The sequence below is a fragment of the Phacochoerus africanus genome, chromosome X (genome assembly GCF_016906955.1).
Source record: "Phacochoerus africanus isolate WHEZ1 chromosome X, ROS_Pafr_v1, whole genome shotgun sequence".
NCBI classification, from domain to species: Eukaryota; Metazoa; Chordata; class Mammalia; order Artiodactyla; family Suidae; genus Phacochoerus; species Phacochoerus africanus.
The window spans coordinates 111,794,463-111,866,551 of NC_062560.1; the positions used below are offsets into that span (position 1 = coordinate 111,794,463).

The 72,089-nt window shown below is 41.1% G+C and overlaps 1 protein-coding gene across 2 annotated transcripts; it reads right to left on the bottom strand.

The window, feature by feature from the left end:
• Window positions 1-1,229: 1,229 nt before the first annotated feature.
• On the bottom strand, window positions 1,230-17,105 carry IGSF1 (immunoglobulin superfamily member 1). 2 transcript variants are annotated; one of them, XM_047765443.1, is made up of 20 exons: window positions 17,036-17,105; window positions 14,631-14,749; window positions 14,449-14,475; window positions 13,810-14,094; window positions 12,916-13,203; window positions 10,716-11,000; window positions 10,183-10,476; window positions 9,458-9,736; window positions 8,992-9,112; window positions 7,016-7,086; window positions 6,902-6,934; window positions 6,221-6,511; window positions 5,659-5,937; window positions 4,754-5,041; window positions 3,706-3,993; window positions 3,226-3,513; window positions 2,741-3,028; window positions 2,341-2,619; window positions 1,822-1,945; window positions 1,230-1,658 (listed from the first exon to the last, which is right to left on the bottom strand). In XM_047765443.1, the coding sequence occupies exons 2-20, from the start codon at window positions 14,698-14,700 to the stop codon at window positions 1,523-1,525; spliced, it is 4,014 nt and encodes a 1,337-aa protein (XP_047621399.1). In that variant the 5' UTR covers window positions 14,701-14,749; window positions 17,036-17,105; the 3' UTR covers window positions 1,230-1,522. The 2 variants fall into 2 exon arrangements, with proteins under 2 accessions (XP_047621399.1, XP_047621400.1); XM_047765444.1 differs by lacking the exon at window positions 6,902-6,934.
• Between the last annotated feature and the right edge of the window lie 54,984 nt (window positions 17,106-72,089).

Below are 72,089 nucleotides of genomic sequence, written 5' to 3' on the forward strand. Positions count from 1 at the left end.
TTTGGAAGAAAGCAACAATTAGGTTTTGCTAAACTCAAAGGTAAAAGCACTTTTGAAATGCAATTTTTAGAAACACTATAAGAAATTAGTATAAGCGACTAATAGAATCTCATCAGATAGAAATCAGAGTGAGACTTCGTACTTCTACATTCCAGAGAGCTTAATACAAATTAGTCTATGGTACTCAGAGTGTTTCAGTCTGTAAGGATTAAGGGAAATGTGATGCATTTTTTTTTTTCATTAAGTTGCTGGGTAAATAGGCTTCCTGATGTAAGACTATAGGAGTTGCTTTCTAAACTTTTTTGTAACTAGGGAGAAATAACTCGCTGTGTGCAGACCCTTGTACATTGCTCTATTGCGCAGTGATAGCTTAGAATTAAACAGTGTTGGGAAGTAAGGAATTTTAGGGTCAGATTTGAAAGGGTCATGACCTCCTCTGAGACCCATACGTCAATATTTCTGAGGTCTTGTATAGGTTTAAGGAATTAGGTAAACCATCTTCCCCAGTCCAACCCGTCTAAGGTGTACTGGATTCCTACCCAAGTGGCGAGTTGCATGCTGACCCAAGGAGAAAGCTCGGGGGCTCGGAACGTGAGCCAGCCTCCATTTGGAGTGCCAGGAACACCGGGATGGGGCACTGGGAGGTCCACTGCTCTAAACCAACCACTACCGCTGCTTACTCACTCCCTGAGATCCCACCACCAGAGGCCCATTCCTTTTGGGACATAGGGCTTTCTTTAAGGAGGGGCAAAGTAGTCAGCTTTCAGTAGTCATTCACACTTAAGTGTGAATTCATGTACACCTGTGACTGTTAGGTAGGGGCCATACGAGAACACTGCCAATTTCAAAGTCCTGCGGTGGACTAATCCTAACTCTGGAAGCAGGTGCAATACATACTTCGAAGTAATCCTGTGAAAAGGATGTAACTTCAGTGTTTGCCCTCCTCAAGCGCAACTTGGAGAGAACATTGCCATTCATTCCTTCATTCGTTCATCCATTCATTCAATAATGAGTTGGAAAGACAATAGGACACCCTGTTCAGTGACCATGTCCCAAACCAAATTGGGAAGCACTCTTTTGGAGCCTTCGCTCCTCCCCGACCCCATCCTCGAGCTCTTTTCTCTGTACTAGCAGCCCTGTGTTCTCTTATTCTGCCATGGAGGTCAGCTCCGACGCGCCATCTTTGCTAAGTGTCACATGGACAGCAATCCAATGGAAAACCACTGCCGTAGTTTTTGCAGTTAAATAGTGAATACTCTCTTTATTCAGAAGAATACATTTTTAATAGAATTTCATGCACCAGTAAATCAGTACAGTGAGGAGTTACAGGGGTGGGGAATCTCTCTTCAGGAAACATCTCACTCGGATAGAGCTCTCAACTCCTAAAATCCCCTTGACCCATCTCAGGTAATTAGTGGCCAAGGAACAGTAGATGGGGTGGACTCCCAGGGAAACCGGTCAGATCTGTGGGTTTCTGAGGATAAAAGAGAGGAGAAGAAAGCTCTTGTAACAGAGGAGAGGACTATATTGGGACAGGCAGTTCCACTGAGGTTCCCTGAGAGATTGATGAGGGAGAGTTGGTGTTGGTGCCTGGGTCTCCTTCTTGGTTACACTCTTCAAGGGCTATGGTCTGATCTCTTCCATCTGTCTCTGAGCCCCTGGGTAGAGAAAAAGGCATGACAGACACGACTAAGGGCCGTTCCAGAGCCATCGACCTGAAAACAGGTTGCGCTGTGCGACTCAAGACGCTAGAGCAGCACCGGACCATTGTTTTAACAGAAGCCCTGGGTTCACAGAAGGCAGCTGACATGAAGCAATTACCTGGTTCGGAGTCGGGGCCACTTCTTCCACTCTATGGCTAGCACCACCCCCAAAGCTACAACCACCACCACAATCAGGGTACTTCGGACAATATTCCCCACAGTGCACTCCTGAGCAGCGGGCCCTGTGATGATAAAAGAGCAGAAACCAAGGCCATAGGGACTAGTGCATGTATGTTCCCCTTGATCTCTTGTTGCCTCCTCATCTGGCCTCCTCTGGGATTTACTTGGGACCCATGTGTTGAGATGGCAGGTGGGGTGGTCAGAGGCAGTGTTTGTGCTGAGGCAGAAGCAGCCTTCCTTTGCGGGGATGGAAGAGGCCTTGAAAGGATCTTTCTCACTACCTTTGAGTGGATGTGGGGTCTCACCTCCTTACCATCCCTAAGAAAAAGAAAGATGACCACACTGGAGGTCTCTGACTCCAAGCCCCTCCCCCTCCATGGTTGGCCTACCTCCATGGGGACCGATTCTGGTATCCCAGGTGTGTTACACCGGAGCCAGGGAGGGACTATCATCTCACCTGCTGCCCCCACCAGCTCCAGGGGCTCACTAGGCTCAGACCAGATATCAGGGTAGGCCTGGAGACGGTAGCTGCAGCTGTAGTTTCCAATGCCCTTTCCTTCTACGTTGTTGATGACAAAATCTCCATCCTCCGAGAACTGCTGGGGCGCTTCTTCTCCGTCATGTTCCAAGACAAATTCCACACCTGGCAGGGGGCCTCTGCACTGAAGGGTGATGTCCTTTCCCAGCTTGAACACACTGCTGGGCCAGGCTGACAGGGAGGGTTTAGGGGGCTTATCTGCAACCAACCAGGACACAGCGTTCGAAGGGGCCTCGAATCCAGCCCTTTACCCGCTTCGGGCTAACTACTAAAAAACCCCGCAAAGCCTAGACTTTTCCTGAAGTCTCCCCGACCTTACCCGTCACCCAGATCTCCAGAGAGTCACTGTGATTAGAAGCTGCAAAGGGAGCAGAATCCAAATAATAAACACAGCTATAGATTCCAGAATCTTCGCTCCTCACCGCCGGCATCCGAAAGTCAGCCCTGTATGCGATTGGCCTCTGCTGCTGTAAGGGCTCTTGAGTACCCTTCTTTAACAGGACAAATGTTGAGTCTGGCAGTTCCCCTTGACATTGAAGAGTCATGTTTTCTCCAGGGGCCACCATGGGACCAGGCTGGGCTAATAGGCTGGGTTTGGGGAGCAGACCTAGAAGAAATTAACTCTTGGTCATAGAGAGGTGGTCGCATTTCAGTGGCTCACCCCTGGAGTCTCCGGTCACTAAAGAGGAGAGGCTACTGCTTGCCTCCACCTGAGCTCTTGAGAAACCATGTCCTGTGCCCTGTCTTCCAGCCTGCTCCCTCTTTTCGCCCTCCCCTGCCCACTCCAGAGCCACCTCCCCTTACCTGTGACTATGAGTTCCAGGGTGTTGCTAGGCTGTATCTTGATAGGGCTGGTCCAGTCGGGGTGGTAGCAGCAGCTGTAACGCCCTATGCTAGCACCAGATACATTAGTGATGGGGAAGGCCCCATCATTACTGGTGGATCCCCAGAGCTGCACTGAAGTGGCTTCTATTTCTTTGTGCAGAATGTACCCTACTCCATGGACTGGCCCTTGGCACCAGAGAGTAACATTCTGCCCCATGGGAACCACAGAACTGGGCTCAGCAAACAACCTCGGCTTGGGGAATGTGTCTAGGAGGAGACCAAAGATGCAAAGTGGTGAGTGTGCGAAGTTATCACTTGCTGGCTTAACCCTTTATCCTTCTCCCTCTGGAAGCAGCAGTTCCCCTCCACGGCCTTCCAGTAGCCTTCCAAGAGGGATCACCCTCCCTGAGCCCTTCTCCACTTGTCTCTGTCCCCATCCCATGTCTCGCCTGTCCTTACCAGTCACCCAGATCATAAGAGGTTCGCTGAGATGTGATCCCCTGTTTGACATGGTGGTCTCGTAGTAGACACAGCTGTAGTTCCCAGAGTCTTCTGCTCCAACAGCATGGAGAAGGAAGTCGGCCGACTTGCCCGAGGCGCTCTGGAACTGTAAAGGAACCTGGGTGCCCTCCTGCAAGAGGGCAAACCTCATGCCCTGGAAGGCTCCTTGGCAGCGCAGAGTCACATTCTTCCCAGGAAGCACCACAGGACCTGGCTGTGCCAGGAGAGTGGGTTTGGGGTAGAATTCTGAAATGAAAGAGACCACGACATGAAAGAAGCCTGCCCCTCCCCCACATTCTGGAAGTTGCTTTTTTAGCATCATTATAAGAAACGATGCATGCTTGTTGCAGAAAATGAGAAAAGACAGAACAAAATACCTCATAGGAAAATATCATTCTACCACTCAAAGATAAGCACTCTTTATATATCTTATGTATTTCTTCCTTATTAATTTCTTTGTACATGCCCAGGCAATTGTAGCTATAAGGGTTCGCCTAACTGGGCCTACTGTAGTTTAATTATTTTTCACTTTATATTGCAAACATTGTCCTCTGACGTTACACAGCCTTTGAAAACGAGCATTTGTAATGGCTGTATAATATGCAGCTGACATTTCAAGGTCTTTATTCCTTCTCTGAGGGCCATCCAGCCCACCAATCTCTGACAGCCCAGCCAAAGAAAAAGTGGACATCGGGCCTAAAGCTCAAGGGCAAGCCACAAAGAGCTTTCAGAAGTAGGGCAACATGTGAAACTCCCCCATCTGCCTCATTTCTTTCTGCAGAAGCAAATTATTTTCCTCCCTCCACTCCTTTGTCGCTGCTTCTTCCTGTATTAGCGAGAATATAAACAGCCGCCTTCCGCGGACTGTTTACCATGTGCCAGGCACTGGCCTAAGCACATTCTTGGTGACTTTTAGAAGGAGCGCATCTTCCTCTCCCACTGACAGCCCTGCCGCCCACTGTCCCAGGGGCAGGACCCCCTCCGCCTGGATTTCCCCACTCCTGACCTGTCACCACGAGCTCCACAGGGTCGCTGGGCTCAGACCAGATAGAAAAGTCATAATAGCGGCAGCTGTAGTTGCCTCCATCACCAGCGCCCGCTGAAACGATCAGAAAGTGGGCCGCACTGGCTCCCGGACTGGCCCAAGATCTGTCACTGGATGCGATTTCACTTCCATCTTTATAAAGAATAAAGCTCATGTGCTGGCGGGGGGTGGAGCAGTTGAAGGTCACTCGGGCACCAGGCGTGACCACAGGACTGGCCCATGTCTTAAAGAAGGGCTTGGGGTACATTTCTGGAAGGCAAGAGAACCGAACACAACACAACACCAACTCAAATTAAGGGTCAAGAAGGCGAGCTGGCTAACACAGCAGGTATCGGGTCCTAGAAGCCGCTTCGTTTTCTCTAGTCGTTCGTTCAGGGCAAAGCGCATTTAAAAATCCAGGCCAAACCACTGTGCTGATGGGACCCCCTCCCTCCACCCTTCGCCTCCTCCAGCTGACTCTTCGCTGCCATTAGAACAAGCGATGGAAGCTGGAAGCGCACTAAAAGAGTCAGTTGTCCCTGAGGCTCTGCTGATCGCCTGAGCCTCAGTTTGCCCGTTTGGACAAGAAGGGGAAACGGCACCTGACCCACCACCTTTGAATATTTGCGCCATAGCTAAATGAGATACTCGACATGAAAATAATTAGAAAAATTAAATCACCCTCCACAAAGCCCAGCTATTAATAACGATTATGGCTATTAATATCGTGCAGCCAGAGGCCCTGGCACTCCCAGCGCCACGCCTGCCTGGCTCTAAGATTGGACACAGGCTCCTAGGACCAGCAGCAAAGTTTGCTGTGGGGAGAGGAGTGTCTGACCCAGAGCTTTGCTTCCCCCTCCTCCCTCACACACCCCTTTCAGCTCTACCTTTTATGACAAGCTCCAGGGGCTCACTGGGCTCAGACCACTTGAAGGGGCGCTTTTCAGTGTGAGTGCGGCAGCTATAATTGCCTTCGTCTTTATCCTCCATTCTTTGGATTGTAAAGAAGGCTTCTCTCCCAACAGCACCAAGTTGCTGGACAGGTTCCTGCACCCCCTCCTTATAGAGAGCAAAGCCCATGCCTGCCAGCCATCCTTTGCACCGGATTTGCAGTTCCTGGCCCCGGATTGGAGGGGAAGCAGAAATGACAGGTTTGGGGAGGATGTCTGGGAAACAAAAACAAGGAGGAAAACGGGTCCGAAGTTTGGAGGTGGCCAGATGGGACACCTGGAGTCACTCTGTCGGCAAAATAGAAATCCATCCTGGACTGGCCTTTGGCTCTTCCTCTCCGTCTTCCCCTCCCCCATCGCAGTGCCCCCCCCCCACCTCCTGCAGGCAGCAGAAGCCCCTTGGGCTCTGGGGCTCTGAGCATTCCCCCACCCCCAGGAGCAATGCTAGAGTCCCAGGAGGCCTGGGGATCACCCCCAGAGGACCCCTGCCTTTTCTTACCTGTCCCCACCAGCTCAAGTGCCTCACTGGGCTCTGACACAGCCATCTCCTCCCATGAATGGCAGTGGTAACTCCCGGTGTGGCTCTGGGTCAGGGCGCCAAGGGGGAAGGCAGCCCGGACCTGCTCCGAGGCCGGGCGAGTTGCAATCCACCCGGTCCCGTCCTTCAGCAACACAAACTCCTTCGTTGAGCCAGAAGGGCTTCTGCACCAGAGGGTTAAGTTCTTCCACGGGGCCAGAGGGAAGTTGGTCTCTGCCCACAGCTCAGGCTTAGGGGTGGGCATGATTATTTCTAGAAACAGCAGAGTTAATGAAGCCATCCTCCCTCCCCTCCCCCTCCCCCTTTACTTGCCCTTGACACCACCCCCCCACCCCCGCCCAGATCACACTGCCCACCTCCCCTTCAACCCCAAGCCAAACTCCTTCCTTCCTTCCGCAGGTGCTGGGAAAAGGGGAAGCTGATGTCTCAGCTGAGGCTCAGAAAAATGCAGAAGCTTGTGGGAAAATTTGCAGGCAGAAAAGCAGAGTTGGAGGCTGAATTTTGCCAGCAGCTTCAGCAAGTGCCCCTTCCTGGCTGTCCTTCCCTCCCAACCAGTCACTCCCTGGCCACTGACACTGACACTCTGGAGTTATTTCGGATCTCCAGGGAGGAATGTCCCAGGCTGGAGCAGGAAAAACTCACCAGTCTCCTCTGTCAATACCCCATTGCACAGTCCTGCAAAAGAAATTGCTGCCAGGGCTTCGCCCCCTCCCCCACGGGACTTCACCCCGGCCTCCCCCACCCCCTCGTACTCACCACAGCAGAGAAGAGCCGTGAGTATGAAGAGCATGGTGACCCCTTGAGCTGTTCCCAGCAACCAGGCTTCTCTAGCAAGACCAGAAAAGAGATGAGAGGAGTTGCTGGGATTAGGGGGAGGGCGGAGAGAAGGGGGCGGCAATTTATGTCATTGGCTTACTCACCACCCAATAGGGATTGGATATGGCCAGGATAATGGGATATAATCTTTTCTGACATCGACGACTTTTCTTTTTGAGGGCCTGACCACCGACAAACCTCTGGCTCTTTCATGACCCACGTGCCCCCCGCCCCCTCCCCCCTCCCCAGACTATATCAAGTGTCAGCTCCCCAAGGCCCCTGATTAGGCTGTTGCTGGAATTGAGATGTCAGATGTGAAAATGCGGCTGTAACACCAGCTCTCAGGACCCCTGGAGCTCAGTGGGATGGGCCCCTCTGGGTGGTGGGCGTGGGAGCGGAGGGAGAAATCTTGGGTGTTTCTTGGTCACCAAGTTTAAGTTTGGAAGCAGTTTTGTTTTTGTTTTCTTTTATGGCAATATTGGTCCTCAGACTGACCTGCCTCACCTGCCTTTGTTGTGGAAGGGTTGCCTAGGCAGCAGCAGTGAATTACCAGAGGATTGTCAGTGCTGAGCTAAGCTTGGCAGAGGGGGGTCTCTCAATCCCCACCCAGATTATGATGAGAAATGGTGTGCAGCAGCTTTGGGTTATGGCTCCTGTAGAATTAGAGGATGTTACGCCCAAGTTCACGTGACAATTTTTTACTTGGAAAACATGGACCCTCCTTCCTGGTCAGGAAAACATGCTCTTAAAGCTGCCTTCTCTGAAATCAGGTTTCCGAACTTGTTCTTTGATGCAGTGGTCCTGGGCTGGGGTGGGGCACTTAAAGCGCCATGTTTTCCCAACCCTTGGCTTGACGGTTACCCCCAATGCATGTGGAAGTCAAGCTAGATTCTGAAGAGAACGAGAGCTTGACTCCCATTGAACTTTTCAAAAGCTCAAAGGGCGGTGGTTTTGCAGAAAGTTTAGGTGGCTCCCTGCTCATTCCTCAAGCACTCTGTCCCTCAGATCCCAGTGGAAAACACAGACACACACACACTCATAGTCATCATCCATTGTGTATTGCATATTCCCAGGCACACAAAGGGCCATGATCATAGTGGGGGAGGGGTACAGCCAGGATCAGAGGGTGGGGGAAAGTAGGCAAGGCCTGCAGGAGCACAGGCTCCCACCAAGCGAGGAGCTGTCATTTCTCTTCCCATTTTCAAGCCGAAGAGCTTGAACACAAGGCCACAGGGATCGCGGAAAGAAGGGGATGACCCACGGGACACAAAAGGCTAAGAGTAAATGGGAGGAAAACCCATCTGACTTGATATTTTATGGGCCAGAGGAAGCAGTCTGATTCCCTGGCCCAATCCACTCCCTCAGGTACCCACCCACTTTAAGGCTCTATTCTCAGAATGCTCCGTACAGTGGTTGGGGGGCAGACTGGCAGAGAGACTGGCTTCTACAGCAGCTACAGTGGACCACGAGGCTGTCTAGCCCTTGAAAGATAGGAGTACGGGTGAAAAGTTGGAGCGGGAGTTGGATAACATCCTGGGAGACAGGACAGCCTGGCTTCTTACCAAAAAAAAGTTCAGACCGAGTTAACGTGGAAGCCATCAATCATTTCTGAGAGGCAGGGTCACTTGGGAGGGAGGTTTGGGCACTCTCCTGGGGGATCAGTCAATGAGATTCTGATTACTTCTCTAGTCTCTGAGAAATATGCATTTCTCCACCCTCTGCCTTGGGTCCTGACCCCTCTGTGTGGCAAAAGAAAAATGGCTGGAATGAGTCTTGTATCTTAAGCCCGGAAGGTGGAGGATAAGAAGGGTATGCCCCTGTGGTTCATCCCAACTGGAGTATGACCCATTCCTGAATCTCTGGAGAGACTTTACACTCAGCTAGAGTGAGGAACAGGGGTTGGGCAAGACAGTTACCTGATTCTGAGTCTCCGACACTTCCACCTTATCCACAGCACTACCAACAGCAAGGCAACAAGCTGCATGATTAGGGACAATCTGACAGCTTCATTCAGAACGTAATTCCAGGTGAGAAAGCCTGTGGCCAGAGAAGACCAGAAGCAGGGGCCTTGATGGGGACAGGGACAGGGACAGGTGAACACATTCACGAGGGGAGGGGGATCGGTGACTGCAGGTGAAGGGACGTTGAAGCAGAGGTCTCAGGCTCATTTTTTAGGAAGAATGGGACCCTTGAAAGTATCCTGCCACCTGCCTTTGAGTGGCTGTGAGGCCACTCCAGGGAAAGGATGCCCAAACCCAAGGGCTCTGACTTACAAGCCCCCAACTACCCTTTTCATATCTTTCTGGGCATTGCTCTGGGGTCCCAGGGGTATCATGGCCAAAGCTGTGAGGAGGGTAACCCTAGGAAGACTTGTGCTCTCACCTGCTGGCCCCATCAGCTTCAGAGGCTCACTGCGATGTGACCAGATGTTAGGTTGTGCCTCTATGCGGTAGCTGCAACTGTAGGTCCCTGTGCCTTTCCCTTCCACGTTACTGATAGTGAAGTCTCCGTCCACTGAGAATTTTTGGGATGTTGCTCTTTCTTCCCATTCCAGACAAAATTCAAGAACTGGATGAGGTACTCGGCATTGAAGGGTGATGGCCTTTCCTAGCTTAAACACGGTGCTGGGCCAGGCTGACAGGGAGGGTCTGGGGGGCTTATCTGCAATCAATCCAGAGATCAGAGTTAGAACACGCGACATTGAACTCAGTACCTCCCCCCTTGACAAATGTTTCTCAGCTGCCTATTTGGTCGTCGTCTTCTTTCCACTTCCACTAGGTCAGCGGCTTCAAAATTTGACTGTGCCTCAGAGCCCCTTGGCCCATTCCTCGATTCTCTAAAGACTCCTAGGTTCCTACCTTCAATCCAAAAGACCTGTACCTGCAAATTCGCCCGATCTTAAGGAAAATACCGCTTCTAAGGGTCACAATGAGGCTTGTCCATGCCAAGACAAATAGGGCTTGAGTAACAATCCTAGGAGAAAATTCTTTATCACCCTCCTAGTGTGTTTTTCTTTGGCTCATACATCCAAGAGGGTAGAGGGCCACTGGCTCCTCCGTATAACACTGTGATGATGATATAAACAAACAATAATGGTTAGCACTTGCCTACAACCACAATCTCCACGGTGTTGTGTGCTGTCATCCTGATGGAAGTCTTCCAGGAGAGGAGATAGTGGCAGCTATAGATGCCAGCATCACTATAGGTCACATTGTTGAGGAAGAATGACTTGTCATCATCAATACTGGTAACATCCAAGCGCTGAAGTGGTTTGTCCTCTCCTTTCTTATAGAGCGCAAGCCCCACTCCGTCCACTGGCCCTCGACACCACAGGCTCACGTTCTGACCCATTTGGACCACAGGACTGGGCTGAGCAAGTAGCCAGGTCTTGGGGAAAGTGTCTAGGACGAGATCCAAAATATAAAGGGCTAACAGTCTGACCTATCCCTCCCCTACTTAGGGCTCTTCTCCTCTTCCTCCAGTCCACCCTTGGCAAATCCCATCCCAAGGCCAGTCACACAAAATCTGCTCCCTCCCCCACCATTAGCCCCAGCTGCATGATTAGGTTCTCCAGGGAGCCCAGAGGGAGTTGTATATCCTTAGCCCCTAACATAGGTCCCACGGCTTCCCCCTCTCTTACCAGTTACCCAGATTCTCAGGATATCACTAAGAAGTGAACCCCTGTAAGACCCATCATAGTAAAAACAGAGGTAATGTCCAGCATCGTGGGTTTTCAAAGCCCGGAAGAAGAAATATGCCTCATTTTTTATTGGCTTCTTGCTGTAAAAGGACTTCTCCAAGTCTTCAAGCCTTATTAAAGCAAAGGTCATTCCATAGATTGGCCCTTGACACCTGAGATTCAGACTTTCTCCCGGCGCCATGATGGGCCCAGGATAGGCTGTCAGAGTTGGTTTGGGATAGAGTCCTAGAAAGGGAAGAGACCCTGAGTTAGAGGTAAGATGATTCTTCCTTATTATATTCTGGCTTTATTTCCCTAGTTTCTTTAGATGGGAAGTGGTAGCTGGAGTTTACTCTCTGCTCCCTCTCCCTTCCTTTAATCTCTGCCTCTTTTCTAAGACGTAACCAAGGGTAAGTTCACTTATGTCCCTTTCAGCTCACCAGACAGACTCTGTCGGCTTCACTGAGCTCTAACTATGTGTCAGGGTGTGTCTCAGTGGGATAGCTACATCTGTAATTCTCTGCATCTTTAGGTCCCCGAAATGCCAAATGTAGTTCTTCCAAACCCCCAAGAAACCAAATTTCCGAAGATGACTTTGAGTCTATCCTCATAAAGCATAAACGCCACTGCAGTATTAAGGATGGCTTTTGAACATATTAAGCTCATAAGAGATCCTACTTCCCATCGGAAGAAGCCAATAAGGAGGGATTGGCCAGTAAGTCTGCCACCCAGAGAAACCTCTGTTAATGGCACCACACCTCCATGCCCATGTATTATTCCTCCAAAGAGATTACACTACTAAGTGGAGGGCAAACCTCACCCCCAAACCACTCCTTCTTACCCCCTCCAATCCCAGGTAGGCCCGCCCATTCATTATTGGAAGGATTAGCTCTATCGTATGTTCATTAAGCATTTCGGATGTGTCAGGCATCACGTAGGTCTAGGGATATACAAGGAAAGAAGGCAGACACAGTCTCTGCCAGCCAAAAGCTTATGGTCTAGTGGGGGACACTAGCAAACAGGTAACTGCAAAAGTGTGTGTTAGTGGAAACTACACCGGAAGGACGGCCATTCATACGACAAACATCCATAACATGCAGTTCAAACAGACAGTCTTTTGTTCCTTGATCCTCAATAAAAAGCTATACTAGTAAAATTAAGATCTACCATTTATTGAGAACTTATATGCCAGGCACTGTACATATAGTATATTTAAGCAAATCCTCACAACAACCCTGTGAGGTAGGCATTATTAGTATACCAATTTTGCGAATGAGGCAACTGAGGCACAGAGAGGCATCGTACAGTAGATTGGATACTGTTATCCCATTTTAGAGTGGGGGAACTCAAAGCACAGAGGTGAAGTAATTTGCTCAATATCACACAGGGAGGCGATGTCGGAGATGGAATGAGAAACTAGGATTCTTGCTTCTAAGTCCGGGGTGCTTCATGTAGCACCACAGCTTTCCCCAAGCCTATGTTACGTGATGAAGGAACTAAAGCAAGTGTGGCCAATTCTGTCCAGAAGCATCCAGGCCATGGGATGAAGGAGTTAGAGGTGGGGGGTGTGTCTAGCATTTAGACATTTTGGGGGAGCTGCTGCTGTGCTTAAAGCTTGGTACTGCCTTACTGGATCTGTATATACAGGACTGAATCAATTTACAAAGCCATTTTTAAAATATGAACTATCGCTTTCTTTGTCATTTCTTGTTTATTTTTATCACCAGCATGAGCAGTCCATTCTATTTTCCACACTTAAAAAGAAACATCACAAATAGAAGAAAAATACATTTACATTTTCAAAATCAGTTTACAAGACTGCAGTGGCAGTGCCTGGCACATATTAAGTGCTCAATAAATATCAGCCAAATGAATGAATGAATGCATGATAGTCAACAAATAGACAGCAACAAAGCTGTGATGAGCTGAAGCTGCTGGACATTTGGCTGGGCTCACTCACTAGCCAAGTGATTGGCTCCCAGACATCTGCCTCATAGCAAGTGTGATTCTAATTTGCATCTCAGTAAAATGTCAAATGACTCTAGCTCTTGGGCCTTACAGGGAACTGGCCGAGGAAAGTAAAATCGGAAACCTTGGGCTCATCCAACCATGATCCCGGGGACAACAATCATAAGACCCCAGCAGCCATAGCCACACCCACCTGCCACAATCAGCTTCAGGGGGTTGCTGGGCTCTGACCACAGGGTAGGGAGCATCTGGATATGAGTACGGCAGATGTACACCCCTTCACTCTCAGGTGTCATGTTGGCAATGGAGAATATGGCCACTGTCCCGGTTGGGACTTGGTAATCCACGGGTTCTGCGTATCCCTCTTTGAACAGCATGAATACCAAATCCTGCAGCCAGCCATGGCAGAGTATGTTCACATTGCATCCAGGAAGAGGGGAGGTCTCAGCCTGGATCCAGAAGATAGGCTTGGGCAGCTGGCCTGGAAGGAGAGAATGAACTGGACTTCAGGTAGAGCAAGGGCAGCACTGCTCAGGGAGCAGCACAGGGCTCTACTTAAGTGACTCTTCCTTGTATGATCCTTGTCATCCCTTCTTTCCCCAACTAGGGGCTGCCCTATCTTGAGAGCTTGCCCTCTAGGTCTGCTCCAGAGTCTGTGTCCTCACGCTGCATTGCCTGTAGAGAGGAGGCCTTTATTTGCTAACTGTGGGATGCCTGCATGTATGCTTGTGTGCACTGGAGGTAAACAAATGAATTAGGAGTCATTTGTTTAGGCTTAGCGGAGTCAAACCAACTAGTATCCATGAGGATGCAGGTTTGATCCCTGGCCTCCCTCAGTAGGTTAAGGAGCCGGCTTTGCGTGAGCTGTGGGGTAGATCACAGATGTGGCTTGGATCTGGCATTGCTGTGGCTGTGGTGTAGGCCGGCAGCTACAGCTCTGATTCGACCCCTAGCCTGGGAACGTCCATATGCCACAGGCACGGCCCTAAAAAAAAATAAAATAAAAAATAATTAAACAAACTGTGCTCTGGGAAGTCAAGTCTGAATCCCAGGAGCTGGAGTTTATTCTTGATCTCTGTCTTCTTACCTGGTGCCTCCAACTCTAAAGCTTTACTGGGCTCTGACCAGCCGGTCTCCTTCCAGTAGCAGCACCTGTAAAGACCTGTATTGGAATTAGTAAGGGCACCGATAGGGAAAGAAACTTGGAAGGTCTTGTGGGAAGGGCGGATCCAGGTCATCTGTGTCTTATCCTTCAGCAGCAGGAACTTGCTTGAAATCCGAGAGGGGCTTTTGCACCAAAGCGTGATGTTCTCCCAAGGGGCCTGAGGGTAGTTGGTCTCTATCCACAGCTCCGGTTGAGATTGCATCATTGCTGTCATTCCCAAAGATAACAAAGATGTGAGCAGTCCAACCCTCTCCCTCCCATATCATCCCCATCCCCCACCATGTCCCATAAAATTAGCCCCGACCTTGAGGACAGGAGTGTGTGCTTATGTGGGCAACAGGGAACCCAGGATATTTGTTCAAGGGATTCAAATGAGTTGGGGAATCTCTTTACTATTTTATGGCAAGCCAAGTCAGGAGATGAGGGCTCCTGAGTCACACCTAGCTCAATCTGGAAATTGCCTTTGGGATCTCAAGGCAGTTATGTCCGGGGCCATGGAGGCAGGCCAATGTCCTGCAGCCCTCAGGCAGGAAGGTACCCGAGGTGGCAGGACTCACTTACCTATTGGTGTCATACCCAGACTCAGCCCTGAAAAGAGACATTATGGTAAAGGAGAGCCCCCACCTTGTCCCCACCCACCCTCGCACCTCAATATGCGTCACTCCTTTCCCAAGGCACCCACTCACAGAGGCACCCCTGATAGGGTCCCTTGCCACCCCGCCCCCCAACTTCCTTGTACTCACGCATGCAAAAGAGGAAGAGAGCGAACGTCCGCAGCATCATGGCCCCCTCCCCTGGCCTGTCCAGGGTCATGGAGCCTCTGGAGTCTTGAAGGGCTTTGCCCCTCAGTAGGTGGTGAGATCTAAAAGCAGAAGTGCTGTTATTCAGGAGCCTTATCCTGCTCCTTAAAGTTCAGTTTGGGTCACTACATCTACCTGAATAGCCGACCTTCCACTGGCTCACAGGCTCTCAGGGGTACCTGCTGCGTGTCTTTGCCCCCTTGCCTCACTTCTCCCTTCCCCCATCCAAGGTCTTTGCGGGTATCTATGATGTCAGAGGCCCAGAGAGCAACCGAATCCAGGCCAGCAGAAGCCCCATGTCATGAGGGCGGTATAGACAGTCGCCATTTCAGATCCTTTACTCGCATATACATGTCTGTCATTCAACAACCGAACAAAGGACGTATTCCTACCATCCCCCATCTTGCTGGTTAGGAAACTGGCTTAGACAGGCTATGTAATTTGCCCAAAGATATGACATATCAGAGCCAAAACTCAAATTCATGTTTAACCCTAATGCCCACCCATGCTCTAAAACCAGTATTTAAACTTTCAGAGACAGCCCCTGCCCCCTTTATCAACCTCCCTCGCCCTCCCATCCCATCCCATCCAGGCCGCCCCTTCTGTAGAATGCTTCAAACCTAGGATTGCTTTCATTCTTATCTCTTACCCTCCAAAAGCTCAAAACTTCCATCTCAAGTAGGTGTTGGGGAATCAAATTACTTGAGCTAATTGATATAAGATGTAAATGATTCATTGGCTGCCTGTAATTTATTAGCATTTCTGTTCACTGCCCCTAAGGGAAAAGTAATCGTTTGAATTTCAGGGACTATGGCAAAGGTCTTTGAGTTCAGGGAGGCCTTCTCATTTTCTTGAAAATCACTATTGCCCACAGGCCCTACATGTTCACAAGCAGACCCCTTATGCTTTTCTGCCTCTCCTATCTCAACGCTTGTACCCAGAGAACCTTTTTGCCCAGGGGAGGTGTGAGTCCACCACATAAATTCAGGCTAACTCTCCTCTACCAGCTCTCCAGAGTCTGAGGTTCTGGTTGACCCTAGCTGTTTAATTCTATCTCAATAGACTAGGATAAACATAGCTCCCCAAACAGAAAGGGGGTGATTTCCACTCCCTCCCCCCCCAAAAAACCCCCCCAGATCCTGGTACCTAAGCTTCTAACTTGCTCCATTGCTGACACTGGGAGGGATGAAGGAGCAGGCAAAGGGGAAGATTCAAATATCTGGGCAGCAGGAAGCAGGTGGACAGTCAGGGATCCAAAGTGGCACGGTTTCCCTTAGCATTTCTTACTTTGCATTGAAGGATGCTCAAATTACCCCTTTGAACTTTTCTTGTCTATAAAGTTGGGGAATAATATCTACCTAGCATTGTTGCTGTCTTAGATCCAAGGCAATCTATGTACAGTACCAGGCACATAGGGAACATTTCACTAAAAGTGGTTCTTTTTCTTCCCCAAGGGGGCATTAAGCTGATATAAGGCCCTAAAGATGCTCTTTTTCCAGCTCAGCTCCTAGAGACTGTTGCCCCCACTCCTCTCAGGGGCAGGCCCAGGCCCAAGCTCAGATGCCACCCTGTTGCTTTGTACCCCTGAGGCTTTGGGCTAGAATCGATTGGGGGAACTCAGGTTTTACATCCTGAGATTCTGCTCAGGGATGCCCTCTGAGCTTCCAGCCTGCCACCTGGACCCCTAAACCAGCCTTTCATTTCCTGGGGGCTTAAGTGGAATAAGGGAAGCTGGGCTTCTCAGATGGCTCACCCCTCCCCAACCTACTAAGGAAACTCTACCATTTATACCCAGTCAGAATGATGAATCTTCTGTCCAGGGAACACAGGAAGGAGCTGCAAGCTTCAGGTTAATTGGTCACGCCCATTTTTGGCCTTTCACCCCCCCCCCACGCAACCCACCCCCCAACTTCGGCATCTAGCCCTTTCATCCCCCCCTTCTACTCCACCCCAAGCACTTCCTCCACCCTTAGGCAGCGCCGCAGTGCTTTTGAGGGTGACAAACGCGAAATGTCTAATGACTCGCCCCCTGCATAGCTTTGAGGGCTCCAGGAATTAAAGGGGTTGGGCTCGGCGGGGTGTCCGGTTCCTGCTCCGCTAAAGGTTTGGAGGGAAGACCGAGAAGGGAAGATAGCTACAGTGCCCAGAGATTCTCGGCGAGGCATGGCCGGGATCCGGGGAGGGAAGGAGAGAGGAAGGAATGAAGGGGGTGGGGGGAAAGACCAGGGAACATTTAAATTTACAGCAATTAATGAGAGCAGAGAGATTATTTCGGGGTTTTGTTTAGATCTGATGGGCAGTATTTAATCTTCAGCCACTAGGCAATGCGCTCATTTGCAGGTACTTACGGTAGTTGAAGGCCCGCTCCGTTGTTGGAGATTCTCCAGTGAGCTCCCCCAGATGCAGCAAACTGCCCTGCACGGGAAGAGCAGTCTAAGGACAGCCTCTCCGGCTCAGGGCCCCGCCTCCCTCTCTCCCCCGCCCGCTCGGCCGCTCCAACCTCCTCCCCTCCCTCTGTCAGGCGCTGGGAGCCCACCTACACCAACTCCCTGACACCTGCAGTCCTCCGACGACCGGGATTTCCACGCCCCTCCCAGCCCCCGCCTCTCTCTCCTCGAGTCCCTGCAGAGGTTGCTGGAGCCCAATTCTGGCCCCTGCCCCCTCGCCAGTCGCTCAGAGTTTCATCGGGTCATTGTATTCTGGAGGGGAGAGGGCCAGCGCCTAAGAGTGCCAAAGCTGTAGATCCCTCCTCTCCAGCTCCCAGTGCCTTTAAAGGGATCTCAGATCTTCCTCTGCCCATTTAGTACCCTACTTAGCATAAACACCGCCAAGAGGGCTTAAATGCCTACTATGTGCCTCTGAGCCCCCGGGCATCTGTTATTTCAAAGCTTCATAGCCCTGCAAAGACGCATTGCTTCCCTCCATTATACAGGTGAGGAAACTGAAGCTCAGAGAGGGTTAAGTCACTTGGACAGCCTGCAAGGTCCAACCTGGGATAAAAACACAAGCTTTAGAGACACATACACATTTGGATTTCAGTCGGGTTCTACTGTTCAGTAGCTGAGTGACCTCAAGAAAATGAGTCAAACTCTCTGAGTCCCAGTTTCCCCATCTGTAAAATAAAGAAAACAACAGAAGCTATTGCACACGGCTTCTATGGGATGGAGCAAGTAAAGCTTACAGCACAGAAGGCCTGGTACAAACTAGGTGCTAAGTAAATGGTAGCTGCTGCTTCTGCTGCTACCGCTACCACTGCTACTATTAATCTGTGCAACTTCCCCGCAATGCCCTAGAGAAATATGCTTTCAATGATATAGACAGCTCTTCATAAATTTAGTCCACTGAGAATGATTTTTTTTTTTGTCTTTTTAGAGCCACACCCTTGGCATATGGAAGGTCCCAGACTAGGGCTTGAATTGGAGAAGCAGCTGCCGGCCTACAGCACAGCCACGGCCCACGCCAGACCCAAGCCAGGTCTGCGACCTACACCACAGCTCACGGCAATGCCATATCCTTAACCCACTGAGCGAGACCCAGAATTGAACCCGTGTCCTCCTGGTTACTAGTCAGGTTTGTTACCGCTGAGCCACAACGGGAATTCCCTTGACCATGAATGACTTTTTGAAATGTTTATGTATAGATAAGATACTAACCAAAGCTCCTGACGAATACTACGTGAGGGAATTAAAGTATAGCATCCAGTGGACTCACAGATCAGTTGATTGTTGTAAAAAATAGCCACTTGCGTCTTTATGTAAAATTTTTACCTTCATAGATTACAAAAGCTCCTTAAAAATACTGTAGTCTAAGAACAAACTGTGTGAAAATAAAGTAACAGCTCTTTTAATAGGAAAGTTGAATATCATATCTTCACGCATCAGAGATTTCAGTTGTAGCTTCCTGGCATCCTCTGCTCCTGCACACCATTTATAAATTGCAAATTATCACATAAGGAAGAGAAGAGCCATATCAATATAAATAGGTGTTTGCAGGGCAAGTTATTTCACCTCCCTGGGCCTCGGTTTTCTTATTTGTAAAATGGGGCTAATAATGGTACTTCATATCATACAGAACTGGGGGTAGGATTGAAGGAAAACCCCCTTGTCAGCCACCACCGAGTGCCTGGCACACCGCAACCAACCATCCAATTATTTAATACATGGTTGTTGAGTATTCTCTTTGTGCCAGGCATTGTCCTAGATGCTGGCAATCCAGAGAGAATGGCAGTTTCCACTCTTCAGGAGTTTGGAGTGTAATGATAAACAGTGATGGAAAACAAATAGGAGATCGTCAAAGAAGGGGGCGCCATGGGAATCCGAGGATTGCAACAGGAAAGAGCATCAGGTAAGGCGTGGAGACCTGCGAGCAGTTTGCTGTTACCCTGTGCCTAAACCAGGGCAGTGCAACGAGAGAAGGGGGAGAGAGCAAGGGTTCCGGAAATATCCGAGGTAAAACTGGCCAAACGTGATGGTTGCTTGAAACACTATAGTGATAATTTCTATCTGTCGGGGTGAAAATATTCATGCCAATTTTCAAAACATTTGTGTAGAAATTATCATGATCAGTGTCAGCCACTAAGTGCTTTATAAATTACTAACGCATTTTATGCCAATCGCGACGCTAGGGGAACAGTTGCAACTATCAGACCCATTTTACAGATGAAGAAGCTGAAATACAGAGCCATTAAAAAAATTTGCCCAAGGCCAATACAGCCAGCAAGGAGAAGAGCTAGGATTCACACCCAGGTAATCTGTAAATACAATTTCATGTTTCCATGTTTTTTCTTTAAAAAGATTACTCAAACTATTTCATTGGTTTGAATATATCTATTGGAAGGGTCTTATTTAGAAAAGAATTCAAAAATGTTTTATTTAAAGTAACTAAACAGCTGCTTAAGTCTATGTTCTTTATTCTTGAGTTATCATCGACACGCATTATATTAATTTCAGGTGTAGAACATGAGGATTCAATACTTGTTTGTGTTGCAAAATGAAGTCTCATGTTCTTAACCACTACCCTTATGCTGCCTCTGCCTTGGATGCTGGGAATGATAAAGGGGAAAAAAATTAATTTAAAATGTAAAAACCCAATGTGGGTACACTTAGTAAAACAGAAAAGCACTAATCAAATGCATTGTTAATAATGTAGAAAAAAAGCAATGATAGCGTCCTCTTGCTCTCTGCAAGCTCCTAGGCTGAAGTTTGTGCTCCTGGACCAGCAGCCTGAATCTAGAGCCCAGAATTTCTGCTAACAGCATGGAGGCTTGAACAACATGTCCTGGAACTATGTAGGTGAGAATAACCTTCACTCTTGGTTTTGCTCTGGGACACTGTGGAATCTTGAAGGGGCTTATTATTCGGGTTTCATAGAAGCCCCTCATTCAAACTATGGCTGGCAATTGAGATAGCAGAAGCTCCATCTCTAGGCTACCACTGTGAGTCTTGGACCCTGCAGCCTGCCTGCAGAAGGAAAAACATTCCTTTGCCATGCTCCCTAGAGAAAACTTGAGTAGCCTACTATTTACAAAGCTGATGAGAGAGGCCAAACGAGGCTGAGGCTGGGACTTAGGTGAGATGGAGTTCTTGATAGTGGCTCTGCTGGCCTTCCCGACACACACACACAGCAAGAAGCCTGGGCTTCTCTCCTGGTTTATGACTCTAGAGTTGGCTGATATTAAACAGCTCCTCTTTCAGGAATGTTCTGAGAATGATCAGTCTCATCCAGGCTTATCTCAAATGGCTGGACCCCCTCTGATTCTCCATCCCCCTAAACTGGAGGGATGTACAGAAGGTGGGTTGGATGGGAGCTCTCATTGTCACTGTCCTGGGAGGTGGTGATACCAGAAAATATTCCTGAGACATACCCCTTTGCACTTTGACACCTTGAGCCCAGGGGACTGGAAAAGGTTCCCCCTGCAAAAGCTTCAGAATTAACTCATGAATTACGAGACATGAGATTTTATTAAGTACATACTATGTACATTGACGTGGAGTATGTGGTATAGTATCAAGGTGGGACTAGTGTGGTTTGTAAGCTCCAGAAACTATCAGCCCAGAGAAAAGAAAAGAGCAACTATCTTACAAAAGCTGCATTTGGGAGCAGAGGAGTGCCAGAAAAACTTCAAGAAGGTAGAGTTTAAAGGAAATGAGACACCAAGGGCCATGCCCATGCCCAAGGTGGCCTGGGGAGCCTTTCTCATAACTGAGCTCAGGATAGGATGATGGGATTTTTTTTTAAGCTAAATTTGTCCAAGCAGGAGAAGCACAGGGCAAAGCTAGCCTCTTCCCAGGGATGTGCTGGATCTGGCTACAGCCGATCAGGAGTGCTGAATGCGGGCATCTTATCTCAACCCAACACCGTGTAATATCATATTGGTAGCTTAAAACTGGCCATGGTCAGAGAATTTACACCATTGAACGAGCAAATGCTACAAATGAGATTTTTTTTTTTTTCTTCCTCAGAGAGCTGTTTGTTAAGCATTCGCTAACTGTTTCCAGTTTTATGTTTTAGGACAGTGATTCTCAGTGGGCAACAGGAACGACCAAGCATTCTGATGCTTTTCTTACCCTCTCAAGAGACTGATGGACATTATCGTGCATCCTCTCCCCCAGCTTCACTGCTGTCCTAAGTCACCTAAGTATAAGGGCAGATCTCTAGAGTATTTGGTGCATTCAAAAGGTACTAATATGTTTTCGCAAACCTCCCCACACCCCAGTAAGTCTCAGCCATGATCCTACTTGGGCAGTGGAGCAGCTGTGTGTGAACAAGTAAGGAACTGAGGTGACACTAAACAAGTCATGCTCTGGGACAGTGAGGAGACCCAAAGAGACAGATTCGGGTCCAAGAGCAAGACCTGGGGAGGCCGTTGAGCTTTGGAGGTGGGAAGTACCTTCTTTGAGAGGTGAAAAGCGAAGCTGAGGCCCACCCCCAGGGCTTGAGTGTCAACTTAGCCTTGGTCCAGGATTTCAATTATGAAAGGCACAGTTTGGGGCACTAAGTCACTCCCCGAAGCTGTAACTGAAAGTATTTTCCGGACTGTGAAGGAAGATTCCTAGAATAAATCAAATGCGAGTGATGAACCTGAACTGAAACTTATTTAATCAAAAGACTCATTGTGAGCCATAAGGCATGGAGACCTGCAAGATCAGGCTTCTAGATGCCTGTCATAAAGCAAACCAACAGTGTGATTGCCTAGGTGAATTTCACTTCAGGTTAATGGGTGGAGAGAGAAAATGGGGTTTTGTGGTGTTCCAATCTAGCAGGGCCACAAGGTTCCGTTCAGACCACACACCATTAACCAGACAGGGAACTATTGTCCCACTGTCCCCAAATAATAATTCTCCTAGCATCACAACAAGCCTCTTATTTATATATGAGAAACAACAAGAAAAATATATATGTGTGCTTGCATGTTGTAAGCATCTGAGTACATGGGGGGTGAGGGTTCAGGAATAGATATAAAATCAAGGAAGACTGTGAGGGTGAGCTGCTGTAAAGCTGCAAAGTGTTTCAGTGTCCCCTTTTCCTTTCCTTTTTTTTTGGGGGGGGGCGGGGTTAGGGCCACACTTATGGCATATGGAAGCTTCCAGGCTAGGGGTTGAATTGGAGCTGTAGCCACAGCCACAGTCACGCCTGATCCTTAACCCACTAAGTGAGGCCAGGGATGGAACATGCATCCTCATGGATACTAGTTGGGTTCATAACCTGCTGAGCCTGAGCCACAACAGGAACTCCCTCAGTGTCCCCTTTTCCTGTGTTGGAGGAAGTTAAAGGTCCCAGAAGGAAGGAGGTGGGCTCAGCCCCACTGCCTTGGGTGGGAAATCAGAGTGGATGCTATGAGCAGTTTAGGTCTGACACAGGCAGGATGCTTTAACGTGCCAGTACTAGGAAAGTTTTTGTTTTTGTTTTTGTTTTCTGCTTCAGGGTCTGACTTGCCTTAGTGCGTCTAAATTGTAAGAATTTTCAGGGGTGGAGTGTTTGAGGAGGAGAAGGGAGGTAACATCATTTGGGAACTTTTAATCAGTTGTCCAAAGGAAAGTAAAGAGGTCAACAGTTGGGTTCTTTGAGTGCCATTTATTGTATGATTAACCAATTGTATAATTAAGGTTAAAATGGAGAAGTCTAAACTCCAAGAGCAATACAAATTAGCCATTGAAAAACACATCACCACACCATCACCCACTGTTTACAATCTGTTCTAGAAATATCAGTTTATAGGCAATCATTTCAATGTACATGCATCTCTTCAAGTTCTACTTGTTGAGTGCTCTAAGATATGGTCGAATTTTCTTTTTCTTTTTTCTTTTTTTGCCTTTTAGGGCTTACCTGTGGCATATGGAGGTTCCCAGGCTAGGGGCTGCATCGGAGCTACAGCTGCCGGCCTACACCACAGTCACAGCAACACTGGGTCCGAGCTGCGTCTGCAACCTACACCACAGCTCACGGCAATGCCGGATCCTTAACTCACTGAGTGAGGCCAGGGCTCAAACCTGCAACCTCATGGATCCTAGTCAGGTTTGTTAACCGCTGAGCCACAAAGGGATCTCCTGGTCAAGTTTTCTAAAAACTCTAAGTATCCTTGACAGATGTTAGGGGAAAATCTTCTTTCTCTAAACAGATCTGTTAGTTTTAAATAGTTTAGTTTATTGTGTTCAATAAAATTATTTTTCTCATTTTCCTCTATCATATTCCAATGTCTCCCTATATCCCACCCAACATTCATTATTATCTTGCTGTATTCATATCCTCTCTCCCATATATCCCTCCCTCATGCCTTCCCATTTTTTTGCTTATTTCTTCTCTTCTTATGCAGGATAGATGATAGATAGATAGACAGACAGACACACAACAACAAATCAGTCAACATTTTATTTTTACCTCACTTACACTAATTACTCTGGCAAAAGTGCAATTAATCCTAAAACTAAGACCTAAATTCTATTAAGAAATAGCTTTTAAAATCAGTTTAGTCACTTATCTCCAGGAGCACCCTGTCCCTGGGCTACAGCTATTTGCAGTAAAGCAAGCAGTTTTGGAGTTTTGCTGATAAATGCCTTGAGGTCATCTTAATTGTCAAAGATTCTTCTCTCATCTTCAGATATGAAAGATAGTTTGGCTGGATGGTTCACTTGAGGCTTCGGACCCAAGAACTTCAGCTGGTAGTAGATCTTGCTCCAATTTCGTCTCTCTTCCACTGTAAGGCATAGTCAGGTGTCAGCCCTATCTTTACCTTGTTGAAAATCAATTCTTCTTTTCTGAGCAGCTTGCAAGTTTCTTTTTCCTTCAAGTTTAAGAACTGTACAATTATGTGCCTTGGACTTTTACTTTAAGAGGTATATTTGAGTGGGGACCTTTAAATTCTCTCTGCATTAAATTGGGATCTATGTTTAGCTCTGGAAAAATGTTATCAATAATTTCGTTAATAATAGTTTCAAGGTTACTCTCATTTTCAGCACCTTCACGGATGATAGATGTACACATATTATACCTCTTTGATGTGTTTTCAAGATCCATCACCTTTTCTTACACTGTGAAGCGCTGTTTGTTTAAAAATGGTTTTGATCTTTTGAGATTGAAGCTCAATATGGTTCTCATTTGTACTGATTCTCTCTTCCATGATATTTAGTCAATAATTTTCCAATCTCAGGGTTTCTTTCAGTGCTGTGACCTCCTTCATCAGTGTCCCACAGCATTTGATGAGTTTTTCCTGTGTACTTTTTCAAATGTCCACTTGGTCTTGTATCACTTTCAGGGCGGAAAGCATCAGCTCCCTCACATTGGCCCTTTTTGGTTCCACTTGCTGCTTCTCCAGGCCAGCTCGATGTCTTGGACTCTCTGAGGTTCCTGGTTTCTCTGTAGCATCACAATACTTCTTGTTTTACTCCTGGGCTTGTCCTCATCATTTTCCTCATTCTCTTTTAAGCTTGGGAAGGTTTTATTTTCTTTTGTCCTGCTCTTGTAGCTGAAGCTTCTGTTGGCTTTGAGGTGTTTCCCCAAATCAGCAATTTGGTTCTCAAAACAGTTGCTCTCTCAGTCCTCTTCCCCAGAAGCTCGAGAGCTAGTGTCTTTTAAAAGAAATTCAACACCTACTTTAAGCAGAAATCCTGAGAAACACTACAGGAAATTAAGATATAATTAACTGATGTTCTCTCCTCTAATAGCACTGGGAGAAAGAGCTTTATAGCCCTATAGATAAGACAAAGAAATTCATAAATGTATAAATAAAACATAAGCACAACATATAAACACATAAGTACACTAAATACCTGAACAAATAAATATACAAACACAAAAAACATAAAAGGCACAAATACATAAACATGGAAATAAATATGTACATAAAATGAGCCTCACGTGTTCAGAATAGTTAGCTTCTTCCTGGCTGAGGGTACAAGGCAAATGTTTCTGATTAAGCAAGTAGGTGCATTAGAATTACAGAGAGTGAGAGAAGTTCACCTAAACATTTCAGTGTTTGTGGAAAGATATTCTGACTTTGTGTCAGGGGGCTTGAATTTCAGTCCTGGCAGAGTCACTCATTAGCTGTGTAATCGTGTGACATTTGGCAAGCTCCCCGAAGTTATTTGAGTCTCCATCTCCTCATCAGTCAAATGAGTATTCAATAACTGTGAGTTAAATCTGAATATAGAACTCTTTGTTATCCTCAGCCTAACTGTGTTTTTTTTTTTTTTTTTTAAATATCTCTTTACAGTGGCGTCTGGGATCTAGATTAGAGATTGATGGTCAGGGGAGAGACAGGATAGTGATGAGGAGGGGGGGAAAACTTGACTGGGACTCAAATGGATACCTTCTCAGGTCCCATAGCATCATCTTTGTTTTTGAACAGCTAAAAAATATGTATTCAGCTTGATGAGTCCCAAATTATTGCAGAAATTGTTGAGAGAGATGAGAAAATAAACTTTGCCTTCAAGATGATGATCTAGTGGGAGATATATTTACATTCACAGTTAAGTATAATATAATGCAAAGCATGGTAGATTTTGAAAGACAGGATGTTAAACAAAACATTATGGCAACCTAGAGGAGAAAACAGTTAATTCTGATGGGCAGCACTAGAAAGTTCTTCAAGTTCTCCAGACTGAAGTATCCCTATAATTAGGCATAGAGAGGGCACCTATGAAGCTTCCTACTCCAAGACATCTGCCTCATGCACTGCTGTGTCCCTGATTTACTTTGGGGGGGGGGAATACAAGGCAAAGAAGTGCAAAATATGGCAGCACAAGGTGTGTGCAGAGTGGCTGGAAATGAGGCTAGAGACACGGACAGGAGCCAGATCATCAAGGGCCATGTGTGCCCCATAGCACTTTTTAGTAAAATTTCTTACTTGTGCCCAATTGAAAGGCCAGGTCATGATCTAGGTCCAAGGGGAGGGCTTCTAACCAAGCAGAAAATGACCTCCTCTAGCTCCTAATGCTCCCTGACGTTAGTTATGCTATCCTGGGCACAGATCCTCAGGGACAAGGCTCAGAGGCCACTTTTTGAGCTGACGGTCCACCTGTCCCTCTAATTCAGGCTCCTAGTAGTTCAGGTTTCTGTTTCAAAAGAAAACAAAAACCGGAGATGCAGTAGTTCACAATTAAGAGTTATGCATATTAAATACCCATGTATGAACATGCTGGCCCTTTTTAGAGGTCTAGTAATTTTAAAATCTGTATCTATCTCAGACTCCACTGTGTCCAAGCAGATAAGTTTGAATGGGTTTGGAGGAGGACAGTTTAGGGGGGAAATTTTGTGTAGGGAAAAAAAAATCGAAATTAAGTGCAGTAAATTCAAATGCAAAAGGTGATTTCATCCAATTCTCATCTGAATTCTCAGAAATACCGAAAATTGCTAAAGGAGTTAGTATAAACACTTGATGGGATTCACCTAATAAAAATTAGAATAGCTGTTTGGTACCTCTACATTCAAAACAATTTAAAAATTAGTCTTTAGTGCTTATAGCATTTAGGTACTGTGAAATCTTAGGCAAATGGGATCTATTCCTTAGTGCATTTATTCAAAAACGTTTATCGTACACCGACTTTGCTTTCTAGTTCTGAAGATACGTAAGTGAACAAGACAGAAAAAGCTCCACATATTAATCAATGAATAGTTTTACTAAGTATCTGGGTAAAATCACCATCTAATGCTTCAATATAAGAAGCTACTTTCATAATTTTATAGTTACTAATGATACAGGACTGACTTTTGCTTCAAACTACAGCAACTGAATATTTGGATGTCATTTAGCAGTGTCTAGGATTTGCTGGGATGTGGATAACTCTGAAGAGATTGTTGAATGGCCCTATCTAATCTCCTTTCCCTGCACCCTATTATTCAGAATCATGTAAACAAGAGGAAGGGGAAGAGTGTAGGAGAAAGATTATGGAAAACCTTCTACATGTTTAAAAAGAAGTAGAGGAAAAGGTTTGGCCACTTGGCATTAAAAATATTTTTGATTAATTATTTGACCTTTACCTACAAAAGGCATTTTCTTAGTATTTTAAACAAGATCTCCAGCAACTTGGGATGGCATGATCCATTGGGGAAATTGCAGTGCCAAGTAAATCTACAGTACAATTGTTGTTGGACACGATGATGTTAAAAATATATATTAACTAATGGAAATAGTGCTGGACACTAATTAAAGTGTCAAAATGACTTGTCATTATTAATAACTCTGTAGTTCAACAAGGATCACTTGCTGTGGAAGTTCTGTGACTATCCTGGGCACAGCATGACAATATTTTAAAAATATGTACACCATGAAAGAATCCCACTTGAAATAGCTATAAGATGGCGCCAAAAAGCTACCAAGTGGAACTTAGTACAAACGCAAAATGAAGTGGAAATCTGTTCCTATGACCTAAAAAAGTTTACTTTTATAGTTTTTGAAAATATATTAGATATATTTAATAAATAATGTGCTTTCTTGAATTTCAAATGGCTATCTCCATTGCTTGTTCATTTAACCAGCCTTTATTAAATGCCCACTATAAACAAAACACTCAAATATTTGATGGAATAAGATGGATAAAAGATGGAAAGAAGGACAAAAGAATGAAAAACCATTTGTCTATACTCTGGCAGCTAAAAGATTAGTAAAACACATTCACTGACTGCCCTTCTAGTAACTAAAAGTCTAGAAATAGAGCAAAGATGTGTAAACAAATAAAAATAAAGGTACAATGTGCTAAGATTTGATAAGAAAAGTGCAGGAAAAACAGTCATGGAAATTTTAGTAAATGTAATATTTTTAATATTCTTTCCAGCTGAGGGAACCAGTGAATAAGGTCACATTTGAACTGAACTGTGAAATATGGTTGGATTAATCTGGTAGCTATAAATTCTAGATGGCTAGTTCTCTAAGAGTAGAGAGGGTGACTTACTCATCTGTGTACGTCTTGTGCTTAACACAGAAATAATGCTAATAATAGCTACTGTTTATCATGTGCTGACTATTTGTGGGGCACCATGTTAAGCATTTTCTATACATTGTGACATTAACCTTCACAATACTCAAATGGCAGCAATAGGGACAGTAGCAATAGCAGCAGCATTTGTTGAATGCTGACTGTGAGCCAAGTACTGCTTTAGGAGTAGTACAGTAGTCCCCCTTTAATCACAGGAGATACCTTCCAAGGCCCCAGTGGATGCCTGAAATGAGCAAGCCCTATATATACTATGTTTTTCCTATATATAGCTACATATGAAAAATTTTAATGAATTAGACATAGTAAGATGTTAACAATATCTAATAACAACAGAATAAATATAAAAGTATACTGTAATAAAAGTTGTTTGAATGTGATCTCTCTCTCTTTCTTTCATTCTCTCTCAAAAATATCTTATTGGGAGTTCCCTGGTGGTGCAGTGGGTTAAAGATACAGCATTATCACTACTGTGGTTCTGATTACTCTGTGGTGTAGGTTGGATCCCCGGCCAAGGAATTTCCAAAAATAAATGGCCAAAAATAAATATATAAATAAATGCCTTATTGTACTTTAGTCACTGTTCTTACTGCAATGATGCAAGATGATAAAAAGCCTACATGATGAGATGGAGTGAGGTGAATGGTTGGAGGCATTGTGACATATCATTAGGCTACTACTGGCCTTCTGATGGCATCTCAAAAGGAGGATCATCTGCTTCAGGATATCATGGACCTTTTAGCCATGATGATGTTGATTGTCAGGAGCAGATGATGTCGATGGCTGGGGATCCTAGGTGGGACAGGCTGGACAGCATGAGATTCATCACAGTACATGAGAAGGGCATATAATTTAAAACTTATCAATTGTTTATTTCCAGAATTATCCATTTAATATTTTCAGACCATAGATGACCTCTGGTAACTGAAAGTGGGAAAAGCAAAACTATGGATAGGTGTATCACCATTAGTACCTTTCTCTTATACAGGAGAAAATTGAGGCCCAGAGAAGTTAAGCAACTTGCCTAAGATCACACAAGTTAGTCAGAAGGAGGAGTTACAGTTTGAATCTAGATCAACTGACTCCAAAGCCCATGTTATTATAGTTCTATACCTGTTACTTAGAAAGCAGTTAGAAATTTTGAATAAATAAGCAAATGAGGAGACAAGATGGCAGATTAGAGAGACTTGAGCTCACCTCCTCATATGAAAACGTCAAAATTACTACTAACTTCTGAACAACCATCAACAAAATAGACTGGAAGCCACCAAAAAATATATCCTATGCCCAAAGACAAAGACTAAGCCACATAAAGATAGTAGGAAGGGCGATTTTGTGATATAAGTAACCCCCTACCTGCAAGGTGGGTGAGTCACATACTGGAAAATAACTATATCACAGAGGCTCTGCCACAGGAGTAAGAGTTCCAAATTCCATGTCAGGTTCCAAACCCCATGTCAGGGGTCTGGCATTGGGAGGAGGAGACCCTAAAACATTTACCATTGAAGCCCAGTGGGGCTTGAGTGCAGGAGTTCCACAGGACCACGTGTCCCTTGGGGGGGGCAAGCAGGGTTTCATGTGCACTAGGTTCCAGGGCAAAGCAGGGACTCCATAAGAATCTGGGTCAGACCTACCTGCAGGTCTTGGAGGGTCTCCTGGGAAGGCAGGAGTTGGTTGTGGCTGGCCATAGAGGCAGGAAATTGGAGGTAGAAATCCTGGGAATAATCATAGGTGTAAGCTCCCCAAGAGGCTACCATTTTGGAAAAATCTGATCCCACCTATCAGGGCTGAGAAGCCCCAGGCCAAACAACAAATATGGTGGGAATACAGCCCCCCCATCATCAAACAGGCTACCTAAAGACCTCCCAGGCACACAGCCACCTCTAATTATGGCCAGATACAGCCCCACCCACCAGAGGGACAAGATGCAGCTCCACCTACCAGTGGGCAGACACTGGCCCCTCCTATTAGGAAGCCTGCCACAAGCTGTTGTGTCAACTTCACTCTCAAGGGGGCAGATACCAGAAGCAAGGGAGGCTACCACCTTCTAGCCTGCAAAAAGAAGACCTTATATAAAGCTAGAAAAATGAAAAGGAGAGGAATATGAGCCAGATGAAGGAACCAGACAAAAATCACAGAAAAACAGCTAAGTGAACTGGAGATATGCAACCTATATGAAAAAGAGTTTAGAGTAATGATAGTAAAGATGATCCAAGATTTTTTGGGAAAAAAACTGGAGGCAAAAATTGATAAATTAAAAGAAACATTGAATGAAAAATAGAAGCTTTAAAGATTAAACAAGCAGAGATGAAAAACACAATAACTGAAATTTGAAAATTCACTAGGAGGAACAAATAGCACAACAGAGGAAGCAGAAGCACAAATAAGAGATGTGGAAGACAAACTGGTGGAAATCACTGATGTAGAAGAGAATAAAGAAAAAAGCATGAGAAGAAAGAGGACAGTCTAAAAGAACTCTGGGACAACTTTAAAGGCAACAACATGTGCATTATGGGGTGCCAGAAGGAGGAGAGAGAGAGAAAGGGTGGGAGAAAATATTTGAAGAGATAATAGCTGAAAACTTCCCTAACATGGGAAAGGAATCACTCACTCAAATACAGGAAGCACAATGAATACAATATAGAATACACCCAAGGAGGAACACCCCAAGACACATATCAGTCAAACTGACCAAAATTAAAGACAAAGAGAAAATATTGAAAGCAGCTAGGGAAAAGCAACAAATAACATACAAGGGAAACCTGATAAGGTTATCAGCTGATTTTTCAGCAGAAACTCTGCAGGCCAGAAGGGAGTGGCATGATATACATAAAGTGATGAAAGGAAAAAACCTACAACCAAGAATACTCTACCCAGTAAGGCTCTTATTCAGATTTGAAGGAGAAATCCAAAGCTTTACAGGCAAGCAAAAGCAAAGAGAATTCAGCACCACCAAACCAGCTTTACAACAAATACTAAAGGAACTTCTTTAGGCAGAAAAGAAAAGGCCACAACTAGAAATAAGAAAATTACAAATGAGAAGACTCATTGGTAAAGGCAAACATATTGTAAAGTAGGGAATCATCCACACACAAATATGATATCAAAACCATCAACTGTAAGAAGAGGAGGGTAAAAATGCAGGATACCAGAGGTGCATTTGCAATTAAGGGACCAGCAACTTAAAACAATCTTGTAAGATTGTTTATAATAGTCTATACATTATAGACTCCTATAGCAAAACTTCATGGTAACTGCAAATCAAAAATCTATGACAGATACACACACAAATAAGAAAAAGCAATCCAACAGCAAAGATAGTCATCATAACACAAGAAAAGAGAATAAGAGAAGGAGGGAAGAAAAAAGAGTACCAAAAACAAATCCAAAAACAGTTAATAAAATGGCAATAACAACATACATATCAATAATTACCTTAAATGTAAATGGACTGAATGCCCCAACCAAAAGACAGAGACTGGCTGAATGGATACAAAAACAAGATTCATATATACATGCTGTCTTCAAGAGACCCACTTCATTTCTAGGGACACATACAAATTGAAAATGAGAGGATAGAAGAAGTTACTCTATGCAAACGGGAATCAAAAGAAAGCTGGAGTAGCAATACTCATATCAGACAAAATAGACCTTAAAATAAAGATGATTACAAGAGACAAAGAAGGACATTACATGATGATCAAAGTATCAATCCGAGAAGAAGCTATAACAATTGTAAATATATGCACCCAACAGAGGAGTGCCTCAATAAATAAGGCAACTGCTATCAACCATAAAAGGAGACATCAGCAATAATGCAATAATAGTTGGGGACTTTAACACCCCACTTACAGCAATGGTCAGATCATACAGACAGAAAATCAGCAAGGTAACACAGGCCTTAAGTGATACACTAGACCAGATGGATTTCATATATATTTATAGAACATTCCATCCCAAAGCAGCAGAATACACATTCTTTTCAAGCACACATGGAAAATTCTCTAGGATAGATCACATTCTGGGCCACAAATCAAGCCTTGGTAAATTTAAGAAAGTCGAAATCATACAAGCATATTTTCTGACCACAATGCAATAATACTAGAAATCATCTATAGGAAAACCTGCAAAAACACAAACATGTGGAGACTAAACAATATGCTACTAAACAACCAATGGATCAATGAAGAAATCAAAGGGGAAATAAAAAAATACCTAGACACAAGTGACAAGGAAGACACAATGTTCCAAAACCTATGGGATGCAGAAAAGCAATTCTAAGAGGGAAGTTTATAGCAATACAAGCTTGCCTCAGGAAACAAGATAAATCTAAAATAAACAACTTAACCTTGTACCTAAAGCAACTAGAGAAAGAAGAACAAGCAAAACCCAAAGTGAAAGAAGGAAAGACATCATAAAGATCAGAGCAGAAATAAGTGAAATAGAAATGAAAAAAACAATAGAAAAAAATCAATGGAACGAAAACCTGGTTCTTTGAAAAGATCCACAGAATTGATAAACCCTTAGCCAGATGCATCAATAAAAAAGGGGAGAAGGATCAAATCAATAAAATAAGAAAGGACAAAGGAGAAGATACAATGGACATCACAGAAATACAAACAATCATAAGAGACTATACAAGCAACTGTATGCCAATAAAATGGACAACATAGAAGAAATGGACAAATTCTTAGAGACTGAACCAGAAAGAAATAGAAAAGTTGAGCACATCAATCACAAGGACTGAAATTGAAACTGTGGTTAAATAACTTCTATAAACAAAAGTCCAAGACCCAATGGTTTCACAGGCAAATTCTATCAAACATTTAGATAAGTGTTAATACCTATTCTGAAACTATTCCAAAAACTTGCAGAGGCAGGAACATGTCCAAACTCATTCTATGAGGCCACCATCATCCTATAACCAAAACCAGGCAAAGATACCACAAAAAAGGAGAAAAGTACAGCACAATATCACTGATGAACATAGATGCAAAATCCTCAGGAAAATACTAGCAAATAAAATCCAACAATACATTAAAAGGATTATACACCATGATCAAATGAGATTTATCACAGAGATGCAAGGATTTTTCCATATCTGCAAATCAATCAGTATGATACACCACATTAACAAATTCAAGAATAAAAACCATGTGATCATCTCAATAGATGCAGAAAAAACTTTTGACAAGATGCAACACCCATTTCTGATAAAAACCCTCCAGAAAGTGGGCATAGAGGAAACCTACCTCAACATAATAAAGGCCATATATGACAAAGCCACAGTTAACACCATTCTCAATGGTGAAAAGCTGAAAGAATTCCTGCTAAGACAAGGAACAAGAGAAGGATGTCCACTCTCACCACGTTTATTCAACATAGTTTTGGAATTCTTAGCCATGACAATCAGAGAAGAAAAAGAAACAAAAGGAATCCCAATTGGAAAGGAAGAAGTAAAACTATCACTGTTTGCAGATGACATGGTACCATACCTAGAAAATCCTAAAGACACTACCAGAAAATTATTAGAGCTCATCAATGAATTTGGTAAAGCTGCAGGATACAAAATCAATACACATAAATTGATTGCATTTCTATATATTAATATTGAAAGATCAGAAATAGAAAATAGGGAAACAATTCCACTTACTATCACATTGAAAAGAATAAAATATCTAGGAATAAACCTACCTAAAGAGACAAAAGACCTGTTCTGTGAAAACTCTAAGATGCTGATGAAAGAAATCGAAGATGACACAAACAGATGGAAAGATATACTGTGCTCTTGGATTGGAAGAATTGATGTTGTCAAAATGACTATACACTCCAAGGCAATCTACAATCTCTATTAAATTTTTCACAGAACACAAAATTTTAAAATTTGTGTGGAAACACAGAAGACCCTGAATAGCCAAAGCAATCCTGAGAAAGAAAAATGGAGCTGAAGGAATCAGGCTCCCTGACTTCAGACTATATTAAAAAGCTACAGTCATGAAAACAGTATGGTACTGGCACAAAAACAGAAATATAGATCAATGGAACAGGATAGAAAGCCCAGGAACAAACCCATGCACCCATGGTCAACTAACCTATGACAAAGGAGGTAAGAATATACAATGGAGAAACGAAAGTCCCTTCAATAAATGGTGCTGGGAAAACTGTACAGCTACATGTAAAAAAATGAAATTAGAATACTAACACCATATACAAAAAAGCTCAAAATGGACTGAAGACATAAATATAAGACTGGATACTATAAAACACTTAGAGAAAAACAGGCAGAACACTCTCTGACATACACCACAGCAGTATCCCTTCAGATGCACCTCCTAGAGCAATGAAAATGAAAACCAAAATAAACAAATGGGACCTAATTAAACTTAAAAGTTTTTGCACACCAAAGGAAACCGTAAGCTAAACAAAAAGATAGACCACAGCATGGGAGAAAATGAAGTGACTGGCAAGGGATTAGTCTCCAAAATCTACAAACAAGTCATCCAGGCTAATATCAAAAACAAACAAACAAAACAAAACAAAGCAAAACAAAAAACCCCAACAACAACCCAATCAAAAAAATGGGTAGAAGGTCTAAATAGATACTTCTTCAAAGAATACATACAAATGACCAAAAAAAAAAAAAAAAAACCACATGCAAAGCTGCTCAACAGCACTAATTATTAGAGAAAAGCAAATCACAACTACAATGAGGTACCACCTTACACCAGCCAGAATGGCCATCATCAAAAAGTCTGCCAACAGTAACTGCCAGGTAGGTTGTGGAGAATAAGGGAACCCTCCTACACTGTTAGTTGGAATGTAAGCTGGTGCAACCACTATGGAGAATGGTATGGAGGTTCCTTAAAAAACTGAAAATAGAACTGCCATATAATACAACAATCCTACTCCTGGGTATATATCTGGAGAAAACCTTTATTTGAAAAGATACATGACCCCAAAATTCACTGAAACACTATTTACAATAGCCAAGACATGGAAGCAACCTAAATATCCATTGCCAGAGGAATGGATAAAGAAGATGTGGTACATATGTACAATGGAATATTACTAAGCCATAAAAAATAATGCCATTTGCAGCAACATGAATGGATCTAGAGATTATCACATTAAGTCAGACAGTGAGAGATGAACATCATATCACCTACATGCGGAATCTAAAAGAAGTGTACAAATGAATTTATTTGCAGAACAGAAACAGACTCACAGATTTTAAAACAAACTTATGGTTACCAAAGGGGACAAATCAAGGGGCAGGGAGGGATGGCCTCGTGGTTTGGGATTGGCATTGCACACAGTGGTATGTGGAATGACTGGCCATCGGGGACCTGCTGTATAGTACAAGGAACTCTACCCAATATTCTGTGATAATCTATATAGGAAAAGAATCTGAAAAAAGAATGGATGTGTATATATGTGTAATGAATCATTTTGTTGTACAGCAGAAATTACCACAACATTGTAAACCAATTCTACTTCAATAAAACCTTAAAAAATGAAAAAGGTAAGTGAATGAAAATTAAAAGAGGAAAAGAGAGAGATTGTGAAAATAAGAACTGATGAATCTGCAAGCTATTTCAGGGAGAAGGAGTGAGAGAGGCAATACTGCCATGGAATTTTCAGCCTAAGCTAAGAAATGTTAATGTTTCTTCCCTGTAAAAGATGAGCTAGCATGTACTGGATTTTTAAAAATTGAGAAATATTATGATGTGTTTTATGTATATACAAATGATAGCCCGTAAAATTTACATAGAAAATACTTTGAAGAATAGACAAAATGTTCATGACAGTCTTTTTTTTTTTTTTTTTTTTTTATGTGGTGGAGAATCATTGGTGATTACAAAAGGGACTTTTTAGGGCTGCACCTGCGGCATATGGAGGTTCCCAGGCTAGGGGTCCAATCAGAGCTGTAGCCGCCGGCCTACACCAGAGCCACAGCCACAACAAAACGGGAGATCCAAGCCGCATCTGCGACCTACACCACAGCAATGCCAGATCCTTAACTCACTGAGCAAGGTCAAGGATCGGGAACCTTCATCCTCATGGATGCTAGTCAGATTCATTTCCGTGAGCCGTGACGGGAGCTCCTATTTTCAACTTACTCGTAATTGATTCAGAAAAAAGGTGGAGGGAGGGAGGGAAGGAGAGAGAGAAAGAGAGAGAGAAACAACAAATTCTAAAATGTCAAAATTTAAAGGATCTGAGAGAAAGGTATTATCTTGGAATTTCAACACCAGTTTTGCAACATTTATCTAAGTGTAAATTTATGTTAAAATTAGAAAAAAAACCCCCACTAGTTCAAATAGATAAAGCAAAAAATTCAGAGTATATGTATGTACACATTTACATATATATGAACTATAAATAATATACATCTACTATATATATTGTGTGTGCATCATTTACAGTTCATATATTTCGTTTATGGTTCTTAAATATTCAATATTATAATTTTAAATATCATAAAGAAAAATAACATTGGAAACATCAAATTTCCACTCTTCTTATAGCACTTATTTATGTCAATATTCCTTGTTTTGGTACTGCCAACCTGTCCTTCCTAAAGTTGTCAATTGTGTCAGAAGAAATTGATTCCTACTTTCCACAACCGACCAAGTTACCTATAGTATCATTTCAATGGCTAACTTCTGTTCAGTTTCTTCAAAATCATTTTGAGATAGTCAAGTCATAATGTTTACTTTGACCATTTTTCTGCACTAATTAGCTGTTTAGTTGAATTTGCTTGGATATTTGGTAGGGGATATTTGGAGACTTAGCTGGAATGAAAGGTTGGACTAATGGGGACAATTAGTCCAAATGGTAAGCCTTTTACGCAAATGCAGTTTGCCATGGAAACTGAAGAAAACAGAAACAAAAAAAAAAGAAGAAGAAGATAGTTATGTAAGGTTTGTGAAATTGCTTTTACTTTTGCTGTACAATTTCCTTTAGGTTAGATCTGAATACTGTTATTATTTTTATTATAATTCTTTATCTATGCATTGCACTGTTGTTCCTTTCCCCCAAAGTGCTCATAGATCCGTTTTGTTCATTTACCTTCACAATGATGCTGCTAAATAGAGCATATGTATTTGGGGCCAATTCTTATTTTCTTAGCTAGCTTAGAATACAGCATCCAACTGCAGAAAAAACAATCTGTTTGTTCAGAGGCAATGGTGTCTTTGGACTGAATGTTGATATGCCATATATAATATAGCTATTATAACCGATAATGGACATAACAACTTATGATAGTTTTGAAAGATGATCTTGAATAGTATTGTTAGCAAACATAAAGGGCTAGACATAAATTGAGCAGAACTGGGAATATACTAATTAGTCATCCCAGATTGAGAAAGTTTTCTTTGAATTTATGTCCCCTCGGAGTTTAGGGAGAAAAATAAAAGCTAACAACAAGCTGAATTTCATTTAAAATGAGAAGACTATTCTATGACTTTATAAATACATTACCTTATAACTTAATGTCATCTGCTGGAAATCATTCAAATGGAAAACATCAACAGAGAGGCTTTTCTAAGACTCATGTTTATCACACGGTAATAAGGTTAGATTGAGTTCTTTTAATGTAATTTTAATTTTGGCTCTAAATAATTTGTATCTCTTCCAAGGTCAAAAACACAGGAAGTACACATAAACACTAACTAAGATCTCAAAATTTCCTGAAATACATTAACAATCTCATTCATATAATAAATACTTTGTTTGTTTCTGACCATCTTAACATTAAACTAGATAAGTGGATGCAAAAATGAAGGGAGTTTGATTTGTGACACTGTCCATTGCCCAGCAACAAGGGACTATGGTTGTTTTTACAGCATTGCACCATTTTAGGAGGCTGGGGACAGTCTAGGCATATGCCACGTTTTTTTTTTTTTCACCTTAGGCTGAAACATACAGCAAAATGAAGAATTTAAATTTGTTATTTGTCAACAGGTTAAATTTGAGAACATTTACATTTTAAAGATGAGTTTTGAAAATGTAAATGTCCTCGAATGCCTAATTATATGTGCCTTCATTCTGAAAATTAATTTCCAGAATGAAAACAAAACTAAATAGGACATTTACTTGACTGCAAAATTGATGAGTTATTTTCAAAATAACTCTGAAATAAGCTTAATAGCACATGCATCAAAAATAATTTTTAAACGTTCACAAACATGAATGCGAAATCCTACATTTGGGTCCAAAAACCAGATGCACGAGCAAAGGATGAGATGTGGCTGAGTAGCAACACATGTAAAGAAGATTTAGGGGTTTTCAGGGATCGTAAGCTCAATATTATTCAGTTGCGTGTTGTGGCTGCACCGAAAACTAAATCCATCTTCATCTGCATTAATAGAAAGATAGAGTCGGAAACAAGGGAGTGATAGCCCAGCCCAGTTCTGTGCTTGGCAGATCTGTACTTGAAGTGTTCAGTGATAATAGCAGGATGGCGGGGAGGGGGGAACATTTGGGCAGCAGCTATAAGCTAAAATGCATCTAGAAGGGAGAAGCAGAAGGTAGAATCCAGCTTCGACCTTATGTCCTCCTCCTCTCGCCCTTTCCCTGTCTCTTTGGCCCTTTCTCTCTGCCTCTTGCTTTCTTTCACCTATCTTTCCTCCCTAAAGCTATGTTCCAATTTGGTTCTACTTCGCTGGTGTTATTTCCCTACGTACCCTAGATACCACGCTTCCCTGCAGCCCCTTTGCACTTCCCTCTTATGCTTGTGCTTCCCGACTCATAGCAATTAGGACTGGACCACAGTAAGTCCCCTTCCACCTCCACATTTTGTTTTTAGAAAGGGCTTCATGACCCTGGGAAAGGAAAGAGAATATGAGTTAACTAGCACAGACTCTTAAGCTAAGCTCTTGTGAAAAAAAAAAAAAAAAAAAAAAAAAGGCCTAGGTACAAAAGGAGCAATTCTAATAAAGCTATAAAATGAACTTCTTTATTCTCTCTAATGCTCTTTGGCGTTAGACATGAGAATCTGAGCACAGATCCTCATGGGTGGGCTGAAAGTGCACCTGTAACACTAATCTAGGATGCTTAAACATCAAGTTCCTATTTAACAAGCAAAAGAAAAGGGGGAGTTTGTTAATACAAAAGTTTGAACATAGAACATCACCGCCTGAATGATTAAACCTATTTCAGAGGGCTGAAATACTAATGACTCCAATTTGTCAAAACATAGGAATTTTAATGGGGGGCAGGAAGGGTTGGCATTGGTATGCGGCATAGGAGTCAACAACTGCGGACTTTAAAGCAAAACATAAAAAGCTCTATCTAGCTGAAATTCTCAGAATCACTATAGGAAATTAGGTGTAATTGACTGATGTGATCTCATGTAATAGGAATGGGACTGAGTGCTTAGTATCCTTACACTTAAAACAAGTAAATAAAATGAGTTGGCAGTGCACGAAATGCTTATGGTGTGTAACAGCTCATGTAAATTGGCTACATCCGTGATTTAAACATTTTGTAAATATAAATTACTATGCTAGAAGATGACTGAGAAGGAAAGAGGAAATGGAAAGGAAATAAAAAGGAGAAGATAGTAGGGGAAGGGAAGGATAGATAGAAAAGACAGAGGGAGGGAAAGGAGTAAAGAGGTACAGAAATAGGAGGGGAAATACATTTAAATAAGAAAGCACAGAAAACAGGAGGGAGAGAGAGAAGATGTAAATATCGGAGTGGCTACAATACACCTGTCTGCATTTGCAAAAATTTTCAGAAGAGATATGCGAAATCACTGTTTTTTCCAACTTGTAGTCATCAATAACAATATCCTCATAATCGTACTGATGAATTAGACCAAGTAGAAGGGGAGAAAAATAGAAGTCCTGGTGTGTTCTTGGTCCAACAGTCTCTTCCAGGACCCGGTCCTGTCTTGCCAGGCAACTTTGGTCTGACTGATGGGCTCGACTGGCACACCACCACTGCTATTTGAATGCTTACAGCAACTTTATTCATAGCAGCCCCAAACTGAAAACATTCCAAATGCCCATCAATTGGTGAGTGGATAAATAGGTTATACTTCACCTGAAGTACAGAATACTTCCCAGCAAAAAAGGGGAATAGACTATTGATATATGTAACAAATATAGATGAATCTTAAAGACATATTATGCTAAGTGAAAGAAGCCAGACCTAAAAGGCTGTATATTGTATGATTCCATTTATATGCATTCTAGAAAACACAAACTACAGTAATAGAGAACAATCAGTGGTTGCTAAGGACCAGGGATGGGAATATAGGATCTCTGGAAAGAGGAATAAGGGGATTTCGGGGGTGAAAGAAATGTCATTTATCTCCATTGTAATGGCCACATGCCTATATGCATTTGTCACAACTCATAGAACTGTATGCTTACAGTTGGTAAATTCCAACTTGTACCTCAACAATGGCTGATTAAAAACAAAAAAATTCGTCTAAGATCAACCTACTAATAAGTGTTGTTGCCCTTGATTTTTTCCCCCTTAATCTTCAGAAGGAGCAGTATGTAGAAAGCATATATTTGGGGGTCCAAAGATTTAAAGATGTTTGTTCACAGAATTTCTTAGTGCTTTCTTCATCAAGTTGAAATTCTTCACTCTGGAATTTAAAGTTTTTTGTATCTGATTCATATATACATACACTCTTGACAACTGTCAGGCAGTTCTGCTTATTTTATGCAACATGCCCTCCCTGCTTACTCTCCTAGTACACATGTACCATGCTTATTTTAATCCATTTGCCTTTGCTGATAGCATTTGCCCTTTATGTTCTAGTATGCCTTACTGTCATTTGTTCAACTATTTATTGAGTGCCTACTATGTGCCAAGTTTTAATAATTTAATAACTGCTAAATTCTGTCTTCACAGAGTTGGCCATTACACTGCAGTATGGAAAAGGCCATGCAATATTGGAAAATATAGGGTATTAATACTACAGAGAAAAGGAACCAAACCCAGATTTGGGAAGGGAGTGGTCAGGAATAGTTTCTCAAAAGAAATAACATATAAGGAGCGAGGTGAAAAATAATTTGGTGTGCTCCAGGCACAAGAGAAAGAGTACGCCATGTGGAAAGAGCTAGAGTGCTGAAAGATCCGGAGGCAGGCAAAAACATACGAAAGGAGTTCAAGATTTTAAATATTTTAAGTATGGCAGGAGCATAGATGTTAAGAGGTAAGAGACGATGCTGAAGAGAGAGACTGGGTCCAGATTATGAAGGACTTGCAGCACCACATCAAGGAGTCTGAAATCCTTTCGAGAAATGGGGTATGAACATAACAGTTTGAGTAGAAGAGTAATACCCTCATGTTGGAATTGAGAAAGGTCATGAAATGAGAATGAATTGAATAAGGAGAGGCAGGGGGACCAGCTGGTAGAAGTTGCAGTTTTACAAGCAGATTTGACTATGGTGATGACAGATATAACAGACAAAAAATATTTAAGACATAAAGGTAAAATTGGCATTATCTACCAATAGATTTGATGATCTGGATAGAGGGAATAGGGTGGCATCAAAGATTACTATCAATTTTCTTCTTTGAAAACTTGGTGTAAAGCAATTCTATTCATTGAGATAGGGAAATAAGAAAGGCACTCAGGGAGTGATAAACACAAGTTCAATCTTGGACATGTTAGCTCGTGTTTTGTACCCTTGACCATTCTGACCTATATTAACCTCCCCTATGTGAAATTCTAGAGCCTGGTCCATTTGCTTGAGTTTTTGCATTCCTACAGAGCTACCCTATAAGAACTACTAAAAGAATTTCTACAGAAGAAATGGAAATATTACTCTGGAAGAAATAAAGATTACTGAAAATGAAAGAGATCTTAGTAAATATAAAATACACTTTTCCTCTTAAATAAAAAAAATACAGGGAACTCCTGGTTTCAGTCTTGACATGTAAAAAAACTTAGAAGTTGTCATTCCCATCCTTACAATAAGAAAATGATGGACAAATAAATAATCAATGACTTCTTAGATTCAGAGAATTGCAGTGGCAGAACAACTGAACACCTCAAAATCTGGAGTGACAAGCGTCAATCAAGATCTGCTTGCCTTGAAGAGATCTGCTAAAGCCAGTGGCAGTAGGATTAATTAATTCACTAGTAATTAATAAAAATTGTTGTAGGCTGAGTGTGGACTACTGTGGGAATGAAAAATTCCTGGGGGCACAAATATAGGGGTCTCCCTACACTTTTGTGGACTTTTCCTTCAGGAATCCCATAATATTCTCACAGTGAGGATCAGGAAAAATCCTCTAGTGGCTCTGACAGGGGAAAGGGAAAAAGAAAAAAATATGGAAAAATTATGAAACACCATCAAAAGGAGTAATACACATGTGACTAGAATACCAGAAAGAGAAAAAAGAGAGAATAAGTGGAAGAAATGTTGGAAGCATTAATGGCTAAGAACTTTCAAAAAATTGACAGCTACTAAATCACAAATCTGGGAAGCTCAGAGAATACTAAGCAAGATACATATTAAACATGTACATACACGTGCACTTGCAAACACACGCACCCCAGAGTATATCATATTTATACTGCAGAAAACCAAATATAAAGAGGAAATCTGAAATGAAGGCAAAAGGGGAAAACAAAACCTTACGGATTATGAATGAAACTATGAAGTGTGTAGGCAAACAAATTAGATAACTGTCACAAAATGGACAAATTCCTAGATGCAAACTAAGAAAACTGACTTAAGAAGAAATAGAAGAATCTAAACATATAACAAGTAAAGAGATTGCATGAAAAGTAATGAAAATCTCCAAAGAAAGTATATCTCAGAAAAAGATGGCTTCATTGGTGAATTCTTCCAAATATTTTTAAAAAATTAACATTAACATTAATCCTTTACAATTCCTCCAAAAAAAGTAGAATGCTTCCCAAATTATTCTGCGAAACCAATATTAACCTGATACCAAAAATCAAGCAAACACATCATAAAGAAAAAAAAGACTATAGACAAATATTATCCCGAATAAATCTAATAAATCTAGATGCAAATATCCATGACAAAATTGTAGCAAACTGAATCCATCAGCACATAAATCCATCAGCACATGAATCCATGAATCAGCACATGAATCAGCACATGAATCCATCAGCACGTAAAAAGTATTATATTATAACCAAGGAGAAATTATCACAGGAATAGTTGGTTTAATATGTAAAAACGAATGTAATAAACCATAGCTTAAAAGACAAAAGCTTACATGACCATTTCAATAGACACAGAAAAACATTTGACAAAAGCAATCACTATTTCATGATAAAAGCACTCAAGATTCTAGGAACAGAAAGGTTAGACACTTACCTTACATCATACGTGATAATTAACTGAAAGTGCACCACAGATCTAAATTTAAACGTAAACTTGCAGCATTTATAAGGAAAAATGTAAGACAGAATTTTCAGTCTTGGGCCAGGCCAAGATTTCTTAGATTCAACACCAAAGACATGATCCATAATTGAAAAAATAATTCTAAATTGGATTTCATCAAAATTGACTTCAAACTTGAGCTTCAAAACAATTAGGAAAATGAAAAGCCAAGCCTGGACTTGAGGAAAATATTTGCAAATCATACATCCATGAAAAGTATTTTTATCCAATATATGAAGAAAACCTAAAACTCAATAATAAGAAGACCAATAACTTAAAGATCTGGATAATGATTTGATAGACATTTTCCTGAAGAAAATAAACAAATGGCTAATAAGCACATAAGAAGATGGCAAATATCATCATTATGGAAATGCAAAATGTAACCATGATAAAATACCTATACACACCCTCTAGAAGGTATATGATGCAAAAAACAGACTACACCAAGTGTTGGTATAGATATGAATAAATTGCAATCCTTTTACATTGCTGATGGGAATAGCAAATGAAATGCTCACTTTGGAAAATAGTATGGCCGTTTCTTCTACATTTAGCTTAAACATAAATAGAACATTTCCACTCATAAGAATTTACCCAAGAGAAATAAAAACATACGCTCAAAGACATATATAGCATAGCATCATTGCTCATTGTAAAACTGGCATTATTACAAGTATCTGTCAACTGGTGAATGGGTAAAAATAATGTAATTTATCCATATAGTGGAACGCCTTTTGGCAATTTAGCAGTGAACTGCTGATATGTGCTGTAATGTGGATAAACGTCAATAACATTATGCTAAGTGAAAGAAGCAAGACACAAAATCTATGTATGTTCTCCATTCATATGAAATACCTTGTAGAAAAGTAAATTTTTAGAGACAGAAAACGGATCCCTGGTTGTCTAAATTTAGGCATAACCATAATCTTAGGATTATATAGGAGGATTATAAGTGGACACAAGGGAATTTTTAGGGGAATGAAAAAATTCAAAAACTGGATTGTCACGATGGGAGTATGGCTCTATAAATCTGATGAAATAATTGAATTGTTACCTATACATTGGGTAAATTTTATGGTGTGTAAATTAAATCTCAATAAAACTGTAAGAAGAAAGATAACAAGAGGATGTTATTAATAAACTTATGCCAATAAATTTGGAAGATTCCTTCAAAACAGAACTTATCAAAGCTGACTGAAGTTGAAAATGATAGAAGATTTCAATATCCTAAATCTATTCTTTAAACTGAAGTATCAAAAATCTTTTCCAGAGAGAAACTCCAGGGCCAGATGGTTTCATTGTGAATCCTGTCAAAACATTAAGGAATGATATTTACATAACACTTTCACATAATTGTGGAAGAAGGCACGTGTCCAAACACATTTTATGAGGGCAACTTAACTCTAATACCAAAATCTGCAAAGGCATTATAAATAAATGATAAGTACAAATAAATACCCCCATGAATATACATACAAATCTAACAAAACATTAATCAAATCCAACAATATATAAAGAGGATAATATTTCATCACAAGTGTGGTTTTTCCCAAGAATGGAAGGTTCACTTAACATTCAAAATATTTATTCAGTAGACTGAGATAACAAAGGGGCAAATAAATACTAATTTTAATAGCTGTGGATATTTAACAAAATTAAATACTAATTTATCATAAATAGAAATAGAAGGGAACTTGCTCAATTTGTTAAAGTGTATCTATGAAGAATTTATAACATCTTATTCATTGCTAAAGTATTGAATGCTTTACCATATATTAAATTGGGCACAAGATAAGGATACCTGCTTTCACAAGTACTATTCAACGCTGTCTTCGAAGTCCTAATGATTGCATTAAGGCAAGGTAAAATGGATAATGAATGGAAAGGAGGATGCAAAACTGCCTGTATTTCAAGACGACATGATTTCTTACACAGAAAATCCTAAGGAATCTACAAAATATCGGGTAAAACTAGCAGGTGAATTCAGCAATGTCTCAGGACATCATAAGGTTACTACACAAAAAGTAATCGCAAAAAAAATTTTTTTAGAAAAAGAATACATGGGTCAGAAGGTGTGGTACATATATATACAATGGAATACTGCTCAGCCATAAAAAGAATGAAATAATGAGATTTGCAGCAACATGGATGCAACTAGAGACTCTCACGCTGAGTGAAGTAAGTCAGAAAGAGAAAGACAAATACCATATATCACTTATATGTGGAATCTAAAATATGGCACAAATGAACCTATCTGTAGAACAGAAACAGACTCACAGACATAGAGAACAGACTTGTGGTTTCCAAAGGGGAGGGGGTGGGAGTGGGATGGACTGGGAGTTTGGAGTTAGTAGATACAAACTATTACATCTAGAATGGATAAGCAACAAGCTCATGCTGTATAGCACAGGGAACTATATCCAGTCTCTTGGAATAGACCATGATAGAAGATAATGTCAGAAAGCGAATGTGTGTGTGTGTGTGTGTGTGTGTGTGTGTGTGTGTGTGACTGGATTGCTTTTCTGTCTAGGAGAAATTGGCACAACATTGTAAATCAACTATACTTTAATAAAAAATTAAAATTAAAAAAGTAATTGCATTTATAAATTAAACTTTTATCTTAAAATAATAACAGTCTAAGAAATAATATGAAAAAAATCTAACTTACTCTTTAACCCACTTTCCCCAGTGGTAGCATCTTGGAAAACTATAAAACAATATAAAACCCAGGATACTGACATTTATACCAAACAATTCCATCTCTATAAGGATCCTTCCTCTCGCCCTTTTATAGCTACTCACTTCTGTATCCCTTTACCCATCCTGGACCTCTGGCAATCACTGATTTGTCCTCCATTTCTATAATTCTATCAATTTAAAAATGTGATATAGAATAATACAGTATACGACCTTATGTGTTTGGCTTATTTCATTTAGCATAACTCCCTGGATATTTGTTGCATGTTACTATAATTTGCTCTTTTTATTGGTGAATAGTATTCCATGATATGGAGGTACGACAGTTTATCTGTACACCCATTAATGAACATCTTGATTGTTTCTAATTTGGGGGCCATTATAAATACAGCTACTATAAATAGCCATGTTTAGGTTTTTTTCTAATTTTATTTTATTTTATTTCTTTTGTCTTTTTGCCTTTTCGAGGACCGCTTCCCGCGGCATATGGAGGTTCCCAGGCTAGGGGTCGAATCGGAGGTGCAGTCACCGGCCTACGCCAGAGCCACAGCAACGCGGGATCCGAGCCGTGTCTGCAACCTACACCACAGCTCACGCCAACGCCGGATCGTTAACCCACTGAGCAAGGGCAGGGATCGAATCCGCAACCTCATGGTTCCTAGTCGGATTCGTTAACCACTGCGCCACGACGGGAACTCCCTAATTTTATTTTTTTTAAATATAGTTGATTTACAGTGTTGTGCTAATTGCTGCTGTTCATGTTTAGGTTTTTGCATGAACTTAAATTCTTGTTTCTCTGGGATAAATGTCCAAAATTGCAATAGCTGTCTTCTATGGTAGTTGTACAGTTAGTTTTTTAAGAAACTGCTAGTTTGCCAGAGTTGCTAGGCCCTTTTACATTCTCTTTAAAAGTGTAGGAGTGATCAAGTTTCTCCGCATTCTCATCAGCAGTTGATGTCATCACTATTTTTTATTCTGGCCATTCCAATAGGTGTGTTGTGGTATCCTGTGGTTTCAATTTGCTGATCACTAATGATTAATGATAGTCAACATCTTGGCATGTGTTTATTTGCCATCTCTATATCCTCTTTGGTGAAATATATGTTCACGTTTTTGTAATTAGATTGTTTTTTTAAAATTATTGAGTCTTGGTGGTTCTTTTCAAATTCTAGATACTAGTTTTTTAGTATGTGGTTTGCAAATGGTTGCTCCAGTCTGTGCCTTGTTTTCCATCCACTTAACAGTGAATTTTACAAAGCAAATTAAAAAATTTTGATAGAGTCCAATTTATTAATTTTTCACTTTACAGATCATGTTTTTGGTGTCAAATCTAAGAATAATTTGCTTAGCCCTAGATCATGAAAATTTTATCCCAGAACTTTTTTTCTGAAAGTTTTAGAGTTTTATATTTAGTACTTATATCCATGGATAGAGACAAAAACGAAAAGTATACAAACGGAACTACATCAAACTAAAATGCTTCTGCTCAGCAAAGGAATCCATCAACAAAATAAAAAGGCAACCTAGTTAATGGGAGAAGATATCTGCAAATCATTTATTGTGTAAAGGGTCATTATCCAAAATACATAAAGAACTCACACAACTGAACATCAAAAAACAAATAACTTGACTAGAAAATGGGCAGAGGATCTGATTAGACTTTTTTCCAAAGAAGACATACAGATGGCCCACAAGCACATGAAAAGAGGCCCAATATCACTAACCATGAAGGAAATGCAAATGAAAACCGCCATGAAGTATCACCTCCTCTCTGTCAGAATGGCTATTATCAAAAGAAGCAGCACTAACAGGATGTGGCGAAAAGGGAACACTCGTGCACTCGTGCACTCATGGGTGGGAATGTAAATTGGTTCAGCCACTGTGGAAACAGTAAGGAGATTCCTTTAAAAATTAAAAATACCCTGTGCTATACAGTACGTCCTTGTTACCTATCTATTTTATAGGTAGCAGTGTGTATGTGTCAATCCTAACCCCCTAATTTGTCCCTCCTGCCCCGTATTTCCCCTTTGGTAACCATGAATTTGGTTTCAAAATCTTTGAGTCTGTTTCTGTTTTGTAAGTTCTTTTCTATCATTTTTTTCTTAGATTCCACATATAGAACCACCATATGAGCCAACAATTCCACCATATGAGCCAACAATTCCACAACAAAAACACCAGTTAGAAAAGATATAAGCACCCCCATGTTCAAGGCAGCACTATTTACAATGGCCCAGATACGGAAACACAGTGTCCATCAATGAATGAATGGTTTTCTTTAGTGTGCAAAAGCTTTTTTGTGTGATATAGCTCCATTTGTTTACTTCTGCTTTTGTTTCCCTTGCCTGAGGAGACATAGCCAAAAAAATATTATTAAGACCAATGCCAAAAAATACAAAAGTTCTTAGGAAAAAATCAAAGAAATACTAAATAACTGGGGTAAATGCATCATGTTCATGATTTAGGAGGCTTTGTTAAGAAGCCATTTCTCCCCAAATTGATATACAGTTGCAACACAAGCACAATCGAAACATCCGCAGACTTTGCTATAAAAATTGACAAATTAATTATAAAGTTAATGTGAAAATTCAAAAGACTTAGGAAAACCAAAGCAATGTTGAAAAAGAACATAAGTGAGGGGCATACATCACTGAATTTAAAGATACAGTAATCAAAATGGTGTGATACTCAGCTTAGGAATGACAGATAAATCTTTCAAATAGAACAGATCATCCAGAAACAGACCCAAACTTATATGATCATGTGATTTTTGACAAAAGTGCCCAAGCCATCCAGTGGGGAAAGGAAGTACTTTTGTTGTTTGGCTTGGATTTGCCATTTAACAAATGGTGCTAGAATGACTAAATATCCATGTGGGGAAAAAATGAAAAATTAATCTCATGCTTTTGGGACAGCATATACAAACATTCAAGGTGTAAAAACAATGGATCATAGGCCTAATTGTAAGGGTAAAACTATAAAGCTTTTAGAAGAAAATATGAGAAAATATTTTCGGTACAAAGAGTTTCTTATACTGATCACAGAATGCAGTAACAATATAAAACCTATAATATAGATTCTATCAAAATTTTGAAGTGCTGTTCATCAAAAGACATTTTTAAGAACAGAAAAGTCATGTGCTGGGAGAAAATATTATATATGCTACATATAAGCATATATCCGTGTTTATATGGTATCTGTTATATATACAAAATGTATATAAAAATACTACTGTGCAGGATATACGAAAACTCTACAACTCAATAACGACAGGACAAGAAACAAATAAAACTGGGCAAAAGTTGTATAGTCTATTGGAAAACAGTTTGACAGTTTATTATAAATTTAAACATAAAGTTAACACATGACCAATCAATCTCATTCTTCAATGTTTACCCAAGTAAATTGAAAACTTCTATTTATACAAAAACACTTACATGAAGGTTTAAAGTGCCTTATTCATTATTTCCTCAAAGTGGAAACAGTGTAGATGTCTTTCATAAAGTGAATGGATAAATAAACTGGGGTACCATGGAATATTACCCAGAAATTGAAAGGAACAACAGGAATGAATCTTAAAGGCATTTTGCTAGGTGAATGCAGCATGACTATAAGGGCTACAGAGTGTATTCATTTGCATGATATTCTGAAAAAGGTAAAACTATAGGGACAGAAAAAGAGATTTGTGGTCTCCAGAAGTCGGAAGAGGGTCAGGAGTTGACTATAAAGAGGTCACGCAAGAGAATTTTCAGGGTTATTGAAATAGTCTGTGTGGTACTACAGCTGTGGAAGCATGACTATGCATTTGTTAAAACCCATATAACTGCATCCCATGAAGAGCGTCTTACTGTATGCAGATTTTAAAAAATCAGCCAGGATGTCTGGGGAAACCAGGACAGAATGAAGACTATGGCAAATTAATCTAACTCCATCACAAATATGGTATGTTTTAATGGAAGGAGGTGAAGAGGAAAAGAGCTGACTTAATTTTAGAAAACTAGTTTGTCATTTGTCTAGATACTGCTTTAAAGATAATGAAAAAAAGGACCTGTTCACCAACGCTGTATTTTTGTGGGTGAATATATTTCTTCTAAAGGTATGATTCTGCAATTCAGAAACCATATTATGACTATACCAGAGCAGAAAAAAAAAGCAAGTGTATTATACATAGTGACAGCCAAATTCTTCTACCAGAGAAAGAAGTTGCAAGAAAGGACTGAGGGTATATTAGTTTTCTGTTGCTGCCACAACAAATTACCACAAACCTAGTGGTTTACAATAATTCAAATTTTTGTATTACAGTTCCATAAGCTAGAATCCTGGCATGGGTCTCAAAGGGCTAAAATGAGGAATCTGGGGACTATCAAGGATAGTCTGTTTCCTTGACTTTTCCTGCTTCTGAAGGCCACTCGTGTTCTTTGGCTCATGGTGCTTTTCCTCGATCTTCAAAGTCAATAATGTTGGATCTCTCTGTGTCTTTCTTGCATAGTCACATCTGCCTCTGAGTCTGGCTTTGGCCTCCCTCTTCTACTGCTCCTAATTATATTGGGCCCACCTAGATGAGCCAGAATAATATCTATATTTTAAGGTCAGTTGATTAGAAAAGTTTATTCCATCTGCAACCTTAATTCTACTGTGCTATGTAAGGTAATTTATTCACAGTTTTCAGGGATGAGAATGTGGACGTCTTTGGAGGGAGTGGCATTTTCTCCTTACCACAGGAGGAATAATAAAACAAACCCTGTATTACTGAATTAGAGTAAGAGATATTGGTGTAAATTCATGTTTATTTTCAATGATACACAGATATAGAATAAAATTCACTGATGAATGCCAACATTAGTGAACAAAACTTTGAGGGGAAATGGAATATTTCCATCTCCTTCAAATATCATAATTTCCTGTAGTTAAGAAACATCCATAAGTTCTTTGGTACCCCTCTGTCTAGGAGATAGAATTTAATTCTCCTCCACATAAATATGGGGGAGACTTAGTGACTTACTTGTTATTAGAAAGACTATGAGGAGCTCTCGTTGTGGCTCAGCCGTAACAAACCCGACTAGTATTCATGAGGATGCGGGTTTGATCCTTGGCCTCACTCGGTAAGTTAAGGATCTGGCATTGCTGTGGCTGTGGTATAGGCTGGCGGCTACAGCTTTCATTTGTCCCCAGCCTGGGAACCTCCATATGCCCAGGGTGCAGCCCTAAAAAAGACAAAAAAAAAAAAAAAAAGAAAGAAAGAAAGACTATAAAATGAAACTGAGTATGTATGTATGTATGTAATGAATATTTATGTTACTATAAAGAGTAACTTCACAGTAAAAAACCTAGAAGACACAACTTTGACCAAGTTGTCAAAGTTAATATTGCCAGTGGTAAAGCCTGTGGATATATCATGTACCCTCTGATATGATGTGCTGAGAAGGGCATTTTGCCTCTGTGGTATTCTTCCCCTTAATATATAACCCCAGTCTAATCTTGAGAAACATCAGACGAAGTCAAATAGTAGGATATTGTACAAAATAATTGACTAATTCTCTTCAGAAGTGCCAGGGTTAAGAAAGACAAGGAAAGACTGAAAAATTGTCACAAATTGGAGGATACTAAGGAACTATGACAAGCAAATACAATGTGGCATCCTGCATTTGATCTTAGGGCAGGAATGTATTTTCAACTTTGTTCTAAAAATAATGAAGATTTTTATAATTTTGGGAAAAACATAGTTATAAATCAACAATTTCAACTGAACACTATCTATGGAACATCAAAGAAATAACAGTACAATCACTTTTAATAAAACAGTGCATTTTAGACATATTACTATTAAAACATATTAAAATAAAAATATCGCATCTGAAAGTGGTCACTATGAAATTAAGAAAACACATAAGCCATGAAATGTTTGCTACCTGGATGTCAAAGTCTTGGTGTCAGAGTGACTGGCAGTGAAGGAGTTTGAGATTGGGAGACACTCGAATGGTAGCCACAGACATTATGGTCCCTGGACAACATTCAATTACTAACAAGCTATGGCTATGTGTAGGCTAGTTGGCCTGTCCTGAGAAAAAAAAATTACTGCATGGGACCAAAAAAAATGGGCAGAACCAATGAGACAGTGCTAAATTGGTCACAGATATTCAAGAGGAAGAAGTAGGACCAGCATAACGCATAAGGGAGCAAAGGCTGTAGTTGGTTGATATCACTAGCAGCTTCTCAGCATTGTGTATAAGATTCCCGAGAAGGTCACCAGAAACGTTGCAAAGACAAGGTACTCCAACCCGTGGAGTTTCCCACATCCTAGGAAAGCGAGTTCCATGACCCTTGCCTAATTTGCCTTTTCCTTACTGGGCATACTCTAGAGTACTGAATCTTAACTAAATAAAGGAGTTCCATCTTTTAGGATGTGTTTGGGAAATTGTAGGAGCATTTTTGTTATCACAATATTTGGGAGGTCTGACATTTAGTGGATAGAGGGCAGTGATGCTAGTCGTTCGAAAATGGATGGAATAATCCCATATAATGAAGAGTTATCCTGTATCCTAGACAGTTTTCAAATATTCTACTGAGCTTTAATAGTGTAGGTGAGACAAACTGTTCATAATTATCTGAATCTTGTCTTATCTCCACAGTAGCTTTTATCCTGCTATTTTCTTATATCTCTGTTTTTCATGTTTTCCTTTCTTATATATAATGACTACCAATCCTCTTACTTTTCTTTAATAAAAACTTATTCATTTTCAGCTAGTACAATCATGTATTTCATTATGTTGTCTGATGCAGCTAAGCCCTTGCATTTATGTATTGAAATAAACATCACTTTATTGTAAATTACTTTCCTTGGATGTCTCATTTGTATTTCAGTTAGGTCACTGTATTGATTTTTTTTGGAATTATGTATGTACGTAGGTTACATTATCTATAAACTTCATTTCAGGGGAGTGAAGAGGGAGTCACAAAATGTTGTTATTAAGAGGGAGTATTAGGTCTCATAGGAAGAAGAACTACTGATCTAATGCTAAGAATAAAAGATGAATATGGATAATAAGTAAAGCTTGGGGGTGTTGAAATCCTGGCTTATTATTACCAAAGTGGAAGAGCAAATCATCAGGGTGAGTGAGCCACTGGAGCAGAAAGCTTCTACTTGAGAAGAATCATTACCAGCGTGTGTCAGGCTTTTTTCATCAGCTCATTATTTTACCCTCAGGACAACCGTGTAAGATATAGGTACAATCATTATCCCCATTTTTCCGATGAGGTAATTGGATCTCAGAAGGATGAAGGCAGTGGCCTAAGTTTTTTTAGGCACTAAGTGGCAGAGCCTGGAGTGGAACTCAAATCTCATACCAACAACATATGCTTTCTATTATCCTAGAGCAAAGTTCTCCAAGGGCGAGCTGGAAAAGAAAGTGCTAGGCATCCCCAAGCCTCTACAGAAGAAACAGCCCAGGAAGGTCTGTGAATGGGACTCTTTCAACATTTTTTGAGTGCTGCAGGCTGTGCTAAGAAATCAGGAAAAAATAGCAGAGAAAGCCCTTTCTCTCAACGAATTTCTAACTTAATTGGATACATAAGATGTACAGTCAGTACAAGGCTAATGTTAAGGAAGCGGAGAAAATGGTGGCAGCTGGGGAGAATAGCAAGGACAGCTGCGTGTGGCTGTGTGTGTGTGTGTGTGTGTGTGTGCGTGTGCATGCCATTGTGCTTCATGTGTGGGGGAAGGAAAATTCAAGAAAGATTTACTAAATGCCTACTCTGTGCATGGCAAAAAAACAGAGGAAGAGATTTAAGAAATAATGAGGAAGTTCCCATCGTGGTTCAGCGGTAATGAGCCCTACTAGTATCCATGAGGACGTGGGTTCGAGCCCTGGCCTCGCTCAGTGGGTTAAAGATCTGGCATTGCTGTGAGCCATGGTGTAGGTTGGAGACGTGGCTTGGATCTGGCATTGCTGTGGCTGTGGCATAGGCTGGCAGCTACAGCTCTGATTCGACCTGTAGCCTGGAAACTTCCACGTGCCTACAGGCGCAGCCCTAAAAAGCAAAACAAATACATAAATAAATAAATAATAAAAAATTAAAAATTTACAAAGACGTAATGAAATGCTGGGAGAAGGAACCAGTCTTTGAGGAAGGGGCCAGAATACAGATGAAAGGACATAGCTATTTGATAGAAGTCAGAGACCCCCCCCCAAGAGAAAGGGATTGCAACATGAAAGAAGTTTGGGGGGCAGGATAGGGGGGCATTAGCCAGTCCCACTCCGCAAGGCCAAGGTGAGGCGGTCCTTACCGCTGAACAAGATTAGAGAGGAGGGGTTAAGTGGAGGGGCCAAAGAAGACCAGAAAATGTTTGGGACATGATGTGGGCATGAATAAGCCCAAAGAATCAACAATAAATGAATAAAAGATTGTGGAGCTGCCTGCAGGGTTCTTGTGAAGTTAAGCTGCAGGGATTTATGCATTTGTTGATTACCCACTTTGTGTGCTACCCATAGTAAATAGTCAACCCCAGGCAGCCGCCTCTGCAACCTCCTCACTCTTGGCCCCCCAGCCAATGTTCTGTCTCATTTTTTCCTAAGTTGTGAGCAATCTGAGCAACAAATTATGAAGACAGAGCATACACATATAGGGTTTGCTGTTATAATCAAAATTTACAACGAAATTAATCTGACACATATTTAATGATATGCATAATTGTTATTGTGCTGGCTGGCAATTAGGCATAAATTGTAAACAGTTCACATAAATGCTTGTAATTAGAATTACTTCCACACAGTTAAACCAAATTCTCGGTTTCTTTCCTGAGTCTGTCAGATCCCTCATCTGCATCCACGTCAGCGGTGCAGATACTGAGTTGGCGTTAATCATCACCTTCAAGCACTTGTTATCATCAGAGGATAAAATCTGGGATCTTCTGGTCCAACAATTATCTCTGACTAACACACATAGGGCCCTTTCATCTGAAGTGCCCGTTAAGAGTCAGCCCCCTCTCATGTGATCCTCCACCAATCTCAGAGGGTGTTCGCTACCCCCTCTCGAGGGATTTCAGGTGGGAAGAAAGGATAAAATCCTGGCTAGTGGTGGCAACACAGGGGAAGAAATGGATTCTGCATCCCATTATCTGAAACTCCAGGGGCAACTGGATCACAGGGAAAGGGAAAATGGCAGAATTCAACACACACACACACACACACACACACACACACACACACACACACACACACCCTTCTCTCTGTCCTGATCCTATGAAATGACTAATATGATCATCTTCACAGCTGTCCTTAAGGGGCTAGATTCATATTACAAAGAAAACCTAACTCTCAAAACATCCCTCCTTTCATTCAATGAAGCTAACGCCTGAAATGTCTTTAAATTCTAGACACGTACGGCTTTTCTTTTGCCATTAAAAATAAATGGTTTAAAAAATCCAGAGGAAGCCAGCATATTGATTGGAACACTTGTCCATAGACGAAGATTTAGAGTCAGATGGATCAGGATGCTACAGCTCGCTAGCAGTGAAATTTTGGTATTTGTCCTCTCTGAACCTCAATTTCCTTATCTGTAAAATGATGATAGTATCTATCCCATATAGTTGTTGTGAAGATCTCACGCTATCATGGAGGTAAAACATTAGTACACTGACGAGAGCACAGTAAAATGTCATTAACTATTAGTTGCATTTATTATTAGATGGTTATTGTTGCTTTCCCCTTACCGGGACTGCCCCTCCATGTGTTTACTTCTGTAGGAAGCAGGACTGCAGGAAATGAATGCATGAAATGCTGGTGGTGAAATCTGGATGTTGAAGCCACAGATGACCTTAAATCAAAGAGAACAGCACAGATGGCTCAGACCCTCATCTATATTCCAATTTTGTTAGAGGGAGGTTGGTGCCGACCTGGTACACGGTGAAACCTGGCATTCAAAGAAGACCAAAGCCAGAGCAGATTGAAACGATCCTTAGAAACATTCACTTAATCACCAAAAATGTATTAACTGAACCCCCCATGCGAGGCACTGGGGAGAAAGAAGTAATATGGACAAGACTTTTTAAAACGGGAGAGAGTTCATATACAACAAATATGACAGGGACACTAACGGAGAGGTATCCTCAGCACAGTGGTAGCGCCCAGGAGGGACAAAGTACTCCTTTTTGCTTAGGAGGATCAGGGAAGCTTCAGAGAAACAGGGCTTCAAGTGAGTGTAGGAATGTACTAAATGGTATATGTTTAAAAACTCTAGTGTTTTTGACTAGATCACCACCGTCAAGAGGCAGTTTTCCATACGGTTAAATTTTCTGAACTTATCTTTTGCCTCCTAACATAACACGGGTTCCACATAACCACTAGTCAGGTTACCAGCCCTTTACAACAACAAACTACCCCCCAAAATTAGTGGAACAAAGCAATGATTGAGGAGTTCCTGCTGTGGCACAGCGGGTTAATGAGCGGGCTTTTCTCTGCAGCTGCACAGGTTCAGTCCCTGGCTCAGGGCAGCAGGTTAAGGGTCCGGCATTGCTGCAGCTCTGGAGTGGGTAGGTCACAGCTGTGGCTCAGATTTGATCCCTGGCCCAGGAACTCCCATATGCCACAAGTGTGGCCAATAAAAACGAAAAACAAAAATCAAACAGAAAAACCACAATTGAATTATGCTAATGAATTCCATGGGTCAGAAATTTGGACAGATCATACCAGGGACAGCTTGTCTCTGCCTCAGAATGTCTGTGTCCTCCCCTTGGAAAACTTTATGACTGAAGAGGGCCAGAGAGCTAGGAAGTGAGATCATCTAGAGGCATTTTCACTCACATATCTGGCAACTGATGCTGGTTGTCACTGTCACCTTCTGTTAATGCTCCAGTCATGCTCTATTAATCAAAGCTGTCACGACTCTTCCATATTCAAAGGGAGGAACGTAGATTCCACCTCTCAAAGGAAGGAATGTCAAAGAATCGAAGATATTAAATATACCCTACGGGCCTCTCCATGTGACTTGGTCCTCTTCACAGCACAGTGGCATCAGGACACTCAGGATCTTACATGTTATCTAAGTGTGCCAAAAGCAAGTTTACAGTAAATAAGGCAAAAACTGCATCACATTTTATGACTCAGCCTTGGAAATCACCCTTTATATTCTGGCTGCTATTATTGTGCCCAGGTGCCTTTGTTGTACTCTTTTGGTCCACACTGTCACAAATCCTTTGAATCTAAGGAGAGGACATCACTCCTACGTTTTGATGGGAGGAATAGCAAAGACTTTGCGGATATTGTTCAAACCCTCCTCCTTGCTCCTCATTTGTAATAACCACAACCATTGAATACTCACCCATTGACTAAGCAAGGGGTGAGAATTCCAAAAGCATTTGTTCATTTATTCATCAAATAGGCATTGAGTGCTTATTATGGGGCAAGCACAGAGGTTCTGGGAGACAGACATGAAAAACATAAATATATAAATAATTGCATAACTGTGACTTTTCTAGGTCTAGGAAGAATGACGAGATAGTGAGAAGGAGCCTAACAAGATGGGTGTGATGGTGTTGGCAGGGAAGTTAATTTAGATGAGGAACCCAGGAAATGTCTATCCAATATCAATTTAAGGAAAGTATGGAGGATAAGAAGGAGCCAACTATGTCAAGTTTTGGGGAAGAGCATTCAAAGCAAAGGGAACAGTGTCCACAAACGTTCTGAGGCAGAGAAGTATTTACAGAGTCAAGAAACTGAAAGGGTATCTCATATGTGAATAGAGAACACAGAGAGAATAATGGTATGAATGTGATGAAGATGTGATTAAACTCTTAGCAGTTTAACAAGTCCATTTCCAATTAACCTGCTCCTATGAGGCACTCCCTTTGTGTCCTTTCATATTAATTCTTGTTGTCAGGGGGGTTTTAGCAAGGGAAACATGATAATTAAGTAAAAAGGAAATATAGTTCTTGTAGAAAAGAAAACAATAAGGTAGATCTAGTCCGGTCTTAATGTTTGGGCTGCCATTAAAAACCAGATGTTGGACAGCAGGATTCAAAATTTCCAGCAACGGCCCAATCAACTAATTTACAAAATACCTTAGGGCTTAGCTTGTATTTTGCTGGCTAAAGATGATAGAAAACTGAGGCCCTGGCAAAACTTAGAAGCCTCAGAAGCTTGGTCTCTAGTTTCTTCTTTCAGCTGTAAGACTACTGTACAATTATTTGGACATGCCCCTGGTCAATATTTCTTTACTATATCAGAACAAGAAAGGGCCTAATGACATCCACTAATAATGATCATCATCATAATGATAACTACTAAAACAATAAGTAACATGTATTTAATATTTATGTGCAAAGAGTTTTACATGCATTATCTTTTAATCTCGTAACAGCCTAATGAGGTAAGGTAGAGACTAGTATTTCCATTTTACACATGAGATTTTTTAACGGTCAGCGAGTATAATTTACTTGCCTAAAGTCAAAGAGCCAGAACTCACAAGCTAGTCCGTCTGAGTGGAGCCCAGTCTTTTAAGCATTATTGAATACTTTAATTCTTCCATATGTCAAAAAATACAAACAAGCACCTGGAAATTTTGCACACATGGTGTCTCTAAAGCTGATTATTTACCTGATTTTTTCACTCTTATCTAGATGCTTGGCTTCATAAATTGAACTGCAGCTTGTGCAAAAGTATCTACCCTTTCTCAAGGCAATACCTTCACATTCTAATTCAGGTTTTTCTCAAAGGATTTTTTATTTGCATCCTGGTTTAAGAATCAAGTCCTTAAACTTACATAAACCACCATTTTGAGCTTCATTTATCCTTGGAGAGCATGGCTTGTAATCAGCCTCCTTAAGTACACTGAATTAAGTGATATGCATAGAACAGCTTGCCTTTAATAGATCTCCTTACCTGATCTCAATAGGGGCCTGTCTCGGGTATTAAAAAGAAGAAACCCAATTAGCTCTAATTGCTGCTCTCCATGGATGTGTTGCCATCTTATTGGCAGATGGTCACTGGTGTTGTAGAGGAGGCAATGACAAATTTTCTAGGTGGAAATACCCTTCCCACTTCTTCTTCACCACATTTCTCTTTCCCCACAGTGCATCCTACAATCTGCATATCTACAATACCTGTGACTCCAGATTTAGGAATACAGGTATTAGAAATTAACTGTCTTCTCAACAGAGGCTAGTCCCACTCCCAGAAAGTCAGGCCACTCTATCTTCCCTTGAATGGTTTAGTTAAGCAAACATTTACTGGATGTGAGTTGTATGGGAATACACAGGTAGTCTACTGGTTAGACTGGAGAATTTTCTGGTAAATTCTGATGAATCTTATTCTTTTTGTGCACAGAAATGTGCTATATGCATAGCAGGTGTTTATTTTAAACTTATTCTGAACAATTACATTAAAAACATGAATGAATGAATGAATGAATGAATGAATGAAAATTTAGGTTGCCTTTCCAAGGGCTCAAGGCAATGCTTGTCTCTGACCCTAAGAAGAAATGCTAAAGATTTCCCACTCCACATCACAAATCCTGCTGTCAAATTTGCCCCAAGGCAAATCTCAGACTTCTAGAACTGGAAGTATCCTTAGGACATTATATAATTCGACCTCTACTAAGCAGGTGAGAAATTAACTCCCCTGTAGGATAAATAGCAGTATTATATAATAGAAGAACAACTAGATGTCAAAAAGAGATCTGACCCATTCGCTAACTAGTTGTGTGAATTTAGTCAAGTCATGTAATAATTGCATTTATTTTAAAATGTTTATGGAATGCCTATTCTTTGTTATGCCTCATTCTAGGTTCTGGAAAAAGCTAGAAGTGAAAGTAAGGTAGAGTCAGAAATGAATAAGGCATGTTCTTTGTCTTTAAGGATGTTATTATAAGAGTGGAGAGACAGACACATGCAAAGAATTATTGTATAACTTGATCAATATTAAAACAGAGATATATACAAGATGATTTAGTAACATAGGAAAAAAGAAGGCCTAAATTTAGAGGAGTGGTAAAAAACCAGGGACTGCTTCACAGAATTTGTGACACTTGACATTTGATATTTGATTTGGGCTCTGAATTATGAAAAACAAGTTAACTCAGGAGAGATGAGTCAGAGGTAAAAGTAGAAACAGCATATGCAAAGTCATAGAGTCATAAATTGTTTGAGTCCTTTATTCTGATCTTAACTGGAGATCCTTATGTCAGAGATTGATCAAACACAAGAAGGATATAGACAAATTTCCATTATGGGAAGACAAATCTAATGACAATTTAAGGAAGAATCTAGAAAACCATTCTCACTTCATGTCCCCCCACTCACCAGCCTTTATGGTTGCATTGCCATGGTAGACTAAGAAGAACATCAGATAAACAACTCGCACTTATCCCCCTTGGGATTTCCATTCTAGAAATGGGAATGCACCAAGTTGCTAGAAATTGTTACGCTCACTGGATGTCAAGCTCCCCTATCTTGGATGATAATAAAAAGTGTTAAGTTAAACATCTATGCTGTGCACATTTTTTGGTATTTAGGGTGCTATGGAGGCGATACGGAAGTAATAATAACAAGGTCCCTGGCCTTAGAGAGCTTATAACTCACCTGTGAGAGAAGAGAAGCCTCCAAATGTCAAGAAGTACTTTATATTGACATACAAAAGTGGGCTGCTTAACAACTCTACTTTTTGTGTAATTTATAGTGATTTGTTAAATTCAATGAAGTTTCAATAGGCAATTTACTTACATGATTCTTGCCTCAAAAGGTACACTTCCCATCCATTTAGTTTGTCTAGTGAGAAGCAATCAATACCGCCAAACTCACATGCATCTTTCTAGAACAGTCTATGCATCTACAACTAAGTACAAATATTCTTTCTTTTACCCTCTATTACACAAATGATGCCATACTATACACACCGCATTATACCTTGCTTTTTGTCCTGTCACTGAACTCTTTCCATAACAGCACATGCAGAGCTGACTCTTTCATGTTGTTTTTGTTTGTTTATGGAGGTATTGTATTCCACTGTTTGGATGTGGTTAAATTTATTGAACCAGTAAGGTTGATTTTAATCTTTTGTTTTAATAAATGATCCTGAAATGAAAACTAAAATCAATTTTAATCCCATGACATTTTTATCTCATGCATTTTTATTAAGACTTTAGGTGGGGAAAGGAAACAGGCTGGGATTTAGATTGCATTACATTATTTTTCTCCTCACTTCACATAAACTCATATTCCCCCAAGAAAAGTCATCTGCAGTAATGTCTTCCATGGTATAAGACAATCGTTTTTTAACACTTCAGGATTTTGAGCTACCCTCAGTTAGTAGAAAGATCATAGATTTGGTGCCAAGCAAACCTTGGGCTCAAATTCATATTCTGGTTTCATTTCTGTCTGGCTGGATAGCATTGAGCAGGTGAATTAATCTCTAGGACTCAGTTGTGATATCTGAAAAGTAGGGATAATCACAGTAGCCACCTTATTGTGTTGCTGTGAGGATTTAGCACAATAATCCATGCAAACAACAGCCAACGCAGTGTCTAGTACCTACAAAGTATTTAACAGAAGAAAGTTTGATACACTTCCTGTTCATTAATGTAGAGACGATGGGACAAAGGAAAACCCAAGTTCACGCTAGTTATTCTTTTTTTTTTTTTTTGGGGTCTTTTTGTCTTTTCTAGGGCCGCACCCACAGCATATGGAGGTTCCCAGGCTAGGGGTCTAATCAGAGCTGTAGCTGCCGGCCTACGCCAGAGCCACAGCAACGTGGGATCTGAGCCACGTCTGCGACCTACACCACGGCAACACCGGATCCTTAACCCACTGAGCAAGGCCAGGGATTGAAACCGAAACCTCATGGTTCCTAGTCGGATTTGTTAACAACTGAGCCACGACGGGAACTCCAGTTATTCTTGACTCCAGAAATATTTTCACTTTGTTAGTGTTTTCAGGAAGTGCCAAGAGCTATTAGAAAACTCCAACTTTATTTTCGCAGGTCATATGGTCCTCATTATACCAGTTTTCTCAGAGCTGCCTTTACATCCCTGTTCCTTAAAGTGTAAATAATAGGGTTAAGGGCAGGGGTAAGCACTGTGTACAGAAGGGAAAGCAACTTCAATAAATCTTCACTCTGATGTCCTGATGGGAAGCCATAGACAATGCCCAGGGTCCCATAATACAGACCAACCACTGTCAGATGGGAGGAACAGGTGGAGAAGGCTCTCTGCTTGCCTGTGATGGAAGGAATCTTCAGAATGGTGGAGATGATGTGAGTATAAGAAGCCAGAGTTAGCAGAAAGGGGCCGAGGGCAAATAAAGAGGTGCATATAAAAGAGGTCATCTCAGCTACTTGAGTATCAGTGCAGGCCAGTTTCATGATGGGTTTCAAATCACAAAAGAAGTGGTCAATCTCATTGGAAGCACAGAATGTTAGCTGAAAAATAAGGACCATGAGAAGGATGGGTGCCAGAAATCCAGCCACCCAACAGGCACCAGCTAGCTGGAAGCAACGCCAGTGGTCCATAATTCTGGAATAATACAATGGGTTACAGATGGCTATGAAACGATCATAGGACATTACAGCCAGTAAGAAGCATTCTGTAGCTACCAGGGCAGCAAAAAAATAAAACTGGTTAGCACAGTCTTGGAAAGAAATAGGCACATGAGCTGATAGCAATGTTCTCAGCATCATGGGCTCAATAGTAGTAGTATAGCCAATCTCTAGGAAGGAGAAGTGACCGAGAAAGAAATACATGGGAGTATGAAGGGAATGATCAGCCAAAACCACAGTTAGGATTATAATGTTGCCCATAAGAGTCACCACATATGTGGTCAAAAATATACCAAAAAGAAGATATTGAAGACCATGGAGATCCCCAAAACCCAAAAGGATAAATTCTGAAATTTGGGTCATATTTTCTTCTTCAGTGCTAGCCATAAGTTGGATCTAAAAAAAAAAAAACCAATATAAAGAATGACCATTCATCAAATTCTATTTTTAGAAAAAAAATCAAACTGCTTAGAGGCATTATACATATCAAGTTTAATAGGACTCTTTCTGGATATTGGAGATTCTTAATTAATAAATTTTTCCACAGTCCCCCAGGGGCCATTTGGAAAGTTAATCTATGACTTCATTTATCATTTAATATATAGAATAAATGGGCCCTTGACACATGAATATGCACATTTTCCCTGCTATTTAATTTTGAAAAAAGAGAGGGAAAATATTTTACCCTTGGAGATCTTACTTCATCGTTTCTATTGCTGCTACAAGTATTATCATTAGCAATGAACATTCTTTTTTTTGGCCATGCCCATGGCATATGGAAGTTGCAGGGTCAGGGGTTGAACCAGTGCCACAGTAGTGACCCGAGCTGCTGCAGTGACAATGCCAGATCCTTAAACCATTGCACCACAAGGGAACTCCAGCAATGAATATTCTTAATGACTTACCTGTAAATTGTACAGGTATGATCAAATTTGTTTCCTGTTTTAGAATTCCCATACCAATTAAATGCCATGAATTGAATTTCAAATGTTGAAGGATGTCTAATTCTTAAGGACATTTAATAGCAAGCTCTCTAAACATTAGTAATGGAGGCATAAAGAAGTGAGGGTGAACTAGTGATGGTAGGGATATGGTATGGTATATTAGAGACATGCCTGAGTTCAAACATCAGCTCTGCCACTGAATGACTGTGTACCTTTGACTAAGTCACATCATTATCTGACAGTTTCCTCATTTATAGAACAGGATATTAATTCTGTGTAACACATTTTGCACAATCACTGGTTCGTATTAGGCATTTAATGCATTCATCCATTCAACAACACTTACTGAGGGCCTACTATATGACAAACTTTTTGAAAGGTACTTAGAATAAAATGGTGAAAAAGTCCAGAATTTTTAAACAGTCAGGAGTATTCACTACATCTCATGGAGTTAACATTTTCATGGAAAAGAAAAACCTAAAAACAAGTAAAGACACTCATAAAATAATTTTGAGTTGTCTACTATGAATGTAAAAAACAAGGACCCATAAGAGGAAATATGCTTTATGTATGTGTGTTTAAGAGATGGCTACTTTGGTTAGTGTGGTCGAGAAAAGTCTAAAACATTGAGACCTAAAAAAAATGGTAAGAAGATAGGCATGCAAGATTTGGGAGTGAGGAGAGGGAGAAAGTATCCTAGGCAGAGGAAATGGGCCTTAAAGAATGAATGATTTAGAGTGTCAGAAAAAAACGGAAATAAAAAAAAAATATGGTTTAGGGGGAGTTGGAGAGAGAGACCTGCATAAAGACAGACAGAGAGAGACAGAAATGAAGAGTAGAGAAACAGGAAAGGGTCAGATCATTTAGGTCTTTGTAGGCTGTGCTATGCTATGTAGATGGCAAATACTGTAGGAATTCTTTGGAGGGTGTTAAGCAGCATTGTGATCAAATTTACAGCTTAGAAACACTTTTTCCACGGTGTAATAAATGAATAAAGGGTGAGAACTTCATGGCTACATTGAGATGGTTAAGAGACTATTTCAGTGGACCAAGTGGGAGCTGATAGTAACCTAAATAAAGTAGTTGCAAAAAAGATGGAGAGAAGACAGGTCAAGATACATTTTGGAGGTAGAAATGCCAGGACTTACAAATACATTAGATGTGAGGAGTCATGAAAAGTGAACTATCAAAGATAAATCCTGCATTTCTGGTTTGAGCAAGAGGTTCCTTTTACTTAGGAAAGGAATATGGAGGGAATATGATAATATGGAGGGAAGTTGAGGGAAAACACAGCTCAGTTTGGAGGTATTAAGTTTGAGATGTTTTTGAGAATTCTGAGTGGAGAGGAGAAGCACACAGCTGGATTTGAGTGCATGAAGCCCACACGAAAAGGCTGGAATAGGATGTACATTTAGGAATCATCAGAATGTAGATAATATTCAAAGCCATGAGAATGGACAAGGTGACCTGAAGAGAGATTACAGATTTAAAAGAATGTGGTAACCTGAGCTTTAAGACCCTCTTTCTCTTAGGCTTGACAGAGGAGGAGAAGTAAGAAAAAGTGATTGAAAAGGAGGAGTTAGTGAGGTACGATGTAAACTGGGAGGAAATGTAATAACGGAAGCCATGTTTCAAGAAAATTATTATGTGTTAAAAACTAGTATGAGGTTAAGATGAAGACACTGAATAGTCTCTTATATTTGGTTACATGGATAATAGATTTAGTAAAGTGGTGGAGACTGAAAGAGAACAGAGAAATTGAGTGGCAACTAAGAGAGATGAGCACTGACTCTCCTTTTCCATGCCAATGAGAATGACCCAGCATTGAAGGGTTACTACTGATGACGCGTAAGTCAGTGAGGAGCTCATCTTAAGAGTGAAATCTTTTAAATTAAAAAGTGAGATCAGTTGGGAGCACAAGTGGAGGGGTTAGATTTGGTGAGGGCAGGGACATTTCATCTTTTTTAACAAGAGGAAGGCTAGAGAAAATAGATGCAGTTGTACCCAAGCTGCTACATTTAATCTTAGGAAGATGATAGAGTTTGCTTCTAATGGTTTCTGTTTTCTCAATGAAGTAGAAGAAAGCCTTATCATGTAAAAGCGAGGGTAGAGGAAGACGTATAGAAAATTTGAGGGCAGGGGACAAACTGAAATAGTCATATCTACAAATGAGAATGCTACCCTAGGACAAATACTAAAATTTACAGGCAGTGTTGACTGGCAATTTGACCTTTGAGAGCATAAGTTTAAGGTGTAAGCACACTACTTTCTTGCATGATCTTCACTGGCAATGTTTAGCGGCTAGGGTGGAGTAGGCAAATAATTGGTTTCAATCAGGTTTAGAGTTTGACAAATTAAAACAACAGAAGAAAAGAGGGGTGAGGGAGTTGGGGAATGTTTAGAAAAAAGTTGTAACGAAGGACTATATGATAAGTGTTAAGTCTCTCTCATTCCTTCCACTGTTTTTTAAGACAGATAGGACATTAAATTATCATATGACCAACCCTTTAATTTTATTACTGAAAAAGAAACTTTAGGCTAGTAAACTGTCTTTCTTAGGAGCTCAAATCTAGTCAGAAACAGAGCAGGACATGACACCCAGATCCTGTCTTCTGGTTCTTACTCCTTCTATTATAGCATGTTCTTATTCTTTTTGCTCTCTTTTTATCTCTCTTCAGTGTCCTGCCCTCCAGGTGTAATATGTAAGTATCTGAAGAAAAATTTACCTTCAGTTTAGTAATTCATGTGTTGAGAGCTTAATACTTTCCTGTTTTTCTTTGGTTTTTTTTTTTTTTTTTTGTCTTTTGTCTATTTAGGGCTGCACCTGCAGCATGTGGAGGTTCCCAGGCTAGGGGTCTAATTGGAGCTGTAGCTGCTGGCCTACACCAGAGCCACAGCAAAGCCGATCTGAGCCACGTCTGCGACCTACATACACCACAGCTCATGGCAATGCCAGATCCTTAACCCACTGAGTGAGGCCAGGGATCAAACACACAACCTCATGGTTACTAGTCAGATTCGCTAACCACTGAACCATGACGGGAACTCCGAGAGCTTAATACTTTTCAAAGAACTTTCAGATCCATCATCATTTTTAATCTTCCCAGCTATCTTGTGAAATATTTGGGAGTAGGTTTTTGATTCATCTGGTCTGATTTTTCAGATGAGAAAACTGAGCATGATGATTACCACACTACCACATTACAGTTGTATTTCAATTATAACTCTTTCTCTTGGAGATAAAATGCTAATCTTATGTATGTTGATATAAGTGTGAATTTACAAGATGCTAATCATATTACGAGCCAAGAGTTTTGGTCCAGCAACTGGAGGATAGGAGCCATATGGAGATTGCCATCATCTGAGCTGAACAAAAAATATCAGAAACCGAGGTAGACTTCCAGGATGGAAATGTAACACAAAACTTGCTTTAGGAAAAAAAGAAGTTTAGAAGGCAGGATGAAGTAAACTGTTTCAGAGCTATGGTGGGAGTCCAGCAAAAGTAGAACCTTCTCAGAAGAAGGAGGAGAGCATTTCAGGCAGAGAGAATAATGCGAAAAAATATCTCCAGTTACCTGTGGACCATGTTGGCCATTGATTTTAGAAAGGTTGTTTGAGCAAAATAGGTATGGGACTGAGGGCAGAAAAGGGAGGAAGCAAATACACATTTTTTCGGAGAAAGAAATACCAAAAAAGATTTGGTTAAAGTGGGAGAAACAAAGAGAGTTTCCAAGGGAGGAAAGGAGCCATCAGGATTGATAGTAAGAAGGTACCATGAATATCAGAATGCTGGGGCAAGAATCTTGACTACACTGAGATGGGGGAAGTGAAAAGTAAAAACAGCAAATGTGGGTTATTATCAAAAGACTATTGGTGAAGTAAAGGAGAGGGAGAGAGAACCAAAAAAAGTACAGGTAGAAAAGAGAGAGGATTGACACGAGGTTTTCTTGTTTATTCTTGATTTTGCTTTCTAGTGAAGGAGAAACTTGACCAAGATTCTAGGTGAAGAATCTAAGTCCGGAGTAAAGTAAATATGAAGGACATGCAAAAGGATGACTGATGGAGCAAGGAGGGGCTCAGAGGATGTTAGAGAGGATGGGATGGGGAAATATACAAGTGGAGGCATTATCTTTAGGCAAGAAAGAACGATCATCTTTTAGAAGAGGAGAAGGGGTAAGGATGGTTGTGGGTAGTGATTATCAAGATAATTACCTCATCTTTTTCTTCCACTTGAGTTTGGAAACTTAAGCCATCCCTAGACGCTACGATGAGCCCACGGTATAGACGTTCACTTTGCTTCCTCAGAGTCTGCCTTCTTGTTCCTTCCGTGTATGCGGAGCCCAAAATATTTAGCAGAAACCAAAGTGCATGGCTAAGACAGGTAGCTAGTTCGCTGTACCACTACTATGTTGTTCGACCAGAAGTAGATCCAGAAACAGCATGACAGATATGTTATTACCTGTCCTTTCAAAAGATCTGGCAGGACCTTAAGAACTGGAGCTTTCCAACCTTTCCTTTTATATCCACACAATTATACTTCTCTCACTAACGTCCCTGGAGCCCCCAGGCTACCAAAAGGAAGAACTAAGAGTACTTTACCCTGAAGGATTTTTAGTTCCAGGTGGTTGTGACCAAAGCATTTTTAGCTCCTGCAGTGACCTCCTTTGGGTTTAGAAAGAGCCCAATGCTTGCCTGCATATCTATCTTTTAAACACTCCTACAACATTCTGCAAGCAGGGACTGGTGGATACAGTTCAAATAAGAAAACCAATTATCTTTAAGTTTGGCTCCCAGGGGAGATTTGCTTTTTAATTGAGAGATCAATGTTGGATTCTCATGACATCCTGAACTTCCATTCAGTGATTGCTGACTAATAGTGTGAAGTTGGAAATTGGAGTATCTGACATGTCACATGGGTCAGAGCCACGATCCATTTAGGCCAGCTCCCAGAGGCTGCTGAAAGCATCAAGGAATAGCTTGGGCAGGGTATAATGTGAAAAAGTCCTGAAACTAGGGACAGAAAATCTAGGTTCTAGACCTGGATCTCCTACTGCAATGTGCAATCTGGTGTGTCACTTACCTTTAATAAATCCTGGTTTTTTTCTACTTTGAATGGGAGCGATAATCCCTGCCCTGCTGACCTCATAGGGTTGCTGAGGGACTCCAATGAGATGACGTACAGGAAACCTTTTATCAACTAGAAATCTATATGCTCCATGCTAATCTCATATTTGAAGAGTATGTTGATGCCACGGATCACAGAAGTCGAGGATAGTGTCAAGTTCAAAGATATCTGGACTCCTAAAACTGGAAGTAAAACTCTTATTTTTAAAAATCATTCAATATAGCCTGAAAACATCGAAATCTCTTTTCCCCAAAGCCTTCAGTCAACTTTAAGTGAATTCTACATTCTAATTATAAGCACAACTGTTACAGTTTGGATTGTATAATCAAATTAAAAGTCCTTTCATACAAGCTGTGAGGTAGTTTTTAAAAACCAGTTACCTTGTCATTTTCTATCCTCGGACGGCAGATTGCACCTGGCCTCCTGAGTAAGTTTTTGCAATGCTGGTTTATCTGGTTTCCAGGCTATGTAGAAAAGAGCTCGTTGGGATAGTAAAACCTCTTTGTATAACAGCACTTAGGCCTCTCTCGTTTCTTTGATGGTTTTGTGAAGCATCATACAAACCAGAGCACTTGTAGAGATATGACCATCGCCTTTGGTACACCAGGCCATCATCAATGTCACCATTTGGCTACAAAGTTCACAAACAACATCTGGCCCTTCCTCTGTGTCAGTCAGTACTCTAAATGCTGGAGATATAAAGGTGAAGCAAGGCTGAGAAGCTGAATCCATGACTCAGGGACTCAATGACTAGTGGGAATAACAGACACGTATACAAATCAATGGAATTACAACATGATAAATGCAACCAAAGAACTCTGTATACCATGAAGATGTAGCACAGACAAAGGAGTTTTGGAATCAGTTTGCAAGGGAGCTGGTTCCAATAAAGGTCTATTGAAGGGCTGGTTATTTGGGGATTTTTTTGCTTTAATTTTTTCTAAAGTACTTTTCCATCTATTATTTCATTAACCGTTACAATTCATTGGGTGCTGAGGGACTGAAAGAAGAATGTCAAGCCAGTAAGTCAGTATTTCAATCAGAGGGAAGAGCATGTGCTGCTTAAGAGTGACAGGAGGGGTTGCTGGAGAATAGGCAGATGCAGAAGATGGAGGGCCCTGTACACCATCCTAAGGAGTGTGAACTTTATCCTGAGGTCAATGAGAAGGGTTTTTAAATAGGGAAGTGGCACAGTCATATTTGTGTTTTAGAAAGCTGTATACTTTGGGTAATTATGCAAATAAGTTAGAGGTAAAGGAAGAGACTCAGGGCAAGAAGTCTAGTGAGGAAACTGTTACCTCATTTCAGAGAAGAATGATGGTTATTGCAAAAGGAGAGGAGGCAATGGCTTCAGGCAATAGTAACTTCACTGTTATTGTCAGTAAGACCATCTTGTCCCTTCATCGTTTTTCAACTTTATCAAAAGAAATTGCAGAAGAAAATATCTCTTTCTAAGTATTTGAGAACAGGTGAATGGATCATAACCCTGAAGTTCACGGGTGTCTTGGTTTTTTGGATGTTAACTCACATTTCCCATAGAAACAATAGCAGTCCCAAATCTCTGGCCATCCCAGAGAAATCTATTTAAAGTACAAAGTACTTGAAAAGCTTTATGTTTGCAGTGAAATGTAGTTCTCTAAAAACATTTGTTACATGACTAAATGAATGAAAGAAGGAAGGAAAAATTGTATGAATATACACGGGCAAAGATCTGTACTAGATATAGTCAGAGATGCAAAGATGTCTCAGTTGTAGCTCTTGGCCTTGAGGGAAATTAGAAAAATGTTTCAGCTGGACAGCTCTCCAGAGTGACACCTCCTCTCTGATTGCCAGCGCACTCATCACTAAGGCTCAGCAGGAAGATTTATTAAAACAAAATTCAATAAATGTTATGTAGCCTTCAATACACAAAGAGTACTAACCTAAAGATCACACAAGGTGTCAGGTCTTTGATTTGAAGTTCATGAATTTTTCAAAAACTGAGTTTAATGAGCAGCACATAATTTGCACATGGTGAATAATTAAAACAGTGTAACTAATACTTTCTCCAACCCCAGGCCAACAGTCCCTCTCCTCAGAGGCAACTATTATAAATTGTTGTGGGTGCTTTAAGAATTTTTATATGCTTATACCAACATGTACATACCCTTGCTTTTTCTCATATTTACACAAAAGTGACTGCACAATACATAATAATTTCACAGAGCTTTTTAATTTAATACCTCTTGGAGATCTTTCAGTATCTGCATACATAGATCAATCTCATTCATGTTAACATTTGCATGGTGCCCTGGCATACGGATCAGCCATTATTTATTTATTTATGTTGTGGCAGAGCTTGTTTTCTAAGAAACGAAACCTTATAGATACGATGAAAGTTCCTTTTGTCTCCAATCCCATCTCTCTTGAGCCCCAGAGGCATCCACATCCTAAAGTTGATGTGTATCCTCCATGTTCATGTTTTCAGCCCACTCCATATGAATGTATCTATAAACAATGTGATAACATTTTGTATGTTTTAAATTTCGTACAAATGGCCTAAGGTTTGGCAGCTTGCTTCGCCCCCACCGCCCACCACTTCACATTGTTTCTTCAGACCTATCTTTGGTGATATTTGTAGTTCTCATTCACTCATTGGTGATTTATCTCGCTGCCCGTTATACTGAATACTGTGGGTTTATGTGTTTTTCCTTGTAGCTTACTTGCTATACATAAAAGTTGTGCAATTCGAATATGTTTCTCAGACCCTTGCTTTGAGGTTGCACTGGATGGGTTAATAAAAGGATGGAAGATTCTTATAAATTGAAAAGCTGGAAACTTTTAGGCTAGAAAAGGATGGACATTTAGATTAATACATTTTAGCCATTACAAACAATGCTGCAGTGAATGTTCTTGCATACGTTTTTTGTGTTCTTTTAAGGTACCTAGGAGTTGAATCACAAACTTAGAGTATATTTATAGTTTCATATTTCCTAGGTACTACCAAATTGCTCTCCAAATTGGATGTACAAACACATATTCCTACAAGCAGTGTAAACAGTATCTGTTTCCTCACATTCTTGCAGGCATTTGGTATTAGCAGATGTTTTTATTTGTGGTAATCTGATGCAATGGTATCTCTATGCTAATTTAATTTGCATTTCCCTGATCATTGGTGAGGATAAAAGCATGTTTTCATCTTTTTACTGGCCATTCAGGTTTTCTCTTTTGTGCCTTGTCCAGTAATACTTGGTCTGTTGTTAATGTGGATTGTCGTTTAATAAATGGAAGGCCTTCATGCAGTCTATGTCT

What these genes read in the sequence shown, in the direction of transcription:
- IGSF1 (XM_047765443.1), bottom strand. Translation starts at nt 14,700, where the DNA reads ATGACCCTGGACAGGCCAGGGGAGGGGGCCATGATGCTGCGGACGTTC. An exon ending in CCTGGAGCTTGTCATAAAAG is followed by an intron (nt 5,042 to 5,658) that starts GTAGAGCTGAAA and finishes CTTGCCTTCCAG; the next exon opens with AAATGTACCCCAAGCCCTTC. An exon ending in TCTTATGATCTGGGTGACTG is followed by an intron (nt 3,514 to 3,705) that starts GTAAGGACAGGC and finishes GTCTCCTCCTAG; the next exon opens with ACACATTCCCCAAGCCGAGG.